Raw genomic sequence first — 72,089 nt, 5'->3', positions numbered from 1 at the left:
ATTGCAATTGAACTTTACATTGTTCTTGTTGCTTACTTGCTTGCTTATTTTCTTTCTTGTATTCTAAATTAAACATAAGTTGTGCGTTCGTGGACCATCAAGTGGGATCAAAGCCACCATTCCTAAATAATTGGAATAAGATCTGTTTGCCTTCTTTTGTTTATATTTAAAATTTTCTGTAATCCCTCTTAAATTTCTTTCCAGCAAGAACCATGTCTTCTGTTCCCAGCCTTGTGAACACACGTGACTTTGGTTACGTGTTGATACCTCCTAAGTTCGAGCCCAAAGATTTTGGGTCTTGGAAGGAGAGAATGCTACTTCACATCGCTGGTGTGGAGCCCTATTTAATGACCATATTAACTGAGGGTCCATACGTACCGATGTATGTCCAAAGGACTCCAGGAGCTACACCTGAAGCTCCTGAAATAGTCACTGACCTGGTTAAACCAGAGGTCCAATGGACAGATGAAGAAAGAAAGCTGGTAAATCTTGATGCCAGACTTAAAAACATGATTATAGTTACTCTTCCTACTGAAATCATGAAACTGGTCATCAAGTATCCCTCTTCAAAGGAAGTATGGGATAGACTTGTCAACACCTATGAAGGCTCTGCTGACCTCATTAAAATCAAGAAAATTGATTTAAAAAGAGCTTATGAAAATTTCTTCTCCCTCTCCGATGAAAGTCTTGAGAGCACCTACACTCGCTTTAAAGGGTTGCTCAATGATATGACAAATGTTGGCATTACCTATGATAACTTTGAGGTATGTCACAAATTCATTGATTCTCTTCCTCTTAAGTGGCAAAACTTAAGACAAACTCTTCGTACAACGAAGAAAATCCAAGACTTTGATCTTGAAGAACTTTTTGGTACTCTTCAATTCGAAGAAAGAGCATTGGCTCAAAATATTCTAGCTTCTGCTGATGCCAAAAGGCATGCTGGCTCTTCCTCTTCTTCTGTCAGCATCTCTTCTCATCCTATTTCTGACCCTGTCGCTCTTGTCTCTACTGAGCCCATCGATCTCTATGATGGTGCCAGTACCTCTAATCTTCCAGCGTCAATTCAGACTCTCATTAATGAGCTGGATGATGAAGAAAAACAAGAAATGTTTAATGACTTCATGGGCTTTGCCCTGGTTGCTGGGAGAAAATACTCTAAAAGGTGGAATAATCGAAAAACGATTACTCCCCTTAAATCTCCTATTGACAAATCACAGAAAGAGTGTTGGAGGTGTGGCAGGAAAGGCCACTATCAGAAGGAGTGTAGAGTCTCCTTACCCAATCCTGCTGTCTCCAAAACTAATCCTCCCAAATCTACTGATGAATATAGGAACAAATATTATCAACTGAAGGCCAAGGTTGCTGAAACAGAGGATAAAGTTCCAGCAAAAGGACTGATTGCTGAAGAACATGATTGGGCTGACTCAGATGATTCTGATGATGACGATTATGTTGATGCTATGTGCCTTATGGCACTTGCTGACAGTGATGCTCTGACCAAGGATCAAGTCTCCTCTAGTCAGTGGGTGAACGTCACTCTTAAAAAGGTACACTCTCTTCTCTCTTCTTCAAATCAAGACAAGACCAAAATTGTTGAGTCTTTGTCTTGTGATCTTCAGTTCGTAGAAAGTCTACGTGCTGAACTTCAATCCAAACTTAACACTGCTGGAGTAGAGTTGAGTGAAAAATCTGAAAAACTTATGAAATTGAAGAATGTTCATGTTGAACTTCAATCTCATGAGTTGATGACTCAAAAACTTCAACTTGAGAATGAATCTCTCAAGGCTGAAGTTTCTAATCTAAAGAAGATTGTGACCTCCTGGTCAAAGGCTTCTAAATTCCATCATCAATGCTTGAGCGAACAAGTACCTGCTCAAGTACAAGCAGTAATTGGTGGCAATTTTGATGTTGCTGCCTCCATTGCTGACTCCTTTAAAGATGATGTAAAGCCTGAAGTATCCATTCCTCCACCTTGTTCGTCTTCCATCTCACTAGATGAAATGAAAAAGCGGTATTTTGTCAAAGGACAAAATGACTATCATGCTGAGATGGACACTAATGCTTCAGCATCTTCTAGTGATCCCTCTTCTCAAAATGCTAAAAGTACTAGTACTTCTGTCAGTACTTTTAACATGTTCTCCCATCTCCCTATTGTTGGCATGTTGCCACACGAAGGGAGAGTTCAAAATTCTCCTCCAAGAACCTTCAAAGGAGATATCTCGAGTGATGGGTATGTGCCTATTGCTCCTCAGCCTGTATCTTCAAAAGGTGCTGAGCCTTTCAAAAGAAGCACCATTGCTGCTCCATATGACTATGGTATCCCTCAGCAGGACCATCATGTCGGTCAGCAAATTTCTGGTGCTAAATCTTCTCAACTTGAACCTTCTCATACAAATTCTATGTCAGAACAAGTAAATAGAAGGGTCAGGTTCGCTGATGAAAGACACCAGCAAGTACCTTCCACAAAGGGTGTACATGCTGAAGTTATATCTCATTCCTTACCCTCAAAATCAAATCTAAGGCATGTCACTCCAAAAAGGGGAAGACAGCCTTCTCAGAATAGATCTGACACTCCTCAGCGAGGACACTTCCCTCATTAGCAGGTAAGGCCTATAACTCCTCAGCGAGGATATTTGCCTCATCAGCAAACAAGGTCTATTACTCCTCAAAAAGGACATGTGCCCTCCCAGCACTGTCAATCCTCTACTTCCAACAAGGAGTATCTACCTCATAGGCAAATGAGGTTGATCTCTCCAAAACATCAAGTCAGATCCACAACTCCTATTCGTGAGAATCTGCCTCAGCAGGGTAACTCCTCTTCTCATCCTGCTGGGAAGCAAGCATGGACCCTGATAAGAGGGCATCAACCGCCTCAAAATCATCATGGGGAATCCATACTTGGCCCTGTTCCTCAAATGCCCCCTCCTAAGCTTAGACAAAGGAATAAGTCCAAGTCTAAGCAAAAGAGCAAGGCTTCCTCTTCCTCATCTCCTCAAATAAATGAACTCACTCAGCGAGTGAATGATCTTTCATCTCAACTGAGGGATTTTCTCATTCAAAGTCAAGGCCATTCCTCTGAAAATAAATGCTATCTCTGTAGCAGTAGAGGACATGTTGCTTTTGAATGTGTTCTATTCTGTCCTAAAGATGCTCCAGCAGTTGTATGTGTACCTAAAATCCCTACAGCTGCTGAAACATCTTCCTCTTCTAACAGAATCAGTGAGAACCTCTCTACTGAACCTGTTATCAGTGACTCTTCCTCTGTGACAAATTCAAGTATTGCTGACTACATTGCTGCTCAGCGCATTGAAATTCCTCATTCTCAAAGAGTTGTTTCAAATGCTTGGGGGCAACCCTCAATGCTGGTTGAATTCAGTGCTCCTGATGTTGTGAGCAGCTTTGCTTACTTTCATAGTAATGAAACCAGCATTCTGCCCACAAGTGAAGAAAACCCTATCCCCGTCTCTGTGGGAAATCACCTCACTCTGGTAGAAGCTCTCTCTGTAGAGCCTACTTCCTCTTCTGAAGTACCTCCAGAAAATCCTGCTGACATAGGTTTGGATGAATAAAGTAATCCTTATCCTCTTTTCATCCATGCAGGGCTCGCTAGGTAAAGGAGTGTGGTATTTGGACAACGGCTGTTCAAAACACATGACAGGTTCAAAATCCCTGCTGGATGACTATACTGAGGCACCTGGTCCTACAGTGGTGTTCGGTGATAACTCTACTGGCCAGACTGAAGGATACAGACTTCTTTCTAATGGCCTCATAAAATTCTCAAAAGTTGCTTATGTAAATGGATTAAAGCATAATCTCATCAGCATAAGTCAACTATGTGATGCTGACTACAAAGTAATCCTTGATAAGCATCAAGGCACTGTAGTAAACATCAACAAGGAAGTCGTCTTGGTTGCTCCAAGAAAAAGAGATGTATATCTTGTAGACTTCACTCCTATCAAAACTGATAGTGAGACTTGTTTCTTTGCTAAGTCAGCATCTGAATTAAACTGGTTATGACACAAGCGTATGTCGCATGTGAATTTCAAAACCATAAACTCATTGGCCAAAAAGAACCTTGTTCGTGGCCTTCCTCCTCTCTCTTTCGAAAAAGATAGACTTTGTGGTGCTTGTGAAAAAGGCAAATGCCATAGAGCTACTTTTAAAACTAAACAAGCCAACTCTGTTAAAAGTTGCTTTCACCTTCTTCACATGGACCTTTTTGGTCCAGTGAATGTCCAAAGTCTAAAGGGTAGCAGATACACTTTAGTAATTGTGGATGAATATTCATGATATGCTTGGACAATCTTCCTAAATTCTAAGAGTGATGTTGCTGATGAAATCATCAAATTCATTAAGAAAATGGAAAATCTCAACAGCATAAGGGTCAAAGAACTCAGAAGTGATCATGGCACTGAGTTTAGAAACCACACTCTTGAAACCTTTTGCAGACGGTTCAATTTTGCAGACGTAGGACCCATTCCCATACCATATATATTTCCAATCACGTCTATATCCATTCTCTTACGTTTCATTTTTTTTCTAAATTCCTATCTTTCTAAACTCTTCAAATTCCTCTAATCTCTCATTCTCTTTAAAGATCTTTCATTCTATCTAAACTTTTAATATCATCTAATCATCCTCTCTTATATCATCTCAAATGGCTTCTTCCTCTGCTCAAACTCCTCATGAAACCATTGATTCTGGAAGTGTTCCTGCATATTTCACTTCAAAAATATTTGATCCTAAAGGGATTTCATCTTCTCCTCTTGTTTCCTTTCAAGCTTCGAAACTGACCGTTAAAGCTAACAACTATCTTGGGTCTCAAGGAGTACCCAAGAATGTAAAAGGATACTACTCTATGATGGATTTCATCATGGGGTGTGATGTCAGAAGGGCTCTGTACAGAGACCCTGGTGAGATGCCTCTTCATCTCTTAAGAGAATACTGGTGGACATGTACATATGATAAGGTGAATGATACAGTTACTGGCACGGTACTGAAGAGAAAGTAAAGCATTGACATCACTGTTAACTCACTGAGGAGGGCTCTTCGCCTTCCTCAACAATCTGAAGAGTGTCCATTCGTTGGTACGGTTCCAAACCAAGTGTGGAAGGATTGGCTGGCCTCCATTGGATATGGTACAAATGTGGAGCCAGTGCAAGCTGTGCACAGCAATCCTCAAAAGAAGTTTTTACCGGGGGTATGGAGGTTGCTGTTCACCCATGTCATACAATGTCTAGGTGGAAACAGTGGCTCATTCGATCAAGCCACTGCTGGCCAGATGCAGATCATTTATGCACTGGCACATGGACGTTTAATGGACTTTGCTGCAGTTATTTTTGAAGATTTTAAAGGCAAAGTCACCATCAAAAACAGGTCAAGTTCAGTGCCTTTCGCTCGATTCCTCTCACTTATCTTCAAAAGTGAGTTGGGAAATGAATACATCATCATTGGAGCAAATTACATCAACTCTCCAAGGATCGCCAACACTGTCTATAAGACTCCAGCATGCGATCCAGAATTATTTGAAGCAAAATATGCTGAGCTCACTCCTGCTATGCATCAGGTACTGCTTTCTGTCTATCCTGAGCAGTATGCTCCTAACCCTGCTGGAGCTGGTGTGCTGGTAATCCCCCCAGCAGCCTCCAAAGCTCCCAAGAAAACCAAAAGGAAATTACAAAAACTCTCTTCCATCTCACCTCCTGCTGCTGTCCCAACACAGCAGCAGCGAGTATCAAAGGGCCCAACCACTAAGGTTAAGAAGTCCTCATGGCCCAAGGACATTAGAAACCCAGCCAACCCATCAGCAGTCTCCCAACAGACTGCTGACGAGAATATGGGAAACAGTGATCAGCCACCTCAAACTTCTATAGGCGAGGTTGGTGTCGATATTGGGTCAACCCAGCCCACTAGAGTTGAGTCAACCACCCCTATAATTCCTCCCTCTTCTCAACCTTCTGAGTCGCTGACAGCAGCCAGATCACAGGTGTTGCTAGAGTCAGCAAATTCTACGGCCGATGATGAGTTGGTGCAACAACACACTGACTCTGAGGCACCCGGTTCCCCTAACCCATTAAATTTCTCTACTGAAGCAACTCTGGTTGAAGGTGAAGGTGGTGATGAGGTAGTTGAAGGAGAGAATGTTGTTGAAGGTGGTGTTGTTGCTGAACCACATGATGAAACTATCATTGATGAAAACCCTGAAGGACTGACTGACCATATGAATGAGGGTGAAGCGTGTGAAGTAGAGGGTGCTGGAGTTGATGAGCCGGATGATGAGATGGTTGATGTTGAGGGAAGTGAATTCGAACTAGAAGAATTCACCATTGATGAATTCCAGCTGGACTCCTCCACCCATGCTGATGAACAAATTGCCAGTGACCTAGAGGAGGATGATGACGAGGACACTGCTGCTGATACAAATGATAATGCAGTTGTCTCTCCTGAAATGGCTGCTGCTGATGACAATGCAACAGCCTCTATGGAAGTTCAAACAGATGCAGTTGAGACAAGAGCAGAGGTTTTGATTGATGCACCTGCTGGTGGAGCCTCACCAGCAGTGAGGGCACTTAATGATCTAACTGCACTAAGGATGCCTTCCTTCAGCATGCCTTCTTCCTTTCCCAGCATGTTTGAAAGTCAACCTGCCAGCAAATCTACCAATATTCCACTGACTGCCAAAGATCTGGGCCTTGCCTATAATACTCACTCTTCTGAAAGGCTTGCCAGAATTGAAGAAACTTTAAATGACATATCCAAGGCTGCTCATCTAGCTATTGAAATAAAAGATCATGAAGATGACGCCTTGGTACGAACTCTAAAAAGCTGGTATGTCAGGCAGCAGGAAAACAGTGCCAGCATCGAGAGCATCAAAGAAAAATCCATTTCCCTAGCTGCTGATCAAGAAAAATTGCGCACATCTCTCTCCTCTATCAAAAAGGATCAGCAAATTATTTTGGGGACAAGTCGATCGCTGTGCAAATCTGTTACTGCCACCAAAGTCATGGCTTTGAAGGCATCCACCAGCAGCTCCTCTGCAGCTGCTGAAGTTAAAGAACTCGCTGCTCTAGTCTCTCCACTTATCTCCAAAGTGGAAGACAACACCAAGGCCATTCATGCCTTGGATACTCGTGTGGCCAGTCTTCCTCCTCCTCAAGCTTCATTCACTGAGGAAGATCGTAAGTGCCAGCAAAAGTTGGAAACAGAGGTTGCTGAAATCAAGAACCTGCTGACCCAACTTCTAAACAAGAAAGATGCTCCCGCAGCAGTAGTGGAGGTAGTTATCAATGACACTACCTCCAAGGGGGAGAAACTTGATGCTGCTCTCTATGATCTTGTCTCTGAAGCAGTTAAGAAGGATGCAAATGATTTTATTGAAGAAGCTGCTGACAAGATCATAGATGAAGATGACAACGCTTGTACAGCCACCGAAACTACCAATGATGAAAGGGCAATAGTGGTTGTACAAGACATGGAAAGTGATGTTCCCCCTGCTGGTGCTGAGGGGGAGACAAATACTGAGGGGGAGCGACAGTTGATGGTAATCGATGCTCCCCAAGAAGATACAGCTGCTGAAGAAGTGCTCAGCCCTCATATTATTGCAGCAGGTCAGGAAGCTATCAGGCAACAACTGTTAGAAAGAATGGGGGCTGAGGCTACAAGGGTTCCAGCCAGTAGAAGGCCTGAATATTATCTGAATGCTGACAATCTTTCCATCATCTCCCCAGCAGGCAATCAATTCCAAGTGATTGACATTCTAGCTCTAACTGCTGAGGGAAAAACTCAACAAGAGGCACTGGAGGAGCTTGACAGAAGGAAGATGAACAAAGAGAATGAAAAGAAAAACTTAGAGCTCATTGCCAGTATGGCCCTTGCTGAAAAAAATGAGATGGATGGTGAGCAGAGAATGTTACTACTTACTGGTGGGCCTGAAGCGCTGTACAGACAAAAACAAGCAGATGTTGAGCAGATGGTTAAGGAAAAGAAGGAAAGGTTTGAAAGGGAGAAAGCCAGATGGTTGGGAATTATGGAGGAAAGAAAAAGGCCTGAAAAGATTATTGCTGTGGAGGTGAGAAAAGCTGCCATGGGTACACAAACTAATTTAAAATTCAGGAGGGAAGGTCTTCCCACTCCAGTAAAACTTGTGAACGTGAAGCTGAAGAATCTTGGGGTGTCTGAATGGTTTGAAGTCTATATGTTGATCAAAGATAAGAAGGCTGCTAGCTATGATCACCTTCAAAACATGCTCAAGAAATTTTTCGAAAGGATTCTGGAGTATGAAACTAAGTTCAAGGAAGATCTTCCCCTTCTAAGAACTATATTTGGCACTCCAGCAGCTGTTACTCAGACAGCAGGCAGAAGGGTTCCAAAAAGAAAGCATTCCAGCAGACCTCTGCCTGCTGACCTCCCTCCAATTCCCACTGACGCTGGTTTGAACCTAAGGCTTCCTCCCAGGGCTTATTTTGAAGAAGGAAGGGTACTGGAACAACCTGCTGGCATCTTCTTCAACAATTTCGCAAATGATCAATTATTCTTTCGCCTTGAAGAGATGGAGAGGGCTTCTACTGGATTTCTGGTTGGGCTAAGGAAAAGATTTGCAAAAATGGATTGTGCCAGACCAGTAGTCAGCAGGATTGAAGAAGAACTGATGAAGCCCCACAGGTTGAATGATCCAGTACTGAGGATAGCAAAGCAAGAAGAAGCTTTTGAGATTGAAGCTGCTATGGCGTCCTCCAGCACTTTTAATATGTAAAATGTAAATGATGTAACTTGTCTAGTTTATGAAATAGAGAACCTTCTTCTTCCAATTATTTCTATGTTTTTCTCAAGAAATTTTCATCCAGCAAGTCTCCTCAGCTAATAGGGGGAGATTGTTAAGTCTGGGATTCGCTGACGAAGACTTGCTGGCTGACACACGTCGTCAGCAAGTCTCTAACAATTCACCAGCAACTAAAGAGACGTCTTCAGCAAGATGCATACCGACCTAAGTTTGTCTTGGCGGGAAATATTCAAACTACATAAAGACAAAAAGGTCACATGGTGGTTAACTAACTGTAATTTGCCCTGAATGGTAATGTACATGTTGGGACCAAAGCAAGGGTTCTCTCTCTCTCTCTCTTACCCGATTTGGTATAGAAGACAATAGGCACATGATTCAAGTACCATGAGCCAACCGGAAGTCGACAACCACCATCAAGTCACAATCAAAGCAGGCTGTGTTGACTCATGTCTTCCTCTATATAAAGCAACACAGCCACATTGTGCTAAGAGCGTCTTGCCGTCTAAAAGGCGTGTATCACTTGTAATTGCTTAAGTTTTCCTTTTCTGTGTAGACTTAGCAATTATCTTTATTCTTTTGTATTCTTGTAAGTCAAGTGTAAGATCAAACATGTATTCATCGTTTAATCAATGATATATATGATTATCCTTGCATTGATGTATTGCAATTGAACTTTACATTGTTCTTGTTGCTTACTTGCTTGCTTATTTTCTTTCTTGTATTCTAAATTAAACATAAGTTGTGCGTTCGTGGACCATCATGGCCTATATGTAACAACCCTATGATAATTTTACCACCCAAGCATAAGGTTTCAATTGGAAGACCAAAGAAGAAAAGAAGAAGAAGTCAAACTGAGCTACAATTGGTGAAGGAAGGCAAGTTAACAAGAGCTGTAGGTAACAAGAAATGTGGAAACTGTAATCAAGATGGACATAACAAAAGGACATGCCCAAAGGTCCCAACACAACAAGCTTCTGGGTCAAAGTCAAAGGCAGCAACTAAACAAGCTTCTAAGTCCAAGTCAAAGGCAGCAAGGGTTGGGAACAAGAAAACTGGCACTAACACTTCTGCCAAGTGATTTCCTTGTGTTTTGTTATCTATTTACTTGTTTTTATCTAAGACTATTTGGTTATTTTCTTGTGTTTTGTTTAGCAAAATATGTATTTGTTTAAGACTTATGTTGGTTATCTTTTAACCAGTTGTATTTGTTTAAGACAATATGTAGTACTTTAAGACATGTTGGTGTTCAACCACCTAGTTTAAAGGATGTATGAGTGCTGTGGAATATAGCACAATTTTCTCTACTTTGAACTTGTCAAATCTATATTCTAGTTTTTTGGTCTAATGACTTTGTTTTGTATATTCTCATTAACTGGAAATGTCTCTTGAATATGCATTTCTCATTTACTTTGAATGTGTTTTTGGTCTACTAAATATGCATTTCATACCAAAACAAAAAACACAAAGGAGAGGCAGAAAACAAAGCATACCATTTCCATTTCGATTACATTAGTACAAAAATCAGTCAAAAACATGGAAACTTATGATACAAAGAAATACCAAAACAAGAAAAAAATCCAACTGATTACTAGCATCTTCTTGTATTTCCTTGCTTGAACTTCATTTTCTCTTGAAGATTCCTCAAACTTGTTCATCGATCTCAACAAACCCGGAATGATTTCCACAGCTCTTCTACACATTGGTGGATCAAACCAAGTGATAAAACCACAACTTGACCCCTATTTCGATTACCAAAATGTTTTTAAAAAAATTAGGTCAAATTAAAGTAAAAATATTATAATACAAATCAAACATGTTACCTTCCTAGCACAACAAAAGGATCTTCTTCCTGGGTTATTCAAGGTCCACGAAGTACGAATTAGAGAAGGGGAACCACACCTACAATTCACCATTGTTGGTGATTTTGATTTGATAATATTAGGTTTTATGAAATTGGAAAAAGAAAAAATGAGTAAGGTAAATTGGGGGTTATAATCGGTGGGTGAAAAGGTTTTAAAAGGGTGGATGGGTTGGGGTGGTTTATTACAGAAGTGCCCATCACGTGGGTCGCACATGCCTGAACTGACGGATTAATTAAACGTCCGTTGCAATTTGGACCATCGATTCTATAAAAAACCTATTTTTGGACTGCCATGTAATGATAATTGATTTTGGACCACCGGTGCAAAATGTGTGATAACACAGGGACCAAAAATGCAATTTACTCTTTTTTTAATTAACGTAATCTTAATAATAATTATTATTATTAAAATTTTTCCCCACCAGCACAATGTTTCCCCCCTTTCCCCCTTCCTTGCAATCATCGACACAGAGAAATTGTTGAACAAACAATGATTCCCCTTCCTTGCGATCATCGACACAGAGAAATTGTTGAACTAACAATGATTATATATCGTGAATCAATTATATATCGTGAAACAATGATCTATGCATGTATCAATTATATCGTGAAATCCTCTTCATCAACACCATCATCGGTTGGTTCAGCCCATGGATACAGGTGGTTTTCTAGGGTTTCTTCATCCGCGATGCATCATCACCATCATGTGGTTTCTAGGGTTCCTTCATCCGCGATGCATCATCACTATCAGGTGGGTTTTATCATATAATGATATTGAGCTTTAAATTAAATAAATATTGATTTTAGATTAATTTATTTATAAACATGTGTTAATGTACTAAATATGAAATTATAATGAATTTTAGGTTTCATTGTTGAATATGATGGATGAATTGATAGTGATTTTGGTGGCTTTTTAAAAAAAAAAAAAAAATTTTTTACATAGTTAATAGTTACTTTTAGGAGGACAAATGAGGTGTGACAAAATAATTATGAAGGTTCACACTAAAAAGTGTGAACTTTTAATTTTACACACTTTTTAGTGTGAAGAAATTACTACACACTTTTAGTTCTATATATTTTTACACACATAAAAGCGTGGCAAAATTTTAATTTGTTCACACTAATTAAAAAGTGTGAACAAATGAAATTTTTTTTGTAGTGTGTGTAGGGTTTGAGGTTAGGGATGGCAGCAAGGATTTTTGACTGATGAATAGAGGGATTAAAAAAGCTATGAAAAAATATAGTGTGTCTAAAATATGACCAGAAGTTTAGAACACAAGATTGAGACATGGGAAAGTGGAGTTGGTGAGTAGGTACATTCTATAAACTATGAAATTTTTTAATGCATATATACAACTTATATTCTATATGCAGCTACCTTGAATTCAAGTTTTTGATCTGAATATCCAATAGCACGTCACTATTGGCTAAAGCAAGGCCAACTTTCTGTTAGTTTTTTTTATTATACGCAGCTACATTACTTAAGATTTTAAGGCCCTATTAACGTTATATGAATATTACTCCGTATTATGATATTAACATGTAGCTCTTTCTTTTGTTAATTTTTATTTCTTTAATGATGAATTGTATACTCTAGACCGATTCTACAAATAAGAAAACTAACAGAAAGGAAATAAATGTGTTGTATTTTATTAACGCCGCTGTAACGCGCGGGGTTCCCTCTATCATAAGATAATGTTGATACATTCCTTTTTATTTACACATCTCACTAGGTGGAGGGATTTAATGGGTGGTGATGAAAATGAGTCCACTTCAGAAGAAAAATCATCTAATATAATGAAACATAAGTTATTCGTGTCTAAGAAATATATATATAGAATCATTACCAGGATCAAAAATGAAAAATTTGCGGGGGAGGAGACAACGGTAATCTTTGTGATATTACAACTTTTTAAAATATTTGCTTTATTTTGGATCTCTATGGCTTGATGCAACCAATCAGATGTTTAAAAGAAGCAGAAGTATTATAGCCTATATCATAGATAGATGTTTTTGCCTTTCGGGTTACTTATTGTACCAGGAACAATTTTTTGGCTACGATATTTTTTAAATACCTATAAAAATATACTTGAATGAACCAAGAAGCACTTTAAAGTTATGTTCCCAAAATCAGATTGTGTGTTTTGCTTATGACCTTTATATGATAGAGAACATAAATTGGCCGGTTCGTTCTTTTAAACAAAAGACTAACACTGCATTTTCATTGAGTAGGCGAGTATCACTCAATTCAACCTGTTTTGGCACATGCTAAATCTGACTAGTCTCAACCAAAACTCAACTGACCCGTTACCCAATTCGTGTATAATGTAACCCGATGTACTTTTTATGGATTTTCTTATGCTTGATGAAATATATGTTTTGTAGCTTCGATAGAGAGTGGAGTATGGGTTGAAAAGGCTAAGGTTGGAAACATCAATCAGGATGGTATCATGGATATTGTTGAATTTAGTAGCCAGTCCAACGTTGATAAGCACTTCCTCAAAGCTAGCACTGTATATACATTCGTCGAGTTAATCATAATAACAACGATCTATAGTTCTAATTTGATTGCCTTACTTGAAAGCTAACAATTTTATTTGAAGGCGAAGGAGCTTATTCTTCACTAATGAAACTTCAGAGATTTTGGTGAAGTGTTAGGGTAATGAACCTGTTGTTTAGCATGTCCAACTACAAGCAGTTAAACTTCAGCTGATGAATATATAATTATATATTTGTGCTTTGTAATCCATTAATACCAAGTGTTATCATTATTTGAAATACCTTCACACAGGAGACTCTTTGTAATGTACTTTTAAAAGGTGCCGCTGCAACGCGCGGGTACCCATCTAGTATATATATATATATAGCACCATACCTGAGTTTTGTTTATGAAAATATGTGTTTAAAGACTGGTTGGAGGCGGTGTGAATGGAGAGGAAAGAGGGGGTTAATTGGTTAATTTATAGACAAAAGGTATTGAAGAAATACAATTAATACTCGTATTGCTTTGGAAAGAGAGAAAAAAACAAATTGAAGTATATGGTTCTCTTCATTTCCATTCAATATAATATTTTATATGTTTTTTATTTTCAGTTATTTTATCTTTTATATACTTATACAAATATCTAATAACATTGATATATATCCTAATATCCTATTATAGAATACTTTAAACACAAACATAAAAGTTGTATATACCTTCTAGTTCCATCAAATATGTTGCCCTGATAATATAACTAAACTAAATAGGAGCTTTGTTTAATTTTAATCTAATTAGAAAGTGTGAAACTATAATAAAAAATAACTAAACCAAAAAGTTAGTAATATATGAAAATTATAATAAAAAACTTCGGCATTTGACATGTTTTATTTTTAGTACGTATTTCGTTAAGTTAAACTATTTTGTAATAATCTATTCATATAATTGTAAATTTAAATTTTTTTGGATAAGACGTAAAAGACTTTGGAAATTGGAATATCCATTTAGTAGTTAAACATATTAACTCCAGTTAAAAAAAGTTAAACATATTAATTTATTATTTGTATATTAATTAATTTTTTTCTGAAAATTTATTATATTAGATAAGTATATGAAATTGGGATGTTGTAAAAAAGAAAAAAAATCGGGTTCCCTATCCAAAGTAAGATATTAATTGTTGGTCTATAAGACTATGAGTGTTCAATATACAACACGACACTTTTATATTTTTTAATTTTCCAAGAAACCCACTAACCAACCCCCTCTTTCCTCTCCATTTATACCGACTGCAACCGAAAACAATAATGAAGTCCGGTAACCACAAGGTCCACAACACCGTTCTTAATGGAGAAGAGATGAAAATCTGCCACGCAAGTGAAGAACAGCGTGAAGATGTCGGGCTTGAGTTGGGTGTAAAAGTGAAGACCGGTGTCTCATACACCGGTTTTGTCATGAAAGTGCCACATAATGTAAGACCGGTGTCTTAGACACCGGCTTTGGTCCAGAAAAATTAAGACCGGTGTCTTAGATACCAGTTTTCGTACTTTTGCAAATTTTGAAACCAAACTTCGTATTTACACCGGTTGGGTCAACAACCAATTTCTAGTATTCTCTTTTCAAAAAATAAATAAATAAAATAAAACAACAGTACGACTAAAATTGTTTTGTGTATTTCGATTGTAAGCTTTATGCGGTCAACTATCTATATCTATCTATATACTATTATAAAACAAACTACCTTCCCATTTTTTCAACTTTCTATCTTTAATATACTAAAAGTACCTTAATTTTTAACACATTCTTAACTCACACACTAAATATACCTACTATATCCTTAAAATATTTTACAACCATATATATCCAAACTATCTATCTTTCTTATTCATTAATAAAAATATTTCCACCTAATATAATTATAATACTCTTAATAAAATTATTTACAAAAGATATATCCCTTAACCATAAAATAACTACATTACCATTTACATCTATTACTTTTAGATTAATAACCACATTGTTGCCACCAATGACAGCATTACCACCGTCGCATTGCATGAAAACGTATCTCGTTTAACATATTGTATTCCTAACTAATTGTTTACAAGATATAATTTACTTCTAATTTAAATTATTTGTTTCAAAAGATTGTTAAACGTGTTACTGTTACTTGTAAACATAAAAATTAATTTAACAGTAAATTACCCCAACAACGGTTTTGTGGTGTAGTTGGTTAGCTAATAATTGCTATGCTTGAAAGACATGGAACACAAAGACACTCATTTTCACAAACCACCTGATTTTCATACATATAGCTGAATTCAGCTTCAGGCCTGAGGTTTCGCACCCGTTACAACATCCAGCACCTGTCCAAAAACCTGCAGTATTTCTACCCCCAAATTCACATTGTTACTATAAACAAATTGCATTACAGTCCATGGATGTATCAGGATGCACTGAAACTTCATTCCAAGTTAAGTACACATGATCAAACTCTCATAAATTCCAAACTGCTCTGTTTTTCCTCCTGATTTCACCAACTCTTCCTACCATGAAACACAGACCATAAAAAACCGTAGACCCAAGGTGATGGTAGTGGTGGTGGTGAAGTCGTTTGGGCTCAAGCCATGAAACACTGAGACCATGCCCAATGTCATTTGTCAAAAGCACACTTCTCCTATTAGTATATCATACAAGTTATTTTTACTATAAGGTTTACCGGAGATATGATCATTTTTTAGAAATTGGCCTTCCATCAATTGGACAAATATGTAAAAGATTATGGACTTTAAAATGCATACCGAAGAAGGATCTCGAATATGCAGGTGTCTTGGCTACTTTTCTAGAACTGCCAACCCTATAAGCGATTAGAAGTTTAAATTTAGAGAATGATTCAAAGTATTCAAATATATAGTAAGAATGTAAGTAACTGATTGAAAAATATCACATATATACCTCTTGTTGTTTGGTCTTTATAAAGGAGGTTGGGTCTTCGGTTGCATAACACAATCCAAATGTTGTGTCTATCACCTTTAGCTTTGGAGTAGTCGATTGTCCACGTGTGAAAACCGTTATTTGTGGACAATCTTTTATTTCCAAAGTATCTAACGATGGCCATTTAAAAGCCTCCAATCCCAAATAAAATCCCTTGAGATTTTCAAGCGATAAAAGTGTTACGGATTTTAGAAAAGGGAACACGACAACCTTCTTCGCTCTAGTATCAAAATCTTCTTCCACTTGCTTGGCAATTACCTCCATATTTTCGCATTGACTTATGTGTAGCTCTTGGAGCTGCAATAGACTGCCAATCATGCAACTAGTGAAAACATTTCCAAGAAGTGGACAATTATCAATGAACACTTTTGTAAGCTTTGGAAAGTTCAAAACTATCCTCTGATTGCTCTTCCATATATGTTTCACACTTTTAAGCCATTCCAAAGTCACTTCTTTTAGCTTTGGAAATACCACAACAGATTGTGCTTCATTCATATAATCATTCGTCTCTTCTCCTACTTCAAATACCTCCTCTACAATTCGGTCATATTGATACTCGGGGGCAGTGATGTTGAGCTTTTCAAGATTTTGAAGTTTATGCAACTCGTTCTGTGGGAAAAATATGCGGCTCTTTGACGATTCGCTATACGACTTTGTATCTACTTCAACTAAGTTCGAAAATGACCATGGGTATTGAAGTAGCTTTATCATATCCGGAGTAGAGCACATACTTGAATTATGGAATTTAGCCTGTTTAGAAAAAACAAACATAGCTAAATTACTAACAAAGGGTCCACTCATAAGTATCGGTACATATCGAAGGATGGCATCTTCGGTGCATTTCAAAACTTTACCATGGTGATTTTTGCTTTTTTTTTCAAGGTCTACATTATTGTGTAATAGGGGGCGACTGTTTGTGCAAGCAAACAAGCGTTTATTGTATTTACTTTCATGACTACATATTATTACTTAGTAATACAAGTAAAGTAGGAACATACCTCGTTTGATGCATTGGTGAACTCAAAATTGAAGCCACATTCAAGACTATGTCTTCCTAATCGAGTATGCATGGAGTTGAGCTTTGGAGTCGTTGAGTGACCTGATGTAAAGACCATCATTTGTGGGCAACCAGAAATCTTAACCTTATCCAACTGTGGCCATTGAAACTCATTCATCCCCATAAAGAAACCTTCAACATTTGGTAAATCAGTTAATGTGAGCGACTTTAGTTGGGGAAAGATGACAACTTTAGATGTTGTGTGCTTTCCATCTTTCTTCACAATTACTTGCATTGCCTTGCAGTCTTCAATCGTCAACTCTTCTAGTTGCTTGAGGCTCTCAAGTGTGGAGCTTGTGAATACATGTCCCAAAAGGTTACACCGACTAATTTTCAACTCTTGAAGCTTTTGTAATTTTCCAACAACATTGAATGGAATCACGATTGGTAGTGCATTACATTCACTTATGTTTATCTTACGGGGATATTGGCACAAGGACCAGGAAACAACATCCACCTCAGAACTCTACAATACATGATATTTATGAAGTTGATTGAATTATGAATATTAGGAGTTTTCATAGGCATACATTAGTTTAAGTCTTCATTATAAAAAGTAAAAGGTAGAAAAGAACTTTCTTTCTGAGTTCCAATTCAAAAAAGATCAGCTTATGAAATGTCATACGATAATGAGACAATTTTTCAAGTAATAGAGAGCCGGATTTATAGATAAAAAATAATTAAATAGTAGCTGATTACGTATAAGAAATGTTTAAGAGGAAAACATACCTTGACATTCTCATGAATGGAGAAATTGGAGATAAACTTTAGCTTTGATAAACGATAAAGAGATAGACTGTCTAAATGTGGGAAGAAAGTAGGGTTTGTGTGGGAAGATGTCGAAGCTGCTGCCATTGTTTGAATATCATCATCATCATCATCGGCATTTGACACAACTTCCTCAATACCATCACAATCTGATATGTCAATTGTATTCAAGTTGAAAAGAAGTTTGGCCATAAGAGGTGAAAACAAGTACTTTATCTTTCCACATCTTTTTAGGAATATGGTTGTAAGGTTCTGGAATGGGGATTCTCCTTGTTTTTGAGAATATAAAAATTGATTCCAGGAGGTACACTTCCACACACAATTCATCTTCTCCAAATTAACTAGTTTTAAATCCTTGAGGTAGGAAAGTATTGGTGGTTGTTGGTTATCCCATATTGTCAAATCTCTACTAGTTGCATTTTCTATGTCAAACACCACCTCAACTTTTATAAGATTTTTTAAATAAAGGGATTGAAGGTGATGAAATGTAGGTAAGAGATGAAATGGATATGCCACGTATGGAATATTGTCAACAACTTCTATTATCTCCCTCTTAGATGTATCATCGATCTGCATATATCGCGAACAAATCTGATTAGCATTCCGTTGAGTAAAGGAATTGCAATAACTATTTATACAAGCAAATCCATTCCATTCGTATGCCATTTTTTTATAGCTAGAGGTTACCCGTGCTATAAACGTGTTTATGATTGTATATGTGTCCAGAATATGTGATCGTTCACTTTCATGAAAATTATATAAATCATACAAAATGCATATTTTGAAAAGTATGTTACGTACACTACATGACTTTTTATATTTAGTAACTAGATTAAACCCGTATATGGTACGGGAAACTGAGAACGTAAATAAAGGATAATGATAATTATTGCCTGCCCCACCCGGTAAAAGCTCCACGAAAGCCAGGATAAAATCCGGGCGGGCAATCACAGGCCGAGAGTATCGAACCTGTGATCTCTTGCACAAAAGTCCGAGTGTTCAACCACTGAAATAATAATAAGATACTAATGATAACTTTTATTATTATCCACTACTATTTTTTGTATATCTTTAGGATTTCGAATAAAGTAATATTTTTATTATTAAAATAATAATAATAATATATAAATACATAGTGTTTTATTCATTTATAAATATGTACTTATCTTTTTAACTACAAATAAACATCTCTATTTTATTTTATATACTTGTACATGTAAATCTGATCTTTATATTTAAAGAAATTTTGGATATACAAATCATACATATTAGATAAGCCTTGTGATATATTTTTTATTTTATATAAAGTTATAAATCTATCTATAAATCTAAGTACACATATATTATATTTATATTTAAATACCAACTAATAATTCATGTAAATATATATATAATCAATTTATCTAGAATCTGACAAGTAAGAAAAAATCTTACATGTAAAATAGATAAAAGTGCCACATAAGCTTTTTCATATCCTCTCCACATAATACGCGAGATTTCTACATTATATTTACATTAAAAAACTTTTAATATATCGATTAATATATATTTAAATATTTACAAACTTTTGAACAACAATAATAATATCATGTTCTTTGGCATTGAAAAATGTTAACAAATAATGTTGTCAGCGATAAAAACTAAAAAATATGCATGGAGCATGTATATTCCATGCATATACGTGCTCCATTATATTAGTTAATATTTATATTAACCCATTCTAAGTGAAAATTTTGTCGAATATTCGTATCATTTACACCACATTAGAAATACAAATATATTAAGGGAAAAGAGAATATAAGGTTGTCCGACACCTAATTAGCTTAGGTGTGAAACCTCTTACATACTACAGTAATATTTTATTATTTCTCGTTTAATGAATAAATGCATGGGCCCCCATGATTTTTATAGATTAAAAAAAATAATATGTGAGTGTTCCATACCTAAGCTTAGATACCCGACAGCCTTATATTCCTATCTCCCATATATTAAACTTTGTGTACATGAAAAATATAATATACTATATAAATGATTTATTTATTTATAAGTTATATACATTAGACTACGAGAAACTATTAGTGTACTAAAATAAATAAATATAAAAGACTTTATAAGACACAAATATAAGTATAAGGATCAAAAGTTTCTTTAGTCAATAATGATGTCATCAAAATAATCTAATGATGGAGAATAAGAGATGAAATTCAATCAATGTTCCTTACTTTTTTAATTTAGAATTAAGGGTTTTGTTTTAATATATATTAAAGATAGTAAATATTTAGTAGTAATTAGTAATCTAAATATGGTTAGTGATGTAAGCAAAACAATCCAAAGTTTACAACTTAAAATTGTATTCTATATAAGGATTAAGGTTTTTTTAAAAACCGTATACTTTAGCTTTTTGTATACTTATTGGTAGATTGGTAGATGAAGTTTAAAACTCACTTTGAGAAAATACTAATGATGCAACTTCAATCATTTAGAGTGCGCGGCTCATATGGGAATTAATTAATTGGATATATTTCACCCTTATTTAACCCCTATTTATCTATCTATTAGTGTGAAATTTATTATATTAGTTTTATAACTTATTTGATAATGTTCAAATAAAAAAAACTTATTTCATAAGCTTGGCAAACACATTATTTACATACCTCCTCTTGGTTCCTTCCTACAGATTCATCGTTTTCTTTTATACTTTCATTGCCATTTATGTAAATCTTCTTCAGTGCTCCCATATCAAACCTAGCGGTGGTAGGTGTAAATATATTCCTAAAGCTTGGACACAGCTTTATTTCTATCTCTTCAACAGCTTGAAAGCAGCCACAAATTATGACATCATCATCATCATTATCAGGGTGGTTAATATGTACGGCAGCTCCTCCTCTTTTCAACCTCCACACCTCTGTAAGCCTCTCTGAGTTATATACATAAATGGATCTCAATTTACTAATACCGCCGCCTTTTTCACCAACATCAATGTCGAATAACGCTTGAATGGAACCACAACCATAAACTTCGATTCTTTCCAGATGAGGCAACAATGGCATCGGATTCCTCGGAAACACATTCACAAGATTATCACATGACCACACTTCAATATATCGCAATGAGGGATCATCAACTACTTCCGGCCATATATTCTTCAATGCCTCCATATTATTAATAATCAATATCTCCAACCTAGGAGGGATCATAGCCTGCAAGGTAATAAAAAATTATACTCAAATAGATTACAAATATTCTTTTTTTTTTTTTTAATAAAGAAATACTCATCTTCAAATACCTGTTTATTGAAGAAAGGTTTAATAATAGTAGAACTGCCACTGGACATAATCGATGATTTATACTCTCCAGCCGGATAAATGCTTGTGAAGTTTGGAAGGCCCCGAAGATGCAAATCCAGTAGTTGCGGTAGATGGATTACAATATTGTTAGTGTTGGACGCCAAACCTTCCAACTTTGGTAGATAATTCAAATTTAGAAACGTTAGCCCCTGAAACCTAATTTCTTCTATACCATTTTCTTCGCTGTATACTAGTGCTTCCATAACAGGGCATTCTGAAATTGTGAGACGCTCAAGCTTCACCAGGCCCCTTGCTACTGGGACTGTAAACAGGTATCTCAAGTCGGTACACTTGTAAACAACAAGGACTCTTAAATTATAAAACAAGCTATGTTGAGGTACGGATTTTGGTAGAACTTCTTCAAGGTTATTCATGCCACTGCCAGCTTCCAAGTGAAGCACTTCTGTTTTCGAAAACAACTCTATCATTCCAGATTCCAACACTTCATCTTTGTTAGCGACTTTGAACATCAGCGTGTTTTCGGATGAGTGCATGTCTTCGTCAAGATAATGTCTTTCTAAATAACGTCCTATGGATATCTTGAATCTTTGGAGTCTATTATACGACATATTCTTTGAGTGAGGATTGTTCTCAATGAATTCAACTTCCAATGCAGATAGATTCTTGGAACGTTCTCCCAATTCCTTATAGTTTGTATCTGTGAATTTGATGCCCTTTTCGTTAGCAACCCTCATATATAGCTCTTCAAGCTTGACCAAGTTTTTCAAGACGCCTTCATCCATTCGTAGATCAATACAACCTGTCAAATCCAGTAGCTTTAGCTTCACTAGATTCCCGATTGCAGATGGTAAATATCGGATGCCAGAACGAGCAAAGCTGAGCACTTCAAGGTTCAAAAGATGATCACCAATAGGAGAGAAATCAAACATCAATGAGCATTTATGGAGACACAATGTTCGAAGGGTGGTAGAGCATTGAAGCGATGTGGGAAGCAATGGATATTGCAACTTCTCACACGCCATAACTTGAAGATTTTCCATTTTCTCATAAAAAGTTTCAGCAAACTTAAGCGATTTATCGCCATTCATAAGTCTCATTAGGGATACGTTTGGGTAATTAAAGTCTCCCGGGAACTCAGACATGCCCGTACATGTCAAAGAAATTCTTCTGCAAGACTCGCTCGTTTCAGCTCTACTCCATTCAGAAACATCATCACCATGCTTAATGATCCATGGATGATCGCATTCAGAAACTTTAGCAACCACAAAAGCAAGCACAAGATCGTGCATTTTGACACACTCGGAGTGATCACTATCCATCAATAAACTTGCATTTTTTAGGACGCCGACACATGTTTTTGTCCGGTCTCTAGCGGCCCCCAGAGTAGTAACTTTATTGAACAACTTAAGCCCCCATGAGAATCTTGTCAGTTCCTCGATTGGAATATTGAAGTCATCTGGAAACAACCCACAAAGCAAAAAAACTGCTTTAGCATCTTCATCAGCTAAAAAGTTATAACTTATCTCAACAATTTTTTGCACATTCTTATCGAGTTCATTTTTCTTCAAACGGTGAAGTGTATTCCTCCATATCGGCTTTTCTTTAGATCTAAGGTTTGTTGCAATGAGTTTGATAGCTAAGGGTAAGAAACCACATCTTTTCACGATTTTAACTCCCATTTCTTTGAGGTCCGGGTCAGATACTTTTGAAGTATGAAAAAAGAAACTATTCGCTTCTAACTCCTCCAACACATCTACTCTAACAACTCGAAGATCTAAATCATCTTCTGCAACAATTTGTGTACAAACGTTTTCATTTCGTGATGTTAGCAACAACTTGGAGCCGTTTGGCAAAGGACATAGTCCAATGTCTTTAAGCTCAACTTTCTCCCAAACATCATCCAATATTACTAAAACCTTCTCTTTTCTTTCTTGTGAAATCTTCCCAAACGTTACGCGAAGACGATCTGCCCTTGTTGTTGTACTTGTTTCGGTTAAAGGAATTTGTAAGTATTCTGCCACGGTTTGCTGAATAGAAAATGTGTTCATCTTTTCCCCAATAACCACCTTCACAATCCAATGAAACGTTTTCTTGTCTTCCACAGCCTTTTTCAGTTGTTCCATCATTGTGGTCTTCCCAACGCCACCCATTCCGCATAAGGCTATCACCTGGGCCTTTTGATCTTGTTGAATCAAACCGAGCGCCTCCTCGAAAATCTTCTCTCTTGATTTGAAGTCATTCTGGGCATCACCATCAGAAGTGGATGCCAATTTAGAACTCACTTTTCCAAGAGGCTTTTGAGCATCACGCCAGTTCGTCTCATTATTTTCTTTAATAAGAGCTTCAATCTTCTGGGTAGTCTTAAATGCCTTCCTTCCTGCTCTGTACCTTGTTTTCAAGTTAAAACATCCATTGACGTTACTTGAACTTATTTCAGCATCTTCCTTAATATTTTCGACCTCTTTCAGCCAACCTGGTACACGAGCAGGTATCTCCATATTGTTTCTGTAGTTAGTTTCCATGTGCTTTTTGACATCATCGCTTGCACCATCCAGTTGTTTCATCTTAGTAGTCATGTTGCTAACATGTTTTATGGAAGAAAACAGATAGCCCAGGTGTTTCGTGACAGGCACCAACAAAGATTGTACAACAGGACCCAGGATTGCTGATAAATCCATTTCAGTGAGACCTATAACATCACATTGATCCGACTAGCAATTCAGAATGGTATATCACTATATGATCGACTATATCATAGAGATAATCCCTTAAAGATGAAGATGTAGATATATCTCTATAACTTTTACTTGATTATATATACTATAAAACATTTGGTCCTAATTAATATCTTAACTTAGTTGGGGTCAAGTTACTTGTATAGATCTCCTCACTAGTTACTATCGATCATAATAAAATTCAAAAAAACAATATAAGTACCTGGGAAGTGATTATGCTATGAATCTGTAGCTTGCTTGCTGTTTGTTTATGCAAGTATAATTATTATCAATGAGAAATGTATGTGAACAAAATGAGTGATTTATTTTATCAAAAGGAAGACGAGGAAGACCATTGATAACAATTGACTACCTACCTCAATCAGTGGGGTGGACTGGACGGCCGAATAAACTATATGTCTAGAATTGACATATTTGTCATTATTCCTCTGTTTTGCACCAAATTTCATATAGTATTCTTCCTTTTCTTTTAAAAAATTAGCAAGTGTTATATTCTTAATTGTGATCATTATGGTGAATACTAGAAGGACTAGCTCATAAGTTAACTGATGAATAAATTAACTATATGTATATAATGTAGTATCATATAATTTAAAAGATCTTATGAGAAGAAAGAAAAACAAGCAAACAGAGGAAGTGAGTCAAAGAAGATGAGAGAAAAGGGAAAAAGAAGCAGGTTTCGAGCCAAATCAAGACCATTGATAATACTCGTAATATCTAGGGTCGAGAAAAGGTGGCCATCTCGACCCATATTAATTTCCTAATATCCAGACACAGTTATTAAAATTTGATAAGATTATGAAACAGTTTTAGTGTCATGTTATATGCCTTAAAACCCACACGCAACATCTTAGAGATGACAATTAAAAGCTAAACATGCAAGAAAAAACACACAGAAACAACTTTTAAACGTCAAAGTAGTCACATAGTTGTACAGTTGAGTTCAACAAAGAAAAAATGGTTCAGCATATATCACACACAGATTACCACTACAAGTTTCAAAGTGTTCAAACACCGAACCAACATGATTTTTTAAGTCTTTTCAAACATCCAACCCTGCCTGGCCTATTTCAACCCGTACCAAAAGAATTGCATGTTTCTACATCAAAGGCTTGTGTTTTCAAACAAAACTAACAAGTTACAGCTCCATTAATTAGATTGTTACATAGCAAATATCAGAATAAATAGTTCAGGAGGTTAAAGTAAACTCGTTGGTTAAGTCGGGTTATGAACAGACTATATAAGTGTATGGCTAGCTAAATTACATTTCTGCTCTATCAATTTGGCAAAGAAAAAAAAAATAGAAATGAAATACATATATAGTCGCGGTATAAAAGAAGCAAATTATCTTATATACGAGTACCTCTCATAATGTCTTTCAATTTACATTTCCTAGGGGCAGAAGCACTCATACACATCATAAATTCAGGCAGACTTCCACAATTAGGTGGTAAAATGATGACATTCCATGAAAACATGTCTCGTTGAGGCATTTTACAAACAGTTGGTGATTTGTAGTGATTGTGATTCTGTTATTAAACAAGTATCCGAATATCATAGCTTCATCGCAACTTGTTGATTTGTAGTGATTCTGTTAGGCATTTGGGTTTATTTTAGCTCCTGGAGTTTTTACAGCCTTGAGTAGTTGAGTCGGTTTGTTTGGCCAAAATATTACAATTACACTTTTAACCCTCTCCATTTAATTCCTGTCACTTCTAATCCCATTCCATTACAAAGTTAGGCCCCGTTTGCTTGAAACCGAATGAACTTTATTAAAAACTAAAAGGATATCCGCGCGATCCAGCGGTGATGGTGGTAGCGATGAAGGTGTGCGACGATGGCAGTGAGGTGTGGCGGTGACGGTGATGGTGGCGTGATGGTGAATGTAAATCAATTGATGTAAAAGGAGTTAATATGGTTTTTTTAAGGTTGGATGAACTATGTTGTAATTTATTTCATTAAGGGTATTATAAATAAATATGTGAAAATATTAAATTAATGAATAAAGAAAAGGGGTAATATGGTCATTTCAAAATCTTAATTATTTAAAGCGGGGGGGGGGGGGGGGGGAGTAGTTTGCTTTATAAAGTTGTATAGATGTATAGATACGAGCATAGTACCCGCACGTTGCAGCGGAATTTTATAACTACCATTTTGGATGAATACATCGATTACAGAGTGTGTCAAAAATATTGATTATGAGATTCTGTCAATTGTTTGAAAACTATATAGAAAGATCAATGTTAATTAAATTAGAATCAATTACATATATATTGATAACAAAAATAGTGAACTAATATAATAAAGCAAAAAACATAACAATATAATATTTATACATATATAATGTTGTAGTGTGTAGAAAAGCATTTTGAGAATCATAAATATGCTAAAAGGGGCATTTTGAGAACAAAAATATGCTTAATATCTTAATTCAATACTCTTTATAAGGGGTTAAAGGAGTATTTAACCCATTATGTTAATAAAGATTATTTGTTTTTAATTTAATAGATAAAAAACAATTATATTGACTTAATGATATTATTTAATCATGTAGTTATTTTATACATTCGGTTATTTAATGATTAAAAAAACAAATAAACCGTTAGTCGGTATGTGACATCAGGGAAACCTCACCGTATAATGGTGAAGTCTTGCACGTACCCTAGACAACGAGATGTTGACTATGTTCTGTTACAAGTATTCGAAGGAAAAAACCCCAAGACTTGTCATCCCTAAGGATCGAACTCAAAACCTAAGTACAACCTGAAATGCCTATAACCAGTAGTACTAGTTATCATTGACAACTATTTAGTTAACTAAGAAATTTTTTAACCAACAACATTTAATACATATATGCATACAATACCCTTAATTGAGACGTTACACCATGTGTCTTGATCTCCCTTTTTAACCATAAATTTAAGCGGCATCACTATCTAGTCTTTTTACAAACATACAAAAGACTTTCATGAAGAAAAAGTCTGCCAAACACAATGATTACCAAATTATGTTTCTTCACCCATCAATCGTTCATCGTGAAGTTACAAAACAATGGAAAAAACCTCCTTACATAAATAACCCATGAAATTCATAAGGTTTAGTTCAGTAATAAAATTGACAAAGAAAAAAAAAATACTTAAAAGAAACTGAAAGATGGGGAAAAAAACTCACTTTATTTTAAACAAAAACTTAAAAAAGCAAACTACTAACAAACTGCTCAAAAGACATCGAACGCAAGCACAAGCCAAATCCAGATTGGGTCTGAGATATCACACTGTCAAAACCTCCGGCATCTGTCCGAAACCTTTTAGATTTCTATCCCGATAATCACAGTTTTACCAGTTCAAGTGCATCAGGATACACCGAAACTTCAATCCAAGTTAAGTACACATGATCAAACTGATATGATAACTTCCAAATTCCTTTGTTTTTGTTCCTGATTTCACCAACTGACCAACTATAAGTTAACATTGCTATAGAGTCAACCGGATATCTGATCTATTTTAAAGATGGCCTTCCATCAATTGGACAAATATGTAAAAGATTATGGACTTCAAAATGCATAACGAAGAAAATTGCATCTCCAAAATGCAGGTGACCTGGTTACTTTTCTAGAACTGCCAACCCTGTAAGAGATTAGAAGTAAAAATTTAGAGAACGATTCAAAGTATTCAGACATATAGTAAAAAATGGAAGTAACTGATTGAGATACATCACAATATCACATATATAACCCAAGACTTTCCTTAAACCAGAAATCGCACATATCCCGAAGCTGCATATAAACTTGATAAAAAGACATACATTCTGACATTATGAGGCTTCATCTCGATAACAATGTAAGCCGCTTTTTCCCCTAATTCAGTATTGCTATAAATAACCACAAAAATGACTCGTGAAATTCAAGTCTATTACAATAAGTATATAACCCGACACTAATGGGATATCTGACAATTTCAAGAAAGCAAAACGATATATTGTAATTATCAGACTTTAAACATTCTTAACAACAAAATTCAAGTCTATTACAATAAGTATATAACCCTTTCATTGATTGACTTGTAAAATATAGGTAGACATTGCCACATTGGTCACATTAAGATACAGAAGAAAGTACATATTTGCAAAATGCAAGCGAAAAGAAATAAGAAAGAGGGACCTCTAGAAGACAAAACCCAATATGGAATTCAAATCCTTGTCGAATACCAATTTTTCTATCACAATCAATATTATCACATTTCTTTTCAACAATAGTTTTCTCATTCATTTTCAATCAATATGTTGATAAAAACACAAGTTTGGATCGAAGTGCAAAAATTTTTTAGTTTTGTAATACCCTTGCTTAAGAAGGCTTTCAGACTTATTGAAATCCTCTAAAGTTGCTTTCAACTTTATTGATAAAGTTGGAAGTATCTTACCTTTGGATTGAAATCAAGGGTCAAGATTCAAAAATCATCTTTAAATCTTGACTCCTGATTTTAATTCAAGAGTTAGGATCACTAACTTTACCAATAAAGTTCTAATTAACTTTAGAGAATCTCAATCCTTCAGACTTTCAGCACCTGAACAAAAGAATGATAAACAGGTAGCTGATTTCAAGCTCATGACATGACGTCTGAATAAATATTTTGATCCTCATATTATCATACTTTATAAAATATATATCTTGATAATTGTCAACCTCATTATCGTATATCCTATATGCTTCTCTTTTGGAAAGGGGAGAAGAAAAGGGAGAAAAAAACAGTTATATAATGAATGTTTATAATTGTCAACCTCATTATGCATGCTGTATAAGTATATTAGATCAAGTCTTATGCATTAGCGTCGGGTTATCGGTCTACCCTCAATCTTTGTTATGTGTCTGATCAAACTATGGCAGTCATCACAGTCCTTAAGATTTTAAACACACGAATGGGCCGTCCACCTTATATATATGCTATTTCTCCTCCTCTTATACATCATGCGAAACCAACTTAGATGAAGAAATGTAAACCTCTTGTTTGCGTCTAAAATTTGATTGTTCAAGGTATATGGGTCTCAAGGATGGGTGGAATCTCGATCCAACTCAGAATGTGTGGATCTTGTTTTGAACTTCATGCGAATTATAACCCGGGACTTTTTTTAAACAAGAAACAGCCCATATCCCTGAAGGTTCATATAAACTTGATAAAAGGACATACATTCTGCCATTATGAGGCTTCATCTCGATAACTATGTAAGCCGCTTTTTCCCCTAATCCAGTACTTCTATAAATAACCACAAAAATGATTCGTGAAATTCACAGCATTTGGTTCATGAATTGAATTGACAAAAATTACATTAAGAAATTGATAATCAATTATGAAAAAACTAACTTTAAACAAAAACGTACACAAACAAACTATTAACTAACAATTGCTATGCTTGAAAGACATGGAACGCAAACACACAGACACACTCATTTTCACAAGCCACCTGATTCTTCTACATATCGCCAAATTCAACTTTGGGTCTGACATATCACACACGTCAAAACCTCCAGCTCCTGTCCGAAAAACCTTCAACTATCTACCCCGAACATCACATTTTACCAGGAACAACTGCATTCCAGTCCATCGATGCATCAAAATCGCACCGAAACTTGAATGCAAGGTAAGTACACATGATCAAGCTGATGTGATAACTTCCAAATTGGTTTGTTTCTCTTCCTAATTATACCCACTGACAGACACTATAAGTTAATATTGCTATAAAGTCAACTGGAGATGTAATTTTTTTAGAAGATGGCCTTTTATCTAATGGACAAATATGTAAAAGATTTTGGACTTCAAAATGCATACCAAAGAAAATTGCATATCCAAAATGCAGGTGACCTGGTTACTTTTCTAGAACTGCCAACCCTGTAAGAGATTAGAAGTTGAAATTTAGAGAATGATTCAAAGTATTCATACAAATGGTAAAAATGATAATAACTGAATGAGATAACATCACATATATACCTCTTGTTGTTTGGTCTTTATAAAGGAGGTTGGGTCTTCAGTTGCATAACACAATCCAAAAGTTGTGTCTATCACCTTTAGCTCTGGAGTAGTCGATTGTCCACTTGTGAAAACCGTTATTTGTGGACAATCTTTAATATCCAAAGTATCTAAAGACGGCCACATAAAAGCCTCCAATCCCAGATAAAATCCCTTGAGATTTTCAAGTGATAAAAGTGTCACAGATTTTAGAAAAGGGAACACGACAACCTCCTTCGCTCTAGTATCAAAATCTTCTTCCACTTGCTTGACAATTACCTTCATATTTTTGCATTGACTTATGTGCAGTTCTTGGAGCTGTGATAGACTACCAACCATACAACTAGTGAAAACATTTCCAAGAAGTGGACAATTATTAATGAACACTTTTGTAAGGTACGGAAAGTTCAAAACTATTCTCCGATTGCTCTTACATATATGTTTCACACTTTTAAGGTTTTTCAATGTCACTTCTAGTAGCTTTGGAAATATCACAACAGATTGTGTTTCATTCATATAATCATTCGTCTCTTCCGGTACTTCATATACCTCCTCTACGATCCAGTCATATTGATACTCGGGGGCAGTGATGTTGAGCTTTTCAAGATTTTGAAGTTTATGCAACTCGTTCTGTGGAAAAAATATCCGGCTCTCTAACGATTGGCTATACAACTTTGTATCTACTTCAACTAAGTTCGAAAATGACCATGGGTATTGAAGTAGCTTTATCATATCCGGAGTAGAGCATATACTTGAATTATGGAATTGAGCCTATTTAGAAAAAACAAACATACAACATACGAGATTAATTAGAAACAAAATTACTAACAAAGGGTCCACACATAAGTATCAGTACATATTAAAGGATGGCATGTTTGGTAGCTCATAATTGATGTACCTAAACACATTTCAAGACTTTACCATGGTTTTTTTTTCAAGGTCTACATTATTGTGTAATGGGGGGCGACTATTTGTGTACCTAAACAAGTGTTTATTGTGTTTACGTTCATGACTAAATGACTACATCATATTGTTACTTAGTAATACAAGTAAAGTAGCAAGCTAGATACCTCATTTGATGCATTGGTGAACTGAAAGTTGAGGCCACACTCAAGACTATGTCTTCCCAATCGAGTATGCATGGAGTTGAGCTTTGGAGTCGTTGAGTGACCCGATGTGAAGACCATCATTTGTGGGCAGCCAGAGATCTTAACCTTATCCAACTGTGGCCATTGAAACTCATTCATTCCCAAAAAGAAACCTTCAACATTTGGTAAACCAATAAGTGTGAGCGACTTTAGCCGGGGAAAGACGACAACCTCAGATGTTGTGTGCTCTCCATTTTCCTTCAAGTCATCTTCCTTGACAATTACTTTCATTGCCTTGCAGTTTTCTACTGTCAACTCTTCCAGTTGCTTGAGGCTCTTAAGTGTGGAGCTTGTGAAAACATGTTTCAAAAGATCACACTCATTGATTCGCAATATCGTTAACTTGGGTAATTCAAGCAGAATCATATTTGCCAATCTTGGGGTTGTTACTATATCGCCACTTTCATCGTCTACATCAGTGCCACCATGACAACAGTTGTCACTAACCCCTTCAATTTCAAATATCTCCCTCAGTGACTGGCACCGTGTTATTTTCAACTTTTGAAGCTTTTCTAATTTTCCCGCAGCATTGTATGGAATCACGATTGATAGTGCATTACATTCACTTATCGTTATCTTTCTGGGATATTGGCACAAGGACCATGAAACACCATTCACCTCATAACTCTGCAATACAAGATATCTTACACATGATTACCAAATATCATCTTAATTCATCAACTTAGTTTTAAGTCTACATTATAATAAAGTAAAAAAATACCAAATATCCGATTCAAAAGTAACCTGCTTATGAACTTTCATACGGCAATGAGACAACTTTTCAAATAATGGAGAACCGGATTTATACATAAAAAACGTTGAAGAGAATAACATACCTTGAAATTCTCATGGATGGAAATATTGGAGATAACATTACCCCTTCCAAATTCGTGATGGATAAGCTTTAGCTTTGATAAACAAGAAAGAGACAGACTGTCTAAATGTGGGAAGAAAGTGGGGTTTGTGCCAGAAGATGTCGAAGCGGCCGCCATTGTTTCAACACCATCATCATCTCTATTTGACACAACTTCCTCAATACCATCACATTCTGATATGTCAATTGTATTCAAGTTGAAAAGAAGTTTGGCCATAAGAGGTGAAAACAAGTACTTTATCTTTCCACATTTTTCCATGCGTATGGTTGTAAGGTTCTGGAACGGGGATTCTGTTTGTTTTTGAGAATATAAAAAATGATTCCAAGAGGTACACTTCCACACGCAATTCATCTTCTCCAAATTAACTAGATTTAAATCCTTGAGGTAGGAAAGTATTGGTGGTTGTTGGTTATCCCATGTTGTCAAATCTCTACTAGTTGCGTTTTCTATGTCAAACACCACCTCAACTTTTGTAAGATTTTTTAAATAAAGGGATTGAAGGTGATGAAATGTAGGTAAGAGATGAAATGGATATGCCACGTATGGAATATTGTCAACTACTTCTATTATCTCCCTCTTAGATGTATCATCGATCTGCATATATCGCGAACAAATCTGATTAGCATTCCGTTGAGTAAAGGAATTGCAATAACTATTTATACAAGCAAATCCATTCCATTCGCATGCCATTTTTTATAGCTAGAGGTTACCCGAGCTATACATGTGTTTATGATTGTATATGTGTCCAGAATATGTGATCGTTCACTTTCATGAAAGTTATATAAATCATACAAAATGCATATTTTGAAAAGTATGTTATGTACACTACATGACTTTAACCTAATTTATATTTAGTAACTAGATTAAACCCGTATATGGTACGGGAAACTGAGAACGTAAATAAAGGATAATGATAATGATTGCCTGCCCCACCCGGTAAAAGCTCCACGAAAGCCAGGATAAAATCCTGACGGGCAATCACAGGCCGAGAGTATCAAACCTGTGATCTCTTGCACAAAAGTCCGGGTGTCCAACCACTGAAATAATAATAAGATACTAATGATAACTTTTATTATTATCCACTACTATTTTTTGTATATCTTTTGGATTTCGAATAAAGTAATATTTTTATTATTAAAATAATAATAATATATAAATACATAGTGTTTTATTCATTTATAAATCTGTTCTTATCTTTTTAACTACAAATAAACATCTATATTTTATTTTATATACTTGTACCTGTAAATCTGATCTTTATATCTAAAGAAATTATGGATATACAAATCATACATATTAGATAAGTCTTGTGATATATTTTTTATTTTATATAAAGTTATAAATCTACTTATAAATCTAAGTACACATATATTATATTTATATTTAAATGCCAACTAATAATTCATGTAAGTTAGTTAATTTAAATATAAATAAAATCAATTTATCTAGAATCTGACAAGTAAGAAAAAATCTTACAGGTAAAATAGATAAAAGTGCCGCATAAACTTTTTTATATCCTCTCCACGTAATACGCGAGAATTCTTTTATACTTTCATTGCCATTTATGTAAATCTTCTTCAGTGCTCCCAGATCAAACCTAGCGGTGGTAGGTGTAAGTATATTCCTAAAGCTTGGACACAGCTTTATTTCCCTCTCTTCAACAGCTTGAAAGCAGCCACAAATGATGACATCATCATCATCATTATCAGGGTGGTTAATATGTACGGCAGCTTCTCCTCTTTTCAACCTCCACACCTCTGTAAGCCTCTCTGAGTTATATACCCAAATGGATCTCAATTTACTAATACCGCCGCCTTCTTCACCAACATCAATGTCGAATAACGCTTGAATGGAACCACAACCATCAACCCAGATTCTTTCCAGATGAGGCAACAATGGCATCGGATTCCTCGGAAACACATTCACAAGATTATCACATGACCACACTTCAATATATCGCAATGAGCAGCAGCAGGTGGCATCATCAACTACTTCCGGCCATATATTCTTCAATGCCTCCATCCTGCTAATTTCCAATATCTCCAACCTAGGAGGGATCATAGCCTGCAAGTTAATAAAAAATTATACTCAAATAGATTACAAATATTCTTTTTTTTTTTTTTAATAAAAAAATACTCATCTTCAAATACCTGTTTATTGAAGAAAGGTTTAATAATAGTAGAACTGCCACTGGACATAATCGATGATTTATACTCTCCCGCCGGATAAATGCTCGTCAAGTTTGGAAGGCCTGCGAGTATCAACTCCAGTAGTTGCGGTAGATGGATTACAATATTGTTAGTGTTGGACGACAAACCTTCCAACTTTGGTAGATCACTCAAACGTAGATACTTCAGCCCCTGAAACCTAATTTCGTCTATACCATTTTCTTCCCTGTATACTAGTGCTTCCATAACAGGGCATTCTGAAATTGAAAGATACTCAAGCTTCACCAGGGCCCTTGCTACTGGGACTGTAAAGAGGTATCTCAAGTCGACACACTTGGTAATACAAAGGACTCTTAAATTATAAAACAAGCTGTGTCGAGGTACAGATTTCGGTAAAACTTCTTCAAGGTTTTTCATGCCACTGCCAGCTTCCAAGTAAAGCACTTCTGTTTTCGGAAACAACTCATTCATTCCAGATTCCAACAATTCATCTTTGTTAGCGACTTTTAACATCAGCGTGTTCTCGGAATTTTGCACATTATCTAAGTAACGTCCCATAGAATTTTGCACTTCTGTTCTCGGAATTTTAACATCACCATTTTCTAAGTAACGTCCCATAGATATACGGAATCTTTCAAGCTTATTATATGACATATTCTTTGACTCAGGATTGTTCTCAACGAATTCAAAGTCAAATGCAGAAAGATTCTTGGAACGTTCTGCCAATTCTTTGTAGTTTATATCTGTGAATCTTACAACCTTTCCATTAACCTCCATATAAAGCTCTTCAAGCTTGACCAAGTTTTTCAAGACGCCTTCATCGATTCGTAGATCCATACAGCCTGTCAAATCAAGTAGCTTTAGCTTCACTAGCTTCCCGATTGCAGATGGTAAATATCGGATGCCAGAATGAGCAAAGCTGAGCACTTCAAGGTTCAAAAGATGATCACCAATAGGAGAGCAATCAAACATCAATGAGCATTTATGGAGACACAATGTTCGAAGGGTGGTAGAGCATTGAAGCGATGTGGGAAGCAGTGGATAATGCAACTTCTCAAATGCCATAACTTGAAGATTTTCCATTTTCTCATAAAAATCATCAGGAAACTTAAGAGATTCATCGCCATTCATAAGTCTCAATAGGGATACTTTTGGGTAGTTAAAGTCTCTTGGGAACTCAGACATGCCCATACATGTCAAAGAAATACTTCTGCAAGACTCGCTCGTTGTTTCAGCTCTACTCCATTCAGAAACATTATCACCGTGTTTAATGATCCATGGATCTTCGCCTTCAGAAACTTTAGCAACCACAAAAGCAAGCACAAGATCGTGCATTTTGACACACTCGGAGTGATCACTATCCATCAATAAACTTGCATTTTTTAGGACGCCGACACATGTTTTTGTCCGGTCTCTAGCGGTCCCCAGAGTAGTAACTTTATTGAACAACTTAAGCCCCCATGAGAATCTTGTCAGTTCCTCGATTGGAATATTGAAGTCATCTGGAAACAACCCACAAAGCAAAAAAACTGCTTTAGCATCTTCATCAGCTAAAAAGTTATAACTTATCTCAACAATTTTTTGCACATTCTTATCGAGTTCATTTTTCTTCAAACGGTGAAGTGTATTCCTCCATATCGGCTTTTCTTTAGATCTAAGGTTTGTTGCAATGAGTTTGATAGCTAAGGGTAAGAAACCACATCTTTTCACGATTTTAACTCCCATTTCTTTGAGGTCCGGGTCAGATACTTTTGAAGTATGAAAAAAGAAACTATTCGCTTCTAACTCCTCCAACACATCTACTCTAACAACTCGAAGATCTAAATCATCTTCTGCAACAATTTGTGTACAAACGTTTTCATTTCGTGATGTTAGCAACAACTTGGAGCTGTTTGGCAAAGGACATAGTCCAATGTCTTTAAGCTCAACTTTCTCCCAAACATCATCCAATATTACTAAAACCTTCTCTTTTCTTTCTTGTGAAATCTTCCCAAACGTTACGCGAAGACGATCTGCCCTTGTTGTTGTACTTGTTTCGGTTAAAGGAATTTGTAAGTATTCTGCCACGGTTTGCTGAATAGAAAATGTGTTCATCTTTTCCCCAATAACCACCTTCACAATCCAATGAAACGTTTTCTTGTCTTCCACAGCCTTTTTCAGTTGTTCCATCATTGTGGTCTTCCCAACGCCACCCATTCCGCATAAGGCTATCACCTGGGCCTTTTGATCTTGTTGAATCAAACCGAGCGCCTCCTCGAAAATCTTCTCTCTTGATTTGAAGTCATTCTGGGCATCACCATCAGAAGTGGATGCCAATTTAGAACTCACTTTTCCAAGAGGCTTTTGAGCATCACGCCAGTTCGTCTCATTATTTTCTTTAATAAGAGCTTCAATCTTCTGGGTAGTCTTAAATGCCTTCCTTCCTGCTCTGTACCTTGTTTTCAAGTTAAAACATCCATTGACGTTACTTGAACTTATTTCAGCATCTTCCTTAATATTTTCGACCTCTTTCAGCCAACCTGGTACACGAGCAGGTATCTCCATATTGTTTCTGTAGTTAGTTTCCATGTGCTTTTTGACATCATCGCTTGCACCATCCAGTTGTTTCATCTTAGTAGTCATGTTGCTAACATGTTTTATGGAAGAAAACAGATAGCCCAGGTGTTTCGTGACAGGCACCAACAAAGATTGTACAACAGGACCCAGGATTGCTGATAAATCCATTTCAGTGAGACCTATAACATCACATTGATCCGACTAGCAATTCAGAATGGTATATCACTATATGATCGACTATATCATAGAGATAATCCCTTAAAGATGAAGATGTAGATATATCTCTATAACTTTTACTTGATTATATATACTATAAAACATTTGGTCCTAATTAATATCTTAACTTAGTTGGGGTCAAGTTACTTGTATAGATCTCCTCACTAGTTACTATCGATCATAATAAAATTCAAAAAAACAATATAAGTACCTGGGAAGTGATTATGCTATGAATCTGTAGCTTGCTTGCTGTTTGTTTATGCAAGTATAATTATTATCAATGAGAAATGTATGTGAACAAAATGAGTGATTTATTTTATCAAAAGGAAGACGAGGAAGACCATTGATAACAATTGACTACCTACCTCAATCAGTGGGGTGGACTGGACGGCCGAATAAACTATATGTCTAGAATTGACATATTTGTCATTATTCCTCTGTTTTGCACCAAATTTCATATAGTATTCTTCCTTTTCTTTTAAAAAATTAGCAAGTGTTATATTCTTAATTGTGATCATTATGGTGAATACTAGAAGGACTAGCTCATAAGTTAACTGATGAATAAATTAACTATATGTATATAATGTAGTATCATATAATTTAAAAGATCTTATGAGAAGAAAGAAAAACAAGCAAACAGAGGAAGTGAGTCAAAGAAGATGAGAGAAAAGGGAAAAAGAAGCAGGTTTCGAGCCAAATCAAGACCATTGATAATACTCGTAATATCTAGGGTCGAGAAAAGGTGGCCATCTCGACCCATATTAATTTCCTAATATCCAGACACAGTTATTAAAATTTGATAAGATTATGAAACAGTTTTAGTGTCATGTTATATGCCTTAAAACCCACACGCAACATCTTAGAGATGACAATTAAAAGCTAAACATGCAAGAAAAAACACACAGAAACAACTTTTAAACGTCAAAGTAGTCACATAGTTGTACAGTTGAGTTCAACAAAGAAAAAATGGTTCAGCATATATCACACACAGATTACCACTACAAGTTTCAAAGTGTTCAAACACCGAACCAACATGATTTTTTAAGTCTTTTCAAACATCCAACCCTGCCTGGCCTATTTCAACCCGTACCAAAAGAATTGCATGTTTCTACATCAAAGGCTTGTGTTTTCAAACAAAACTAACAAGTTACAGCTCCATTAATTAGATTGTTACATAGCAAATATCAGAATAAATAGTTCAGGAGGTTAAAGTAAACTCGTTGGTTAAGTCGGGTTATGAACAGACTATATAAGTGTATGGCTAGCTAAATTACATTTCTGCTCTATCAATTTGGCAAAGAAAAAAAAAATAGAAATGAAATACATATATAGTCGCGGTATAAAAGAAGCAAATTATCTTATATACGAGTACCTCTCATAATGTCTTTCAATTTACATTTCCTAGGGGCAGAAGCACTCATACACATCATAAATTCAGGCAGACTTCCACAATTAGGTGGTAAAATGATGACATTCCATGAAAACATGTCTCGTTGAGGCATTTTACAAACAGTTGGTGATTTGTAGTGATTGTGATTCTGTTATTAAACAAGTATCCGAATATCATAGCTTCATCGCAACTTGTTGATTTGTAGTGATTCTGTTAGGCATTTGGGTTTATTTTAGCTCCTGGAGTTTTTACAGCCTTGAGTAGTTGAGTCGGTTTGTTTGGCCAAAATATTACAATTACACTTTTAACCCTCTCCATTTAATTCCTGTCACTTCTAATCCCATTCCATTACAAAGTTAGGCCCCGTTTGCTTGAAACCGAATGAACTTTATTAAAAACTAAAAGGATATCCGCGCGATCCAGCGGTGATGGTGGTAGCGATGAAGGTGTGCGACGATGGCAGTGAGGTGTGGCGGTGACGGTGATGGTGGCGTGATGGTGAATGTAAATCAATTGATGTAAAAGGAGTTAATATGGTTTTTTTAAGGTTGGATGAACTATGTTGTAATTTATTTCATTAAGGGTATTATAAATAAATATGTGAAAATATTAAATTAATGAATAAAGAAAAGGGGTAATATGGTCATTTCAAAATCTTAATTATTTAAAGCGGGGGGGGGGGGGGGGGGGGGGAGTAGTTTGCTTTATAAAGTTGTATAGATGTATAGATACGAGCATAGTACCCGCACGTTGCAGCGGAATTTTATAACTACCATTTTGGATGAATACATCGATTACAGAGTGTGTCAAAAATATTGATTATGAGATTCTGTCAATTGTTTGAAAACTATATAGAAAGATCAATGTTAATTAAATTAGAATCAATTACATATATATTGATAACAAAAATAGTGAACTAATATAATAAAGCAAAAAACATAACAATATAATATTTATACATATATAATGTTGTAGTGTGTAGAAAAGCATTTTGAGAATCATAAATATGCTAAAAGGGGCATTTTGAGAACAAAAATATGCTTAATATCTTAATTCAATACTCTTTATAAGGGGTTAAAGGAGTATTTAACCCATTATGTTAATAAAGATTATTTGTTTTTAATTTAATAGATAAAAAACAATTATATTGACTTAATGATATTATTTAATCATGTAGTTATTTTATACATTCGGTTATTTAATGATTAAAAAAACAAATAAACCGTTAGTCGGTATGTGACATCAGGGAAACCTCACCGTATAATGGTGAAGTCTTGCACGTACCCTAGACAACGAGATGTTGACTATGTTCTGTTACAAGTATTCGAAGGAAAAAACCCCAAGACTTGTCATCCCTAAGGATTGAACTCAAAACCTAAGTACAACCTGAAATGCCTATAACCAGTAGTACTAGTTATCATTGACAACTATTTAGTTAACTAAGAAATTTTTTAACCAACAACATTTAATACATATATGCATACAATACCCTTAATTGAGACGTTACACCATGTGTCTTGATCTCCCTTTTTAACCATAAATTTAAGCGGCATCACTATCTAGTCTTTTTACAAACATACAAAAGACTTTCATGAAGAAAAAGTCTGCCAAACACAATGATTACCAAATTATGTTTCTTCACCCATCAATCGTTCATCGTGAAGTTACAAAACAATGGAAAAAACCTCCTTACATAAATAACCCATGAAATTCATAAGGTTTAGTTCAGTAATAAAATTGACAAAGAAAAAAAAAATACTTAAAAGAAACTGAAAGATGGGGAAAAAAACTCACTTTATTTTAAACAAAAACTTAAAAAAGCAAACTACTAACAAACTGCTCAAAAGACATCGAACGCAAGCACAAGCCAAATCCAGATTGGGTCTGAGATATCACACGTGTCAAAACCTCCGGCATCTGTCCGAAACCCTTTAGATTTCTATCCCGATAATCACAGTTTTACCAGTTCAAGTGCATCAGGATACACCAAAACTTCAATCCAAGTTAAGTACACATGATCAAACTGATATGATAACTTCCAAATTCCTTTGTTTTTGTTCCTGATTTCACCAACTGACCAACTATAAGTTAACATTGCTATAGAGTCAACCGGATATCTGATCTATTTTAAAGATGGCCATCCATCAATTGGACAAATATGTAAAAGATTATGGACTTCAAAATGCATAACGAAGAAAATTGCATCTCCAAAATGCAGGTGACCTGGTTACTTTTCTAGAACTGCCAACCCTGTAAGAGATTAGAAGTTGAAATTTAGAGAACGATTCAAAGTATTCAGACATATAGTAAAAAATGGAAGTAACTGATTGAGATACATGACATATATAACCCGAGACTTTCCTTAAACCAGAAACAGCACATATCCCGAAGCTGCATATAAACTTGATAAAAAGACATACATTCTGACATTATGAGGCTTCATCTCGATAACAATGTAAGCCGCTTTTTCCCCTAATTCAGTATTGCTATATATAACCACAAAAATGACTCGTGAAATTCAAGTCTATTACAATAAGTATATAACCCGACACTAATGGGATATCTGACAATTACAAGAAAGCAAAACGATATATTGTAGTTATCAGACTTTAAACATTCTTAACAACAAAATTCAAGTCTATTACAATAAGTATATAACCCTTTCATTGATTGACTTGTAAAAAATAGGTAGACATTGCCACATTGGTCACATTAAGATACACAAGAAAGTACATATTTGCAAAATGCAAGCGAATAGAAATAAGAAAGAGAGACCTCTAGAAGACAAAACCCAATATGGAATTCAATTCCTTGTCGAATACCAATTTTTCTATCACAATCAATATTACACATTTCTTTTCAACAATAGTTTTCTCATTCATTTTCAATCAATATGTTGATAAAAACACAAGTTTGGATGGAAGTGCAAAGATTTTTTAGTTTTGTAATACCCTTGCTTAAGAAGGCTTTCAGACTTATTGAAATCCTCTAAAGTTGCTTTCAACTTTATTGATAAAGTTGGAAGTATCTTGACCTTTGGATTGAAATCAAGGGTCAAGATTCAAAAATCATCTTTAAATCTTGACTCTTGATTTTAATTCAAGAGTTAGGATCACTAACTTTACCAATAAAGTTCTAATTAACTTTAGAGAATCTCAATCCTTCAGACTTTCAGCACCTGAACAAAAGAATGCTAAACAGGTAGCTGATTTCAAGCTCATGACATGACGTCTGAATAAATATTTTGATCCTCATATTATCATACTTTATAAAATATATATCTTGATAATTGTCAACCTCATTATCGTATATCCTATATGCTTCTCTTTTGGAAAGGGGAGAAGAAAAGGGAGAAAAAAACAGTTATATAATGAATGTTTATAATTGTCAACCTCATTATGCATGCTGTATAAGTATATTAGATCAAGTATATGCTCCTCTTTTGAGTGAACAAACCAAAATCTTAATTGCAAGCTTGGGTGAAGCCAGAATTGTTGTCAGGTGGGTTCTTTATCGAAATTATCAAGGCTAATGGACAAAAGTAAGAGTTTCAAAAATCAAATTTACATAAAATTTACACTAAATAACACTATAATGAGGGAAAAAATTACTCCATATAAAGCAGGTACAATTACGCCTTCTTAAATGTATGTAGCTCCGCCCAGGTCTATGACTCATCTCCAATGTAAAATATATATCTATAAATAATTGGCTAAAAATAACGGTTCGAAAAATCATGTCAGTCAGAACTCAAAGTTGTCTTTATATTAAACCGTTCACCAGAAAAATATTGACACTACACACAGATCGAATACCCAGTTCAGAAATTGGGAAAGGCCAATCTAACAAAGTGACTGAACGATCACCATGTCATCACACTTGAACAGATGTTAGATATTTTCTAAAATAACCTATATCAATGTTCCTACCAAATAAACACAGTTCAGAAATTGGGAAAGATCAATCTAACATAGTGACTGAACCACCACCATGTCATCACTCATCACACTTGAACAGATGTTTAATATTTTCTAAAATCTATAACAATGTTCCTACCAAAAAAACAATATAGAAACAAATCCAACCAACTGAGCCTTTTACCAGTCTACATTACAAACCTTACAAACCACAGCCATCGTATGAAGTTATAAGTGCATAACTAAGTGTACCCTCTTCAAAACATAAGCTTAGCCAAAACAAACGTGGCTATTTAAGGCTAAGACATTACAAATGTTATAAGAGTAAGCTAGGTTGCATGTGTATACCTTAGAAAGCTGTTTTCTAGTTCTCAGAATCATCTTCTCTACCATCTTCAGCCAACAGCTTTTGTTTTTCTTGTTGCTCTGAGGTATTTATTGGAAGGTATTTTAGACAGGTGAGGTGCCAAAAAGCAAAAAAAAAAAAAAATCATTTTGAGAATGTTTAAGTCAAAAAAATATGATGTTCATAGGTAAGAAGGTAGAATAACTTATGGTATATCAGTATATGGCATAAAAAAAACACTTAATCATTTTAAAGCAATATCATAATTGAATTGTTTTCCACATGTAAGATCGATAATATGGATTGCCTTTCTGTACCAAAAACAGATTGCACTTCGGTTTCCGGCATCTTATGAAACTTATAAAAGAATTCATAAGATGCTGGAAACCGAAGTGCAATCTGTTTTTGGTACAGAAAGGCAATGTTATGTAGACAATAAAAGATGAACTACACGTTTGAGTAGAATGCTACCCATTTATATACAGCATAAATAGATAGCAAGGATTCACATACCCATAACTTGAAAGATGGCCTTCTGTGTGCGCTTTTCAAGCTTATCAAGTTTCTTCTGTACATCCCTTCTAAGATCCCAGTTTGGCTTTTTGGGGGCAATGTTCAAGAAAGGATCCTGGAGAATATTTAATGTAGTGGTATACAATTATATAAGATTTATTATAACACGCGGTTTCATAAAAGAAATAACTAACAGATTAAAAAATCATTAGAAGCCCTAACTTACCTCTTTTTTCTCTTCAACTGGAGGTTCACTAGCAACAGGGTCTTCAAACTTCGGTAATTGGGGTGGAGCAAGTTTACCCTCCTGAAGCTGCTTATCATGAGGTAGGTAATTTCGGAATTTGACATTGACATCACTGCAAAGGTTTAGTAATTTGTTAACAAATCACACATACATATTAACTCCTAACATAACTTGGAAAAATGAAGTGAATCATCTGCCATGAACGGTAAACATATGTTTAAGATTTATCTATAATATTTGATTTTATATGTCTATTGCAAGCAAAAAGTTGGGCTATAGATATATCTTCCAAGTTCCAACCATATAAAAACACTATCAACTAAACTAAGAAAATACAATATGCATGCTTTCCAGATAACAGGCAGCAAAAAATATCAATAGCTATTTTATACTTGCGACAAAAACATCAATGAATGCTTGTGCAAACCTTCCCAATAATTAACCTTTAATTTTGCATATCTATGTGACTATGTCACTATGTGATGATTAAATAAAACAATTAAACCACCCAATCATTTTAACTTGGATTATATAGCAACTTTTTAGAGATTGTATTGTCAATAAATTTAATCCGAATGCGGCATTATAACTTAATATTGAAATTTAACTTCTATAATTTCCGCATATAGCATTGCTTGATGTATCTTCTTATATGCAACATATCCAGAACAATGTACGTTATGTGAGAGCAACTAAATGGAGGAAACATCTGTAATCCATTTCCACACACCAACTTAGAGACTGACAATTTATCAGTTCAGTAGTAGGAACCACAAGACCACAGCTAATGTAAAACGTGATCCATCATCATTGTGGCTATCCCTGGCAAAGCATACCCATTTCAATTGAATTGGGCTTAATTGGATAAATTATTTTATTGATTGGGTATAACTGGGCGGCTGAAAACATATACAAGCGGGTCTCACTTATGGCATCTAAGGTTATTATTAGTTTTATGCGGGTCGAGCGGGTGTTAAAATTTAGAGTGATTGGGTATTGAAGATTTGAAGCTTTACTCATTAATGTGATATATGCCGACATTACTCAGGTCCTTATGTAGTTATGTTAGTCACTAAGCAATTAAGCATCAATTTGTTTATCGTCTTTATCTATCACATTTTTATGTTTTTATTTGTTGATAATTTAATTGAACTTTAATTTTTTATACATATTTTTCTTCCTTCATCTTTATTTATTTTATTACTATTATTTAATATGTTGTCTTATTGATATTCTAATTGACTTTTAATTTTTTTAATGCATAACTTTTCCTTCATGTTTATTTATCATTTTATATATTACTCGTATTTGTTGATAATCTAATTGATTTTTACTTTTTCTAATACGTTTTTTTTCTTTATCTTTATTTATCATATTATTATTGGTTGATAATTTAATTAACTTTTAACCTTGTTCTAATATATTACAGTGCTTATGTTTATAATGATATATAACGTGAACATATGTATATTAAAGTTGTGACCATATTTAAAAACATTATTTAGTTTGAAAAATGATACGCGCACTTTTGAGCAACAAATCTAATTAAGTCTTTACTTGATTTTAAAAAATTAGGTAAGACGTGATTTGTAAAAAAGAAAAAAAAAGTGTGGGTTGACCCGCACCCAACCCGCTTTGACCCGCACCTGTTAGACCCGCATTCCTGAAATGACCCGCTTTGACCCGCACCCGTTTCGACCCGTACCCATTTTGACCCGTTATCCAAACCCGCCCGACCCGCCCATTTTGCCAGGTCTAATTGTGGCGTAAGGACGTATGATGCTACATGCAATTACGAATTACCACATAGACAAATGTCTCTATTTCACTTTTTCATAACGTTTCTCACTCTTGAAAGATAATCTTACAACATTAAAAAGAGGTTGCAGGTTGGGTTGTCAGACAAAATGCGCTCAGGTATAAGAAATTTCTTTTGTCCATTTTTAAACTAAAAATACACGAGTTACTAGCGATTAATGTCGTAACTGTATCTAATAAGCAAAAGTGTTTACACTAACAAATCAACTCTTTGAAAAGAACCAATTTGGATGGCTGTATGCCTATAAATAGACTTTGGGCTACTTTAAACCCATTTCCATTTTAACCAGTTTGAGAAAAACACAAGTATTTAAACAACCAGTCCAACATGCTAGAATAAAACTAGTCTGGGAGGCTGTATGCATAACATGCTGAAATTTCAACTTGTTCTAGCTATAAAAATTATTTGACCAGTTTGAGAAAAACACAACCCAAATCGACCCATCCATAAGTAAATGGGTTGAAACTGACACCTCCAGATTAGTAATTAACTTTAGCAAAACATATACCAACCACAATAAACATCGATTTGAGAAATCAAAAGTAGTCCATAAAAAGAATAGGGATTGTAGCTGCTTACTTGTCTTCATCATCAGCTCCATTTTCACCGTCAGGTTTATCACTGTCCGGAGCTCCATCATCCCCGGGATTTTCAAGAAGTTGTTGAGCAGCTTTCAGAGCTTTCAACCTCTCACGACGAGCTGCCGCCGCTTGCTCTATAGTTTCTTCTTCTTCAATAGCCATGTCTTAAAATCACAACCAACCTACATTTTTTCACAGGGGCACATAATAAAGTCTCATTAGCATAAGACCATAATGATTAATTTTTAATTTTTTTTTGAAAGGTGAATTTCGCTGGAAACTTCGTGTCGCGATTCGACAGCGGAAGGTCTAGCATACGTTGTCTTAACCGGGTCCGCGCTAGAGAGCTCCCTCGAAGTAGAAATGCCTATTTCAAATACCCGATGGGGGAAAACCCCCTACTAATCCGCCCGAAGGCATGACGATCAATAGGGGTAAACCCTGCCGCCTCAGACTTGAACATGGGTATACCCAAGCCAGGCCCTCATAATGATTAATTAACCCTACAAATCATTTAGCTAAGCGGATTTCGTATGCCTAAACTAAGAGCTCGAATCGTGTACTTTGTGATTCATAGACAAACAATATTTGTAGAAAACAGGTCACCCGACAAACAAAGCACTAATATATACTCCTGCACACTTTCGAATACAGAGATACAGTAATTGGGGAACGTATGAGTTGCGGTCATTCAAGCAACTTTAAGACATCGAAAAAAGCCCGATGACAAGTCGTTAAATCGAAACGACAATGCGTATTTAGTAGCGAGTAAAATCGGGGTAAGGTCAAGAAGGTGATGGAACTACTAGAATAGGTATTAAGAATTAGGGTTTTATTATAATTAATATGAATGAATGAATTCAAGTATCAAAAACCTAAATCAATTAAATATAGATATAAATAGATACACAGACGCAAAAGCGAAAACTCACCTGACCAACTGATGAATGAATGAATTCGGAGAAATAACTCCCCAAAACCCCAAAATCTCACTCGGTCTCCCTTGTTTTTTACTTTCTTTATTTTTTTCCTTTTAAATGTTGGTTTTTAATTAGCTTTTTTAGTAGAGTTAATTTCAGGAATCGTCCTTGTTAATTCCAAAACAGTAGGTTTTGTCCTTATTGTTTCATATCGACACTGATGATCCTATACAAAAATAAAAGGTTCAAGCTTCGTATTGTATTTTATTTTGACAGATTGAGATCCTCTAAAGTTGTTTTTAATTTCATAGGTGAAGTTGAGAACATCTTGACCTTTGGATTAAAATCAAAGGTCAAGATTCAAATATGAATTTTGAATCTTCACTTTTGATTTTAATCCAATGGCCCAAATGTTAATTTTACCTATGAAATTGAGTTTTAACTTTAAAGGATCTCAATCTTATTTTGATAGACATGGCCTCCATTTACTCGCTCACGTGCTTTCCATGTGAGTGTATTTACATCATCTTTAATCACAAAAATACTAAACATGACAATTAATTATTGTATTCAGGTAACAATCTACCAATCATTTAAACAGGATTATAATATTCTTTAATCGACATATGGCATTATATTGATGCGATAAATGTCTTTTTAGTTATATTCATTAAAAAAATACCTATTTATTAAGAAAAATTTAACCTCTTCTGTCCTATTTAAACTAGGATTCTTAAAAGTTAACAACGTTATTATTTAAACAAAGAGATCCAATATTATAATTACTTTTCACTATAATCTATATTTGATCAAATTATGAAGTTTATCTTTCTAATCTATTTTTTTAATTTAAAATATACTTCATCGCTAGATATCTACTAATAAGCTAAAAAAGGATTTAGATATTCTTGAAATGACACGTATCGTAATCCTTGATTAAAATTTGTTCTTATAATTTATCTATTTTATCGAATTAGCTTTTTTAATTGTTGTTATGCCTGAGATTTTCACCTCCAAGATCTTGAGGTTCCAAGATTTTGGGGCTCTAAGATATCTGACCGTTATTTTACTTTGACTCGGCTGTACAGGAACGATTAAAACGGAAGACTTGCCCCCAAAGTCGGAATTTATGGTTGAAAACGTGTAGAAATTACTCCACAACGTCCATTTACCCAATAATCAAGTCAAGGAGAAGAATCTGCTCAGTATCCTAGATTTTCAGGATAGTCAGCTCCAAGATCCCGGATTTTCAGGAGAGTTAGTTAGACCCTTAGTCTATATAAACGAAGGAGGTTGATCGATATTAGGCATCTTATCTTCTGCACACTTATTGCTTACAACACACTTGTATTCACACACTACTCTCTTTATTCTCATCACCGTTCTCACACTTAGAAAGATCGATCAACCAAATTCCACCTCTTGTAAACATTTTTACGATAATCAATAAGATAACAAAGGCATGAACGATTGCTTCCTCCCGGGGTTTTTATGCCGGCAATCCAGAAGGATTAAGGGCTTTTCCTCGTCAACAAATCACGGTGTTCTTACTCCTTTTATGCACTTTACTTTATTTCTATTTTATATAACGTTTTTCTTACGATTATCGCTCATATCTTTTCATTTTGCTTAATGTAGATCAATTTTTACAAAGTAATCTTTTTATTTACGTTCAGGTATTTTAATTAAACATATTTTATGGTTTTATATTGTTTCTTAACGAATTCGTAAGTATTATCACGTTTTAACGTTTTTTATTCAAGATCTTGGCACTTTAAATGTTCATTTATTAGATTTTACAAGTAGATCTTTACTTTTACAGTCCTATCTTGATAAAAACATTGTTTTAAACATTATTTTACGTGATTATTCAATATCTAGCAAATACGTTACATTTTCACAATTATTTTGACACCTCGGTATACTGAACTTTCAAGATCTTTAAGCACACAACCTCACGAATGAAAGTTTGGTTACATAATTGATCTAAGTCTTCAAGGTTGATTATCTTGGATAATTTTTTACCAAAACAATTTGGCGCCCACCGTGGGGCAAGTGGTGCTTTTCTCAATTTTTTTCTTCAAATTTGCGATTACATTATCTTACAAAACTTATTGCGAAAATGTCATTTCAATACAGATCTTCTTCTATTTTATCAACTTCAATTTCAGGGATAGGTGGCTCTCCTCTTCATATCCAATCATCTCAGAAGGAAGATGCTAATTCGGCCAAGATATTGACATCCGAGTTAACTACGTTAGATCCCATTGGTGATCCTAACCAAGATCTTGTTTATATGATTTTTCAACTTAAAGAACAGGTACATTTGATGATAGAAATGCAAACATCAAGGACCAGAAAGCCATTTGGAGCTCTCAAGATCTTAACAAATCGGGATCTGGACGTCACTCAGGATCTTAAAGCTCCAGATCTTAAAGTTGCAGATTTAAAGTTGTGGATCTTAAAGCTCATGATCTTAGAGCTCAGGATCTTAAAGCTCAAGATATTGATGCTAAGGATTTTGATGTAACTCTGGAATCGTCATACCGGAACCTAGGTCATAATATTTTTAACCCTTATTACGTTCTGGACACTAACAATATGCAGGATCATGGAATCAGTTCTAAAGAAGTTCCACCAAGAAGCTATATCTCCAGATTTGCTCCTCCGATATGTGACATGGAGATCCCCAAATGTATCCAACTTTTCAACTTGAAGCTATATGATGGTACTAAAGGTCCTAAAGAGCATGTTGCCCGATTTAGGGTGAAAATAGAAAGATTTCCTATTCCTGCACATTTGAGAGAAGGATACTTGTGCAAAGGTTTCAAATCTACTCTTATGGGTTCCGCGTTGGAATGGCTGCTAAGTTTTCCTCCCTACTCAATTACTTCATTTTCTTATATGATTAATTTGTTTTATAATCATTTTTATAGAAACTTAATTAAAAACCTTTATAAGATTACTCAAGGTCCTAATAAATCTCTTGCGAGTTATCTTAACAGATTTTGTCAAAAGTGCTTTCCTATCCTAGATCTTGAGATCACTTTGGCGGTACAGGCTTTCCATATGGGTTTGCGTAGTGATTCTCCACTCTATGATGATCTATCAGAAAATCCATGTAGGAGCTTATTGGAGGCAAGGATTCGAGGTTCAAGATATGCAGATGAAGAGGATAGGATGAGGATAAAGTTGCAATCTGCTTATGATTGTCCCAACCGAAAATTGAAAGCCCCGTCTTTCATATCTCTTAGGGCCAAACCCTATTCAAGATCTGATTATCACAGAATCGACAACGTGGATAAAGATAAGGAGAATGAGGAATATCCTAACATAAATGACTATCATTTTTCTGTTGACATTTCAGGTCTAATTTTTGCAATGTATAAACTTGGGAACAAAGTGAGATGGCCAAAAGCAAAAAATAAAAATCCTAAACGGAGCGGAAAACTCGATTGGTGCGCTTTTCTCAAGGATTTCAGCGACATGACTAAAGATTGTCTTGCTTTAAGGAAAGAAGTAGGCATTCTGGTGAGCAAAGGATACCTCGACGAGATCTTGAGAAGGAGTAAGGCGTGATCTCTACGTGAATAACATCAAATGTCAAGTAAGAATTTAACATATGCGGAAACCAGGTATACTCTTCTTAAATATATTACTTTATCATTACTTATATCTTTTACAAAACACAGGAAATATTTGAAATGTTTGCTACATATATAAAGGATAATATCTTATAAAATACATAGAAACTAGAAACTGCCATTTGGATGACTCCATGTTGTGAATTAGAAGATGATCCTAGAGCGGTGATAGAATCTCATATGTTAGTAAACTTGTGAATAATTTTAGTAATGATTTCCAACATAAAATAAATTTTACAAGTTAAAGTAGATAGTTAAAAGAAACAAGATTAGAGGTCATACTAAAATTTTCACAGGGGGACATAATACCTTGATTTATTAGATGTTAATAAGCGAAACTTAATATGAAAAATTGATTATACGATTACAATTCACTTGGAATATGAATATCAAAAATCTATCGATGCATGATTATTTTTTATCTATTTTGAAATTTTCTTAGTTATTAAAGATATTAGAAATATATTATGTTTAGTAATTAAACTTGTGAAAATTTTCAATCTTTTACTTCATGATTTTGAATCTCAAAGATACCGGGGACAGTCCAGGACCCTTAGGATCTTGGATCTCATGTTCATGCAATCATATTTATGTAGAAACTTCATATTGATAGTATCTTTAGTATTTTAATCTATTTCAATTTTATAGAATTTCATTTCTATTACTTATATTAATTATAATAAGTTAATAACATGAAGAATTCAAAAACTGAATTTACGATCCGAAATCACAAAGTTATTTGCCGTCATTCTCTATTCATACAATTTTCGATTTTGATGTGACTTTAAAATTTTAAGGTAAAGCCAAAAATTTAACTAAACATATATTTATCATTACTATTTATTATAACTTAGCTTCGATCATCGGTTTATTTGAACTAAAATTTATTTTATATTCACAAATCATGTATGCAGAATATTCGAATTTCTTTATGATATAACCTATATAACTACCGTACACCGTACGGGTATTAAGACTAGTTATAATATGTATCTAAATATCTTTTTCCACTTTATATATCTTTATATATCTTTAATACCTAGTGGTCACCAACCGTCACTTTCTAGAGAAGGTCTTGGGATTGAGTCTTGCCAAAGGCAAACTTAAGATAATCAAGGGATTATTAAGTGGTTGAGAATCACCTGCACACTAGCCTGGCTGGGAAATTAGTGGGTACCATATAGTACATAGGATCTGAGGATTTCCATCCAATTACTCTTCTTTTTACCCACTTTATATACAATAGTAAGATTTTGCCCTTCAATAAAAAGGATAAAAACGAAAGTTTAAAGGTCTTTAGACCATCTCCATTGGTAGGATTTTTATATATCATTATAAATCCTTAAATATCTTTAGCATTGAGCAAATCCTTAACCAAGAAATGCCAAAATCGCAACAAAAAATGCTAAAATCGTAACAAAAATCGCGAAATCGCTACTCGTAGTTCGCAACTCGCAGTTTGCAACTCGCAGCAGTTTGACTTTGACCTTTTCTTTTTCTTTTTTTTTTAAGGATAAGATTTCTTGCGATTTTTTCCTAAGAAGATAAGATTTCTTGCGATTCTATCAATAAAAAGATAAGATTTTTTAAAAGATTTTCTGATAATACAAGTACAAAAGTTAACTAGTATATTATGTTCATTGTATTTGTTCTAGTAACATAAATATCAGATATATTCCAAAATTTCTCTTCTCATTTCCAGACTAAAGGTATGCTTTTTATTTATTTAGTTTTGTACAAGTAATTAATTCGTTATTTAGTGTTTCTTACATAATGGAACCATCAAATATCTTGACTGTATGGGTAGATTTGTGTTTTGTAGGATCGTGGGAGAATGTGAATTGTTATTTACAGTATTTACCATTACCTATGAATGTTTCATTAAAACTGTCATTTAAAAAGTTAAATTATAAAGGATTAGTGTTACGTGTTGCAAAGAAGTTGAGTTTAGAGCCTGGTAGTGAGTTTAAGCTATCTTATTTGAAAGATGGTAAAGTTTATTTGTTAAATGACAACATAGATGTTGATCGGTTCATGACTTATATTAGTGTTTCAAGAGACAATGTTGCATTGTATGTTGTTCAACCTAAAAGTAGTGAAATCGTGATCGTATACCGTCCAAGGGTGAAGAGAGAAAGACAACAACATGCAATCGTTGTAAGGAAAGTGGTCATACAAGGCTGACTTGTGGTGCACCGATGCCATCACAAACATCTTTTCCTCCACCGAGAGAGTATGCATCTTCATCAAAATCAAAAGGGAAATCAAAATCGACTTCACAATCATCTCCTTTCGGTATTGTTAACTTAGGGGATTATTAGTATGTTTCTTATGTATTTGTGTTGTAGGTTAATGTTTTGTGTATTTTAATTTCTTAATGTTTTATGTTTTAAATAAATGTTATGTTTTATTTAGTTGTATTGTGTTTTTAAAATTAATGAAAGTTTAGGGTTTATTTGAAGTTTTGTATTCATGTCTTATATAATAAATTAGTATTCTTAAAAAAAAAAAAGAAGTCAAAGTCAAACCGTTGCGAGTTGCGAACTGCGAACTACGAGCTGCGAGTTGCGATTTTGCGTTTTTTGTTACGATTTCGCTTTTTTTTTTTGCGATTTTGGCATTTCTTGTTGCGATTTCGCATTTTTTGTTGCGATTTTCATATTTTGTTGCGATTTTGTTAGCTATTTTGTGATAATCCGAAAAACCTTGGCTATTTTGATACGATCGCAACGAAAATTGGCTATTGTCGTGATTTTCTCTTTGAAATACTTTCTTTCTTACAAAAAAAAAAAACCCTCAAACAATTAATATTGTTTTGTGTATTGCGATAGTAAGCTTTATAAGGTTAACTATTTAACATATTGTATTCACCACTAACTAGATTATAACCCGCATAAAACGCGGAAAAAATACATAAGAAAAAAAAACACAAAAAAACATTTTACGTATAAAAATCTGATAAAATAAACAAAAAAATATGATCAAAAATATAAAACAACTTAAAAATACAATAAAAAATTTTAAAAAATTGATATAATGAGGACTAAAATAAGAACACTCACACAAGTTAGCATATATAGTTAGCCCTTCTATATGTAAGTTTTATTTTCTGTATAGAAATAAGTAATTTGACAATGCCGCATCGCGCGGGTACTCGTAGAAAGATAAAGTAACATTTGTGGAAGAAACTTTGAAAGTTTCATTAAAAGGTATAACGTTTGTTGCATATAACCGTACAACTACGTACTTTCTTTTGTTAGGAATGAAAATTAACAGCTGTTTAGTATAATTAGTTATACCCATCATCCGCTCGCGATCCGCACACGGACGAATAACACGTTTTTTCTCGTCTGGTGCCATCCTTAGATTAATGGTATTTTGGGCACTTGGTTGATTTAAGGAAGCATTGGTAAGTAAAATGTTACTATTTGTGACAGATTGTTAAGTTTTTTTTTTTCCGAAGTAATTAACCCTCACTAATATATTTTTATAAATTTGGATTAGTGCGTGTTGTTTTTTTTTCTTTTTGTCTTATACCAATATCTTCCTAATACACATACACAAATATATCCCTTTTTATAAGATTGGTTTATATATTTTTTATGTGTAGTATATATATATACACACATATAACATCCATTTATACTAATAACTTTTATTTTTAATAATTTGTATGGGAAAATTACGAATTAATCAAGGTTGACATTATGGAGGCCATAACTTTTGTAAGTGAGAATGAACGGTTTGAATTAACCTAAATATCATTTTAATATTACTATGTCGAAAGTTTCATACTTATTAAAGTTCGGGGACTGAAAAGGTATAAGACTAATTGTTTAGTCAAAGATGATGTCATCAAGGTTGATCCAATGGTAGATATTAAATGTTGAAAATTAATGGAGGGTCTTGATTTCTTCAATTTGGAATTAAAGGTTCTCTTTTAATATATATGTATATATAAAAGATTATTTAGATCTAAGTTGCTTTTGATTTAAATTATTTGTTTCAAATGATTGTTAAACGTGTTACTATTGGCCTTAAACATATAACATAATTTTAACGGTCGATTCGCAGAGAAAGGTTTTGTGGTGTATTTGGTTATTACTTCAGTGTGAAAGTCTCCTGTTCTAAACTACTACATCTTATATTTCCTTTCCGTCATTGATAATAAATATCAACCTATTTTATTTAATTTTAACCGACATACGTAGTGTTTTTCTGTTTTGAACAGGTTTTTGCATCTTGTTATTTTGTTAAAATACACAAATTTCCCATTATATATCTATTACCCGCATAAAGTTTGTGTAACACGTCTACAATGTTGTTTACTTCACAAGTTTTCTTTATCTATACTATATTATAAAGTATATTTCTCTTAGATTTTCAACATTAAACTTGAAATTCTGAATATTGATTTTAAGTACTTCCCCAAAATGTCCCTTCAATTTATTATATATTTATCTAAAATAACTATAATACTCTTTCTCTCTCATCAAATCTCAACTAATTATTTTTTTCTCTCTCCTCCATAAATCATTCCAATTCATTCAAAATTTTTTATCTCAAAAACCGTACATCGATAAATTATAAAAATTGTATGGGTGTTCTTAAAATTTCATGCTCTTTCATTAGAGATATCATTCGATATACTTTCGACAAAATTTTAAATCCGAAGCCGGAGCCCGTACGGCTAAGGCATTTGACTATCATACTCTATGACATATCAACTCCTATAACCTATCACACTCTATGACCTAGGTATCACCACCACCATCTCACCGCCGCAACGCGCAGGTACTTGCTTTCGTGATATATAGTCAATGAAATAAAATTTAGTTGGGTATAAATCCAATGGGTTATGTTTACAGGTTACTATAACTCTTACTCTACCACCAATTAGGCTCATTGTTAGCCCCATCCTTATAGGTGCGGCCTCCGGTGTTCACCGCGCGGCACCCGGAGGACGCTATTAGCACGACTTGTCTTCCCCGGCGTCTGCTTGGTTTCTTCCACGTTTGGATGCGCAACTTGAGTGGTTGTGGGGCCCGATGTGGCCGTTTGAAGCAAATAAAAAAAAAAGATTTTTCAAACAAATTTTTAAAAAATTAACGGCTAGTAGCCTTTTTTATTTTTTTGTTCTTTTTCTATTAATACCACTTCCACACTACCAATTCAAATAAGAACCATCTATTTCTATCACTTCCAAACCATTTTATCTTTCTCAAATAAACTATTTTTCATAAACCATTCCATTCACAATGTCTAGAAGTGTTTGGATTCAATCAGAAGATCTTTGTTTGTCGAGGTGTTGGGTGTTGAGGAGACCGGATCCTGTTACGGGCAGGTGTGAAATGAGTATTCCCGGCCTATCCTTTTGGGACGACGTTACTGTAATGTTCAACACGGAGACCACTGGAGGGCCACGAAGCAAGTCTCAACTCCAAGGTCACTGGAGCAAGATTCTGAAGGAATGCAAACAGTTTGAGGTAATTTGCACGAAGTTGAATGCACAGGAGAGACCCGGCGATGATGATGAGCAATATTATGCAACGGCGCATCAGATATACCGGGAGAAGCATGGCAGGGGATTCAGATATGAGCACTGCTTTAGGCAGCTCATCTTTGTTCCTTTTTAGTTGTTTTGGATTATGAAGTAGACTTTCTAGTTTTTTTCTAAGTAATTTTTAGCAGTTTGAATTGTGTGTTGTCTTTTACTATTGTAATGCCATTAAGTATTTTAATAAAATAAGTCTACTTTAAGAACATAAGTTTATTCATAATTATAAAAAACATTACAAACTTAATAAAGAAAGACATACAATATAATATTAAAAGAGGCTACTTATTTCTTTTGAGCATAAACTGCTTTGGCAGTGTTGATGAACTCATTCAAGGTCATGACCGCACAAGCAATTTGTTCCACAGTTGCTTGAATCTTGTCAAACTTCCCCTGCAAATAAGTAAAGTATTGACACTCAAGCTCAGTACAATTCCCCGTTTGTATGTAACTGATTTGTTCTTGACACCATTTCTTTTTCGCTTGAAGTTTTAGACCAATTTCAACAAGCTTGTCTTTGCACATTTGGTGGTCGAGGATATTAGCCACGATACTATCATTCACTTGATCGACAGTCATTAGTGGTTTTCGGTTAGTGACATTTGATGAAGAAACCATTGCAGATGTATCAAAATGTGAGATTTGAAATAAAATATCTGGTAAGGAGACTGTATTTATAGTTGAAGTCACAGACGCTCCTCCAACGTTCAAAATTCAAAATATTTACAATTACAGTCCCTCAAACGGCCAAAAATTCAAAAACATTTACATTTACCGTCCCTGAACGACTAGCTACATTATCACTCCATAAATAGTTATGTAACACCCAAACCTTTAAAAATATGGATTTCCAAAATTTTTCACCTAAACGGTGTCAAAGAAAGCGGAAAAACGTTTAAAAGTCCAAACCAAAAAAAAATTCAATTTGGTTTATTCTTTTAAAAGGTGTTACTCATTACTTCATTGAATAAGTCTAATGATAACCCATTGATTGCACAACATAAAGCAACCAATCATCAAACATTCCAAATCTGAAAATTGCAAAAACATAAATTAAAGTCTAGATGGAGTAGCAACTATGGGTATACTAATGTCATCATCACTTGCTATCTACCCATGCCTTTCCTTATTTCATCAACGACCTTTAGCTTGCTAAACCTGAGGGGACAACACATTTCAAGAAACAAGTGTTATCTAACGAATTAGCTAAGTAAGAATACACAAGGTTTAGAAAGCATTTGTCCGATTAAAACGTTATAAAGATCGTTTTGCGGCATTAGAATACATATCATCACATATCATCTCATTCATCATCTTTCATACAAAATAGGTCACCCTAATTGTGCCTAAACATCTTTAACATCATCACATAACACATCATAACATCATTTAAGTGTAACTGAAGTCACACCCGACTAGATGAACACACCTTACGGTTGTCCATCAATGTCGTTAAGGAATGGCAAGCCAATTCCAGGAGTAATCCGTATGTTCAATGAGAATGGGGCTGGTAAGACCTCCCGTATTACTCTTCACGTTATACCTCGTTGCAAGGAGCCACCCGAGCAACCACATCAACGCACTTAACCGGGCTAGGGCAAGTACGGGTTAAGCTTAACACTTTCACGTTAAATTTACGAGCTCGATTTCACATCACATATAGTTTAGGTGTTTACACAACCTAAACAATCATCACATTTATACATCTTTACGTTTGGGCCCTTAAACGTGCACGTGACATGGTAACTTAAAGAGTCTAGTGAACTAGATGAACAAGCCATACAAACATGCACATTTCAATACTCTCATCAACAAGTGTCATAAATCAACTCATCAAAAGACATTGCATTTCATTTCATAAGACAACATCACATATCGTTGGGACTGCATTTCAGGCCTCATTGGTTATTTGCATAGCCCATATAACCTCCCGTGTACTCCCAAATACTTATAAGTAACAAATACCGTTAAGGAAGTTATAATATGAAAACCATGCTTTTGTTGAACCCTCAGCGTGTCAAAATAGTGTATCTTACCTCGTAGAAGCGTACAACAAATGATAACGTAAGTTACCGAGCTTTGCAAGTATTCTCGACTACCTATAATCAACATAGGACCGATTTATGAGTATAACGAAACTAAACTGACCTACAGTCTAAATACGTGTCACATACTCTATAATTACCATCACTCCACATAATAGTCCCTTTTTGACTGTTACCCCTGGTAAGTTGTCTCTTTTTGTCTATTTCTAGACTATTATTCTAGGTAGTGAGTCTCTTTTTGTCTATTCTCAACTTTTGTCTAATTCTAGACTATTACCCCGGTAGCTAGTCTCTTTTTGTCATTTTTTTTCTTCCAAAAACGGGTTTTACACCAAAGAGAAGACTCTTTTAAGACCTAATTGATAATTTAGCCCCATCAATTACTCCATGAACGAGTTGTTAACAAAAATGGATCATTAGGTCACATTAAACAACCATTCTTACTATCGAAACTCGATTAATTAATCACAAATGATAATCAACAACCCCATCCATACTCCAAACACTAAGAACTGAATTAAATCCATAAAGTTGAATCATATGATCACAAATCAAGGGAAATCATCTATATTACCTGCACTTGACGTAAGGGACTCAAGATCTAAACAATCCTTGATCGAAACGGCACGAAACGAATGGATCTTTGCTTGGAGAGGGAAGGGGATTGGCTATGGCTTTTCTCACACACACGTTACAGCAGGTTTATGGAAATTAGGGCTTCCTAATTGCCCTCTAATCCCTGGCCACCCATTACAAATCTTACACTTAGGACCCCTCAAGTTCTAAACTTAACTTTCTTAGCTTATCTTTCTACCGGGAGTCTTAACACACTAACAAGCACCTAATTACTTAACGTCGCTTTGATTACTTTCATTAAACATCACATTCACATTATTGCACATTAAACATATAAGCATTATATCATTTAATCACATATAAGACATATAACCTAACGAACCTAACGTTAACTAATGGAAGGTCAAATAGTCAAACACGGAAAGTTTGAGATGTTACAATTACCTCCCCCTTAAGAGAATTCCGTCCTCGGAATCACTTCAGAAATGAACAATTCTGGATACTTTTCTTTCATCACGGATTCAGTTTCCCAAGTCATGCTTTCTCCATGAGTGTGCTTCCATTTGATCAACACAAGGTCAATCAATTTCCGGCGTAGCTTCTTTTGCTTCCTTCCAAGTATGGCTACCGGTTCCTCAATCATTCTTTTACTCGGATCAATGCTTACATCTTCAATGGGAATAACACTAGATTCATCCGCCAAACACTTCCTCAAATAAGATACATGAAATGTACTATGAATTCCATCTAATTCAGGAGGAATTCCAATCGATAAGCCACATCCTTGATGCGTTGAAGTACCTTAAATGGTCCAATGAATCATGGACTTAGCTTTCCTTTCTTACCAAAACGAATAACTCCTTTCCAAGGGGAGACTTTCAGCATTACCAAATCACCGACTTTGAACTCAATTGGCCTTCTTTTCTTATTAGCATACGTTTTCTGTCGTTCTCTAGCCACACGAAGTGCTTCCTTGGCAACATTAACTTTTTCAGCTGTGATCTCTACAATTTCAGGACCCGTAATTTGCTTTTCACCGGGCTCCATCCAACAACTTGGAGTCCAACACCTTCTACCATAAAGCATTTGAAATGGTGGCATTCCAATACTTGCATGATAGCTATTATTATAAGAAAACTCAATCAGTTTCAAATGATCATCCCATGCTCCACCATACTCTAGTACACAAGCTCTCAATATATCCTCCAACGTTTGGATTGTTCTTTCGCTTTGCCCATCAGATTGAGGATGATAGGCGGTACTCAAGTTTACTCTAGTACCTAATTCTCGCTGAAGACTTTTCCAAAAACTAGATACATACCTCGATTCTCGATCTGAAACAATAGATAGTGGTACACCATGTTTGGACACAATTTCACCTATGTACATCTTTGCCATCTTGGCTAAGGGTACATCTTGACGTGTTGCTAGGAAATGAGCACTCTTCGTCAATCTATCCACAATAACCCATATCATATCATTACCTTTAGGAGTCCTCGGTAACTTAGTCACAAAATCCATAGTTATATGATCCCATGTCCATTCCAGAATTTCCAACTGATGCAACATTCCATATGGCTTTTTATGATCAGTTTTCACACGTGCACAAGTCAAACACCTTTCAACAAAATGGGCAACTTCTCCCTTAATGTTTGGCCACCAATAGATAGGCTTCAAATCTGCATACATCTTTGTAACACCGGGGTGAACTGAATATCTTGACCTATGAGCTTCTTCCAGGATCAATTCTCGATTACCATCAAGCAATGGTACCCAAATTCGACCCTTATACGTTTGGAAACCACGGCTGTTCGTTTCCATGGCAAGATATTTCTTCTTTCCAATACTCTCTTTATCAATGTTATCCTTCATCAAAGCCTTCACTTGAGCTTCCTTGATACGATCAAGTAGCCCCGACTTGGCTTGAACGACCATGCTCATCAATCTACAAGAGAAATTCTGCAGCTTCCTACTTAACGCATCCGCCACCACATTGGCTTTACCGGGATGATATTTAATTTCATAATCATAATCTTTCAGAAGTTCCATCCATCTCCGTTGTCTTACATTCATTTCCTTTTGTGTGAACACATATTGCAAACTTTTATGATCGGTGTACAAGGTACACCTAGTGCCATATAAATAATGCCTCCACAACTTCAAAGCAAAGACCACAGCAGCCAACTCTAGATCATGGGTCGGGTAGTTCTTTTCATGAGGCTTCAACTGACGTGAGGCATAGGCAATAACTTTGTCCCTTTGCATAAGAACATAACCCAAACCTGAAATAGAAGCATCACTATAAACAACAAGATCATCGGTACCTTCGGGTAAGGCGAGGATTGGAGCTTCACATAACTTGGTCTTTAACGTTTGAAAAGCCTTTTCTTGAGCTTCAGCCCACACGAACTTCACCCCTTTTTTTGTCAATTCTGTCATGGGCTTAGCTATATGAGAGAAATCTTGAATGAACCTTCGGTAGTAACCCGCTAAACCAAGGAAACTCTTGACCTCAGTGGGTGTCTTTGGCTGTTCCCATTTAGAGACAGCTCCAATCTTTGAGGGATCAACTTTAATACCTTCAGAAGAGTCGACATGCCCGAGAAATTGAACTTCTCAAAGCCATAATTCACACTTGGAGAACTTAGCATATAATTTCTTCTCCCTAAGAACCTCAAGGACGGCTCTTAAGTGCTCACGGTGCTCTTCTTTAGACTTAGAATAAATCAGGATATCATCAATAAAAACAATCACAAAATGATATAAGAATGGGCGACATACCCGATTCATTAAATCCATAAAAGCGGCTGGAGCGTTTGTCAACCCAAATGGCATGACAATAAACTCATAGTGCCCATAACATGTACGAAAAGCTGTCTTGGCTACATCTTCCCTTTTGACCTTTAATTGATGATAACCGGACCGTAAATCGATCTTAGAGAAGTAGGAAGCACCATGAAGCTGATCAAGGAGGTCATCAATGCGCGGGAGAGGATACTTATTCTTAACCGTTCACTTATTCAGCTCACGGTAGTCTATGCACATGCGCATAGAGCCATCTTTCTTTTTGACAAAAAGAACCGGAGCTCCCCAAGGCGAGGAACTTGGTTGTATGAAACCTTTGTCAAGTAGCTCTTGAAGCTGAGACAGTAACTCTTTCATTTCTGTAGGAGCTAAACGATACGGTTCTTTTGCAACAGGAGTGGCACCGGGTACGAGTTCAATTTGAAAAGTGACCTCACGGTCAGGAGGAATACCGGGAAGATCATCCGGAAACACATCAGAAATTTCAGAAACTACTTCAACATTAGAAATGGAAGACTTTTCTTTTCGTGCATCAATGACATAGGTAAGAAAATGACTCTTGTTCTGTTGGATACACTTGAGAGCTTTCATCATATTGATGATCTTTATGGTTCCTTTTTTCTTATCACCATACACAGAAATGATCTTACCGTCAGGAGTAGGAAAACTCACGATCTTTTGGGAACAAATAATTGTGGCATTATTTTGAGATAACCAGTCCATACCTATCACTACATCAAAGCCAGCAAGAGTAGTAGGTAATAGTTGGACCGGAAAGGCACGACCTTCAATCTCAATAGAACAATCATCGTAGCCCACACGTATATCACTAATAGTACCGTTAGCAACTTCTACTTCTATAGAGCAATCAAGAGGAGTAGTAACTCTTCCAAGTTTAGGAGCAAATAAGGTAGACAGAAAAGACCTATTTGCACCCGAATCAAAAAGAACAGAAGCAGGTTTTGGATTAACAAGAAAAGTACCGCTTACTACCTCATCATTTTCCTTTGCAAGGTCGGTAGTCATTTGAAAGGCACGAGACTTAGCTTTGGGCTGATCTTTCTTCTTCTCATCTTCTTTCTTCAATCAAATGGCCCGTCTCCTGGCACTTGTAACAACGAGTCTTATCCTTAAACACTAAGGTAGCATGGCCCGTCATACCACACTTGTCACATCTCTTTGTCTTCTCAGAACATGACCCGTTGTGTGGGGCCTTGCAAGCTGAACACCATGGAGCAATCTTCTTATCATCCTTACCTTTATGGGAGGAAGAACCTCCTTTAAACCGTTTTTCTGAATTTGAAGACCCATTAAACCTCCTCTTGAACCCGGACTTTTTATCATCATCTTTTAGCCACTTTTTCAGACTTAAAATCATCATCCAATATCTTAGACTCCTTGATAGCAGCAGACAACGTAGTATGTTGCCTGCAGAGGCCACGATAGCTGGCAGGAAGACCATCACAGTAAGCTTCGATCTGATCTATTTCTCTGGGTACCATACGACCTACAAACTGGAGCTTTTCTATAAATGAGCGGGCATACTCACCTATGGCACCTGGCTTAGCATTCAAAGCCCTGAATTCCTTCTCGATCGACCTTAACTCACGTGTACCCACATATTCTTCCAGAAACTTTTCCCTGAATGTACCCTAAGGCATAGCAGCAAGCACTTCAGGAGTCAAGGAAACCGTAACTGATCTCCACCAGTTTCAAGCATTCTTTGTCAACACACGAGTAGCACATAAAACCTTCATATCATCAGGGCAATAACATGAAGCAAAACCCACTTCAACATCATCCAACCATTCCATTGCACCCACTTCATCAAGTGTGCCATCAAATTCCTTAGCACCACACTTCTTAAAACTTTCATACTTAAAGTCGTGGACACGAGGAGCAGCCACAACACGAGGCTCCACCCCATTTTGCACACCATTCCCTTCAGCTACCACATTACTAGGAGCAACCAATGACCTTCCAGCAGATATCTCAACACGATTCGAGCGATTGGAATAGTTTCCATCCGTGTGCTCGTTCCTTTGCAAGCTTGCTTCTTTTTCAGCCCTCAATTGAGCCAATTCCTCCTCATTCCTTAACAAAAGAGCTCGAATAGCCCTCAATTCCTCGTGCATTTCAGCTCGGGTAGGAATCTGCTCAATCACTGGGTTTGCCCGATCAATTTCTGACCTAGTGAGTTGTACACCTGGAAGTGGCCTTCGAGGAGGCCTTTGGTTAACACCATTTCCAGCCCCATTTTGATCAGTTTGGGCATTGCTTGGAGCTGCTCTCTCACGTCGACTGTTAGTACGAGTGTTAACCATGATGTCTACAATGCAATGACGTTGGTTAGCAAAGGTTAAAGTGAGAACAAAGAGATTAAGGCTACTTAACATAAATTTTAGCAACATATAAACACAATCCTGCCTCAATCAACACCCTCACTCAGTCCCAAACCCGTCCTAAAGCATTTCATTCCAATGGCTAAACATACCTATTTAAGCCCTACATGTCCTCTATCGGTTTAAGTCCAATTCCTATGGTAAACCTATAGTTCTTGGTTCACTTAAACCATTTTTCTGATACCAACTTGTAACACCCAACCTTTAAAAATATGGATTTCCAAAATTTTTCACCTAACGGTGTCAAAGAAAGCGGAAAAATGTTTAAAAGTCCAAACCAGAAAAATTCAGTTTGGTTTATTCTTTCAAAAGGTGTTACTCATCACATCATTGAATAAGTCTAATGGAAACCCATTGATTGCCCAACATAAAGCAACCAATCATCAAACATTCCAAATCTGAAAATTGCAAAAACATAAATCAAAGTCTAGATGGAGTAGCAACTATGGGTAAACTAATGTCATCATCACTTGCTATCTACCCATGCCTCTCCTTATTTCATCAACGACCTTTAGCTTGCTAAACCTGAGGGGACAACACATTTCAAGAAACAAGAGTTAGCTAACGAATTAGCTAAGTAAGAATACACAAGGTTTAGAAAGCATTTGTCCAATTAAAACGTTATAAAGATCGTTTTGCGGCATTAGAATACATATCATTACATTTCATCACATATCATCTCATTCATCATCTTTTATATAAAATAGGTCACCCTAATTGTGCCTAAACATCTTTAACATCATCAGATAATACATCATAACATCATTTAAGTGTAACTGAAGTCACACCCGACTAGATGAACACACCTTACGGCTGTCCATCAATGTCGTTAAGGAATGGCAAGCGATAAAAACATGCACATTTCAATACTCATCAACAAGTGTCATAAATCAATTCATCATAAGACATTGCATTTCATTTCATAAGACAATATCACATATCGTTGGGACTGCATTTCAGGCCTCATTGGTCATTTGCATCGCCCATATAACCTCCCGTGTACTCCCGAATACTTATAAGTAACAAAATACCGTTAAGGAAGTTATAATACGAAAACCATGCTTTTGTTGAACCCTCAGCGTGTCAAAATAGTGTATCTTACCTCGTAGAAGCGTACAACAAATGATAACGTAAGTTACCGATCTTTGCAAGTATTCTCGACTACCTATAATCAACATAGGACCGATTTATGAGTATAACGAAACTAAACTAACCTACAGTCTAAATACGTGTCACATACTCTATAATTACTATCACTCCAGATAATAGTCCCTTTTTGACTATTACCCCTAGTAAGTTGTCTCTTTTTGTCTACTTCGAGACTATTATTCTAGGTAGTTAGTCTCTTTTTGTCTGTTATCAACTTTTGTCTATTTCTAGACTATTACCCCAGGTAGTTAGTCTCTTTTTGTCATTTTTTTTTCTTCCAAAAACGGGTTTTACACCAAAGAGAAGACTCTTTTAAGACCTAATTGATAATTTAGCCCCATCAATTACTCCATGAACGAGTTGTTAACAAAAATGGATCATTAGGTCACATTAAACAACCATTCTTACTATCGAAACTCGATTAATTAATCACAAATGATAATCAACAACCCCATCCATACTCCAAACACTAAGAACTGAATTAAATCCATAAAGTTGAATCATATGATCACAAATCAAGGGAAATCATCTATATTACCTGCACTTGACGTAAGGGACTCAAGATCTAAACAATCCTTGATCGAAACGGCACGAAACAAATGGATCTTTGCTTGGAGAGGGAAGGGGATTGGCTATGGCTTTTCTCACACACATGTTACAGCAGGTTTATGGAAATTAGGGCTTCCTAATTGCCCTCTAATCCCTGGCCACCCATTACAAATCTTACACTTAGGACCCCTCAAGTTCTAAACTTAACTTTCTTAGCTTATCTTTCTACCGGGAGTCTTAACACACTAACAAGCACCTAATTACTTAACGTCGCTTTGATTACTTTCATTAAACATCACATTCACATTATTGCACATTAAAGATATAAGCATTAAATCATTTAATCACATATAGGACATATAACCTAACGAACCTAACGTTAACAAACAGAAGGTCAAATAGTCAAACACGGAAAGTTTGAGATGTTACAAGTTACCCAAAGCCTTGACCAGTTTCATCACCATTCCACTTTTTTCAAACTAACTCACCATTCCAAATGGCTTCATCATCATCATCATCATCATCATCAAATAAGAACGTTCACCGATCTCGTCTCACCGAAGATGAGATGAAAACACAAATCATAGCTGATATCAAGGAGGACACCCTCCTTCAAAATGAACTCTCTGGGGAACTGGTTTACCTACGGAAGAAGAGACACCAATGCGACCAACAAGTTCAGGAAATAGAAGCACCAGGCCGCAATGTCTTGAAACACGAAGAGACATATTCTTATTTTCTACAAGATGAGAGCAAAAGATTGAAGAGGGTTATGGACAATGTTTTTATGGCCGGTCACACATTGACCGACCAATGCACTTTGGCAGAATCGTACCACGACAACTGCGGAGAAGGCAAATCAACGTGGGAAGTCAAATGCTCAGAATACGACAAGTGGTGGGCCAATGAAACGGCTTACCTTGGATTAGGAAAAATGTCAATCAAAGATGATGACGATGAAGAGTAATCGTATCATTATTATGTATTTCATTTTTTTTCCAGGACTGTCTTTTTTTTTATTATTGTGTTGTCTTTTATTTTAAGTAATGTAATGTGTGTTTAATTATATTAAAATGTGTTTTTTTTTAATTTTGTGTAAAAAAAATGAAATGTTAAAGTATTAGATGAATAGTGAAGAAGTGGGTATTATAAGGAGGGGAGTGTTCTTGGGGTGTTCTTGGAGAAAGTAGGAAAAAAGTGCCTCCTATAAGGAAAGGCCTTACGAGTGGTATCATAGCTATAGTTAAATAGATAAGTTATGCCTAATCCTGTTGGGAATATTATTGGAAGGAAGGCCTACTCTGCAACTTACTTGAAAGAAGGATTGTTGGTCATAATGTAACACCCCACCGTTGACAGAAACATGAGGTGTCATGAAAAGTACAGCACGACATGGAATTACATAGATACTGCTAAATGAGATAGAATATAATAAATATATTCCCAAAAGTATGAGTTCAAGTCATAACAGTGCTACAATAGCTTATTACAATTAAGTCCATAAAGAAATAATCCAAGGCATGTAGCCTCAAAGTCTGATAATTATTAAGGAGTACTAATCTCCGAAGTCCAGCCTAGCATAGCAACCTTTAACCCTGATTAGCCTGAGCACCTGAAAAGTATACTAAAACGTGTCAACACAAAGGTTGGTGAGTTCGTAGGTTTTATGTCAAAAGTCTAATAAAAGAAATAAGTCTTTTGTCAATTCTTTTAAGTCTAAACAAGTAATAGTTCAATATATAATGAGCAGAGTTACGCCATAATAAGTCCAAATGTCTCAAAGTCCGGCCTTACGGTACCTGCCTTAGTCCAAAGTCTCAAGTCTCAACTCATACAATAAGTACGTCCAAAGCACAACAAACAAACACATAATCACACACAAACAATAAGATCAAAGCACATCAAATGGCACAAGTAACTCTATACGCACAGGCTCGATATTGAACATAAAACAGAAACTGACAAAACTGTTTGAAAATAAGTATACGTTCCACCAAGACTTGTAAAAAGAGGGGCTACAAAACTCACCTGAAAAGTGTTATGATAGTTTAACGAACGAGCACGACAAGCACAATCAAAGTCCACGACAATCAACACCTATCAATAATACATGACAAGTCACAGTGAAAGTCTTTGGTATTAAGTCTTAGCCTATTAGAAATGCCTTTCAGTCCATATGTCTTTATTTAACTTTTAAAACGACGTTTATCAAAAGTGACGAGACTCGTATTAACCGAAAAGAAGTCTGGCTTTGACACCAATGTCCTTTAATTTCAAAATACATTATTTTATCAATAAAACCTAATTTGAAATCATTTTATAGCCCAAAATAAGTTTCACTCGAACTTAACCAAAACTAGACGAAACCGGAGGTTTTAACCGAAAAGTTTGCGAAACCGAAATGAATAGAGGTTGAGCTCAACCTAGTGGTTGAACTTGACCATGTACAGCCCAAAAATGTCATTTTAGAACCATTTAATCATAAGTTAGTCAATTGGACCAAAACTACATCTTTTGAGAAAACTAGTCAAGTTTAAGAACCGATTAAGCGCGTACGGACACGAAAGGCTAAGGAATTCGATTATATGAGTTGGGAAGTGGTCAAACTCGACCATGACAGGTCTAGTTAGACCTGGACAGCGGTAAAAATGAGTTCTTCCCAAGACTTAAGGGTCCGAGAGTTAAAACAAGTCATTTGGAGTCAACTAGGAGCTTTACGAGTCGTTTAAGCGACAAAATCTATGAGAGGTTGAACTAGACCAGAAGAGGTCGACCTAGACCTGATTTAGGTAGAGCTAGACCTGCCTAAGTCGAGCTAGACCAGGTAGAGGTCGAGCTAGACCTGTTCGGGGTCGGATTTGGACGCATTTTGATCAAAAACGACGATTTCGATGCGATTTTTGTTAAAACGACGCAGATTATGGCTAGCCAATTCATACCCATGGATCTTGGATGCACAAAAGTTACACAACTTACTACAAAAAGGGTGATGTTCGACCGATTTCATACGCATGTGATTGACAATTGCACAAATCTTGATCTAGGATATGAAGTCGACTAGTTTTTGAGTCATTTAGTCAAGTGGATATCTTCAATTTGTAGTTGCACAAAACCGATTACATGAGTGCATAATGAGTCGAATCAAACCTTAATCAAGGTTCAATTTCGGTTCTTACACACAAATGTAACCAAAGATGCACAAACAATAATCAAATACATGATTCGCTTAGCTTTTGATAAGAACCGAAAAGTAAACATATATATATACATATAGAACGAATTAAATAGATGAAGAACAGCCTTACCCACGTTTTTTGATGATGATTATGATAATACACACTTGTTTCTTGATCGATGATTGAAGCCTTGATTGATTTACACGCGTTAGAACCGAAAATCAATAGAAAATTTTGCTAAAATTCTTGAAAGAAAACCTTGAGTGTGTGTGTAGCTATGTGAACGAACAAAACAAGAAAAAAAGGGCAAAAGGCTGGTCTTCTATTTATAGGGAGAGACAAGGGAGGGGAGGTCCGTCAGACTAACGGAACGCCTGACAGTTTTAGTCCTTTTTGCTTACCGGACGAACACTGAATGTCATAGAAATGATTTGACCATATTTTATGATATATTTTTGAATTACGAACCCAACGACTAGTCACATGACCATATTTGACTCACGAAAGTATTTTAAGTATTTATTTAGGCATTTCTACTAAACAACTAGTCTTCCTCAAACATTTGCACCAAGTCTTAAAAAGTCTAAAACTCTAGTATACAATAAAATGACATGTCTTAGTCATACTTTAATCCATAAAAACTCATGTATTTAGACTTATGTTTGACGGTTACTAACCTTATTCGGACAAAAAAGTACAGGCAGACGAACGCCCAGGTGACGGTTGTTACATCATTACCCCGTTAAAAGAATTTCGTCCCGAAATTCAACTCGAACTAGTCCCATTAAACAATTGGGGGTATTTTGTCTTGAAATGATCTTCCCGTTCCCAAGTATACTCAGGCCCTCGCTTTGAATTCCATCGAACTTTGACAAGTGTATACTTGGTTTTCTTTAGTTTCTGCACCTTGCGATCCACAATCTCTAAAGGCTCTTCAACAAAATTCAACTTATCGTCAATCCGGATTTCGTCCATAGGCACATGACGATCTTCTTCAGCTAGACATTTTCGAAGATGCGACACATGAAATACTTCGTGAACTCCCTTAAGTTCTTCCGAAAGTCTCAATCGATAAGCTACCTCGCCAATTCTTTCTAATATCTCAAAAGGTCCAATAAATCTTGGTCCGAGTTTTCCACTCTTGACGAATCTAACCACTCCTTTCCACGGGGAAACTTTAAGAAGTAAACGGTCTCCAACATTGAATTCTAAAGGTCTACGTCTGACGTCGGCATACTTCTTTTGTCGCTCACGTGCTAATCTAAGTCGCTCTTTTATCTGGATTATTTTCTCGACAGTCTCTTCAATAATCTCAGGTCCAACCAACTGACTATCGCCAAAGTCAGACCATGCGACAGGTGATCTACACTTCCGTCCATACAATGCCTTGAAAGGAGCCATATCAATACTCGCGTGATAACTATTGTTGTAAGAGAATTCTATCAAATGTAGATGGTCATCCCAGTTACCACCAAAATCTAAGACACAGGCTCTCAACATGTCTTCTAAGGTCTGAATCGTACGTTCACTCTGACCATCAGTTTGAGGATGGTACGCCGTACTCATGTCTATCCTAGTCCCAAAAGCCTTCTCAAACCCTCGCCAAAACTGAGAATTAAAGCGAATATCTCTGTCTGAAATAATTGAAACTGGTACGCCATGTTTCGATACGACTTCCCTTACATACTTCCTCACCAATTTCTCTGTGGGATCTTTTTCTCGAATAGCTACGAAGTGAGCAGACTTTTTCAATCTATCGACAATCACCCATATCATATCATGACCCTCCTTTGTCCTAGGTAGTTTGGTAATGAAATCCATAGTTATGTTCTCCCACTTCCATTCAGGAATTTCCGGTTGTCTGAGTACCGCAGGCTTTTGATGTTCCGCTTTCACCTGTAGACATGTCAAGCATCGACTTACAAACTTAGCAACATCTTTCTTCATGCCAGGCCACCAATATATTTCACGCAGATCATAGTACATCTTGTCAGTGCCCGGATGTACCGAATACCTTGTATTATGAGCTTCGTTCAATATCAATGTTCGTAAATCACCAGTTGAAGGAACCCATAGTCTGTCCACGAAATACAAGCCATCATCGTCTCTTCTATCCAAATGTTGTTCCATTCCTCGTAGTTCCTTCTTAAGAAGATCTTTATCGCCCACAACCACCATTTGTGCTTCTATGATCTGATCTCTAACACTCCTTTGCACTGTGATACTCATAACACGTACTCGTCTAGGCTTAACCCTTTCCTTACGACTTAAGGCATCGGCCACTACATTGGCTTTCCCCGGGTGATAACGAATGTCACAGTCATAATCGCTGAGTAACTCAAGCCACCTTCGTTGTCTCATATTCAAATCTTGTTGATTGAAAATATGTTGTAAACTCTCGTGATCCGTGTAGATCACACACTTGGTTCCATACAAATAATGCCTCTAACTCTTTAATGCAAAAACCACTGCTCCTAATTCCAAGTCATGGGTTGTGTAATTCTTCTCATGGACCTTCAATTGTCGTGAGGCGTAAGCAATCACTTTGCCTTTTTGTATGAGCACACAACCTAATCCTTGACCCCATGCATCACAATACGCTACAAAGTCATCAGATCCTTCAGGCAGACTCAAAATCGGCGCATTACATAGCTTATCTTTCAGGATTTGAAACGCTGCCTCTTGTTTTCACCCCAGACATACGACCTATCCTTCTGAGTTAATTGCGTAAGCGGCAACGCAATCTTAGAGAAATTCTCGATGAACTTTCTATAGTAGCCGACCAGTCCGAGAAATTGTCTGACTTCAGTCAGTGTCTCTGGTGTTCTCCAGTTCTTGACCGAATCAATCTTGCTAGGATCCACGTGTATTCCATCCTTGCTCACGACATGTCCCAGAAAGTGTATCTCATAAAGCCAAAACTCACATTTAGAAAATTTTCCATACAGTTTTTCCTTTCTCAGTAATTCCAGTACTTTTCTCAGATGTTCAACATGTTCTTCCTTTGTCTTTGAGTAGATTAGCATGTCGTCGATGAACACAATTACAAACTTATCCAAATACAGTCGACACACTCTATTCATCAAATCCATGAATACTGCTGGAGCGTTAGTCAATCCAAAAGGCATCACTGTGAACTCGAAATGTCCATATCTTGTCCTAAAGGCAGTCATTGGTATATCGTCCTCGTGTACACGCAGTTGATGATACCCTGAACGTAAGTCGATTTTTGAGAAACATTTCGCACCTTGAAGTTGATCGAACAGAGCATCAATTCTAGGAAGAGGATAACGATTCTTTACTGTTAACTTATTCAACTCACGGTAGTCGATACACATGCGAAAAGAGCCATCCTTCTTTTTGACGAATAAGACAGGTGCTCCCCACGGTGACTGGCTAGGTCTAATGAATCCTTTGTCTTGAAGTTCTTTTAATTGCGTGGCCAATTCCTGTAATTCAGTTGTTGCTAATCTATAGGGAGATTTTGCTATAGGAGCTGCATTAGGAACG

The 72,089-nt window shown here is 35.7% G+C and overlaps 6 protein-coding genes and 1 pseudogene across 7 annotated transcripts; 2 read left to right on the top strand and 5 right to left on the bottom strand.

The window, feature by feature from the left end:
• Positions 1–15,425: 15,425 nt before the first annotated feature.
• Positions 15,426–34,040, bottom strand: LOC122602890. Of its 2 annotated transcripts, XM_043775501.1 has the most exons (7): positions 33,946–34,040; positions 20,593–21,028; positions 17,900–18,508; positions 17,112–17,636; positions 16,075–16,863; positions 15,921–15,976; positions 15,426–15,796 (listed from the first exon to the last, which is right to left on the bottom strand). In XM_043775501.1, the coding sequence occupies exons 1-6, from the start codon at positions 34,023–34,025 to the stop codon at positions 15,962–15,964; spliced, it is 2,454 nt and encodes an 817-aa protein (XP_043631436.1). In that variant the 5' UTR covers positions 34,026–34,040; the 3' UTR covers positions 15,426–15,796; positions 15,921–15,961. The 2 variants fall into 2 exon arrangements, with proteins under 2 accessions (XP_043631436.1, XP_043631435.1); XM_043775500.1 differs by having other exon boundaries at positions 15,426–15,976.
• On the bottom strand, positions 29,209–32,593 carry LOC122602891. The gene is made up of 5 exons (XM_043775502.1): positions 31,965–32,593; positions 31,051–31,755; positions 29,963–30,751; positions 29,804–29,863; positions 29,209–29,684 (listed from the first exon to the last, which is right to left on the bottom strand). The coding sequence occupies exons 1-4, from the start codon at positions 32,352–32,354 to the stop codon at positions 29,849–29,851; spliced, it is 1,899 nt and encodes a 632-aa protein (XP_043631437.1). The 5' UTR covers positions 32,355–32,593; the 3' UTR covers positions 29,209–29,684; positions 29,804–29,848.
• Positions 34,041–34,050: 10 nt separating the features above from the next.
• LOC122603069 (probable disease resistance protein At4g27220) lies at positions 34,051–36,582 on the bottom strand. The gene is made up of 2 exons (XM_043775681.1): positions 34,321–36,582; positions 34,051–34,067 (listed from the first exon to the last, which is right to left on the bottom strand). Exons 1-2 carry the CDS (start codon positions 36,365–36,367, stop codon positions 34,051–34,053), a joined length of 2,064 nt encoding a protein of 687 aa, XP_043631616.1. The 5' UTR covers positions 36,368–36,582.
• A 5,820-nt stretch (positions 36,583–42,402) lies between these two features.
• On the bottom strand, positions 42,403–46,743 carry LOC122606201 (coiled-coil domain-containing protein 12-like). Its single transcript, XM_043779159.1, has 5 exons — positions 46,689–46,743; positions 45,755–45,938; positions 43,336–43,468; positions 43,110–43,224; positions 42,403–42,676 (listed from the first exon to the last, which is right to left on the bottom strand). Exons 2-5 carry the CDS (start codon positions 45,916–45,918, stop codon positions 42,615–42,617), a joined length of 474 nt encoding a protein of 157 aa, XP_043635094.1. The 5' UTR covers positions 45,919–45,938; positions 46,689–46,743; the 3' UTR covers positions 42,403–42,614.
• A 2,055-nt stretch (positions 46,744–48,798) lies between these two features.
• LOC122603068 lies at positions 48,799–50,255 on the top strand. The gene is made up of 3 exons (XM_043775680.1): positions 48,799–48,996; positions 49,284–49,528; positions 49,613–50,255. Exons 1-3 carry the CDS (start codon positions 48,799–48,801, stop codon positions 50,253–50,255), a joined length of 1,086 nt encoding a protein of 361 aa, XP_043631615.1.
• Positions 50,256–55,578: 5,323 nt separating this feature from the next.
• LOC122603067 lies at positions 55,579–55,956 on the top strand. The gene has a single exon (XM_043775679.1). It carries the CDS (start codon positions 55,579–55,581, stop codon positions 55,954–55,956), a length of 378 nt encoding a protein of 125 aa, XP_043631614.1.
• A 2,993-nt stretch (positions 55,957–58,949) lies between these two features.
• On the bottom strand, positions 58,950–62,329 carry LOC122603066 (annotated as a pseudogene).
• Positions 62,330–72,089: the final 9,760 nt, after the last annotated feature.

The sequence above is a fragment of the Erigeron canadensis genome, chromosome 6 (assembly GCF_010389155.1).
Source record: "Erigeron canadensis isolate Cc75 chromosome 6, C_canadensis_v1, whole genome shotgun sequence".
Taxonomy (NCBI): domain Eukaryota; kingdom Viridiplantae; phylum Streptophyta; class Magnoliopsida; order Asterales; family Asteraceae; genus Erigeron; species Erigeron canadensis.
The sequence above is the reverse complement of the archived record's forward strand: the minus strand, read 5'-3'. Positions and strand labels throughout refer to the sequence as shown.

Excerpts from the sequence above, each read along its gene's own strand:
- LOC122606201 (XM_043779159.1), bottom strand. The coding sequence starts at position 45,918 with ATGGCTATTGAAGAAGAAGAAACTATAGAGCAAGCGGCGGCAGCTCGT. Across the intron at positions 43,469-45,754 it reads GGAGCTGATGATGAAGACAA|TGATGTCAATGTCAAATTCC; the intron begins GTAAGCAGCTAC and ends AAACCTTTGCAG. Across the intron at positions 42,677-43,109 it reads GGCCATCTTTCAAGTTATGG|AGCAACAAGAAAAACAAAAG; the intron begins GTATGTGAATCC and ends TAAATACCTCAG.
- LOC122603068 (XM_043775680.1), top strand. The coding sequence starts at position 48,799 with ATGTCATTTCAATACAGATCTTCTTCTATTTTATCAACTTCAATTTCA. Across the intron at positions 48,997-49,283 it reads TTTTTCAACTTAAAGAACAG|GATCATGGAATCAGTTCTAA; the intron begins GTACATTTGATG and ends AACAATATGCAG. Across the intron at positions 49,529-49,612 it reads TCTACTCTTATGGGTTCCGC|AAACTTAATTAAAAACCTTT; the intron begins GTTGGAATGGCT and ends TCATTTTTATAG.
- LOC122603067 (XM_043775679.1), top strand. The coding sequence starts at position 55,579 with ATGTCTAGAAGTGTTTGGATTCAATCAGAAGATCTTTGTTTGTCGAGG.
- LOC122603069 (XM_043775681.1), bottom strand. The coding sequence starts at position 36,367 with ATGGGTGGCGTTGGGAAGACCACAATGATGGAACAACTGAAAAAGGCT.
- LOC122602891 (XM_043775502.1), bottom strand. The coding sequence starts at position 32,354 with ATGAATTGCGTGTGGAAGTGTACCTCTTGGAATCATTTTTTATATTCT. Across the intron at positions 31,756-31,964 it reads CCATCCATGAGAATTTCAAG|AGTTATGAGGTGAATGGTGT; the intron begins GTATGTTATTCT and ends CTTGTATTGCAG. Across the intron at positions 30,752-31,050 it reads TCACCAATGCATCAAATGAG|GCTCAATTCCATAATTCAAG; the intron begins GTATCTAGCTTG and ends TTTTCTAAATAG.
- LOC122602890 (XM_043775500.1), bottom strand. The coding sequence starts at position 34,025 with ATGGAGGCATTGAAGAATATATGGCCGGAAGTAGTTGATGATGCCACC. Across the intron at positions 21,029-33,945 it reads TTGCGATATATTGAAGTGTG|GTCATGTGATAATCTTGTGA; the intron begins GTCATGTGATAA and ends TATTGAAGTGTG. Across the intron at positions 18,509-20,592 it reads TAGGAAGGAACCAAGAGGAG|ATCGATGATACATCTAAGAG; the intron begins GTATGTAAATAA and ends CGATATATGCAG.